General features: G+C 38.6%; 1 long non-coding RNA gene across 1 annotated transcript; it reads left to right on the forward strand.

Moving 5' to 3' along the window:
- Window positions 1-29,385: 29,385 nt before the first annotated feature.
- Window positions 29,386-54,192, forward strand: LOC128850551 (uncharacterized). The gene is made up of 3 exons (XR_008447987.1): window positions 29,386-29,763; window positions 31,361-31,503; window positions 53,877-54,192. It is a non-coding gene; the product is annotated as an uncharacterized LOC128850551 (long non-coding RNA).
- The last annotated feature ends 17,897 nt before the right edge of the window (window positions 54,193-72,089 follow it).

Below are 72,089 nucleotides of genomic sequence, written 5' to 3' on the forward strand. Positions count from 1 at the left end.
CAGGCAATGAAAGAATACAAGAAAGAAAGCATTAGCAAAAGACAACCTGTATTTCAAGATCACAGCTGCACTTTTAATGAAAGCTTCTGGCAATTCATCAAAATATCCTCTCCGAGATAACACATACCATAGATACTACATAAAGAAATCATAAAAAGATATCAAAACATAAAAGAAAAATGGCTAAATTAATTGTAAATTTCTTCTATTGTTGCAGATTTCAGAAATATTGTATTTGGGTACTTCTACACAAATTCATTCGTGAAGTCTTCACACTCAGGGGAAATTCAAAATTATTTCCTAGTGTTTTCCACAGGGGTGTAATATCATTGAATCATAGAATAGTTAGGGTTGGAAGGGACCTTAAAGATCATCTAGTTCCACCCCCCTGCCATGGGCAGGGACACCTCCCACTGGATCAGGCTGCCCAAGGCCCATCCAATCTGGGCCTGAACACCTCCAGGATTGGGGCAGCCACAGCTTCCCTGGGCAACCTGGGCCAGAGCCTCACCACTCTTGTGGTGAAGGAGTTCTTCCTTATGTCCAGTCTAAATCTGCCCCTCTCCAGTTTATACCCATTCTCCCTTGTCCTAATACCACAAGCCTTTGTGAACTGTCCCTCCCCAGCTTTCTTGTAGCACCTTTGGGTATCGGAAGGTCTCTGTAAGATCTCTGTGCCTTCTCTTCTCCAGGCTGAACAACCCCAACTCTCTCAGCCTGTCCTCATATGGGAGGTGCTTCAGCCCTCTGATTATCCTTGGAGCCCTCCGCTGGACCCATTCCAACAGCTCCATATCCTTCTTATGTTGAGGATTCCAGAACTGGACACAGTATTCCAGATGAAGTCTCACAAGAGAGCAATAGAGGGGCAGAATCACCTCCCTTGACCTGCTGGCCATGCTTCTTTTGATGCCGCCCAGGACACGGTTGGCCTTCAGGGCTGCAAGCACACATTGTGGCTCGTGTCGAGCTTCTCATCAATCAGCACACCCAAGTCCTTCTCCTCAGAACTGCCCTCAATCACATCATCCCCCGTCGTGCATTGAAATCATGGATTGCCCCAACCCAGGTGCAGGACCCTGCTCTTAGCCTTTCAGAACCTCATGAGGTTCTCACAGGGTCACTTCGCCAGCCTGTCCAGGTCCCTCCAGAGGATATCCCATCCTTCCAGTGTGGCAACTGCACCACTCAGCTTGGTGTCATCTGCAAATTTGCTGAGGGTGCACTCAATCTCGCTCTCAATATCATTGGTGAAGATATTAAACAGCACTGGTCCCAGTACGGACCCCTGAGGGACACCACTTGTCATGGATCTCCATGACATGTTGTGGGGGACCGTGCCAAAGTCTTTTCCTGTGTCCACTGCTGCAATTACCACATCATGGAAAGCCACTAGGTTGGTCAGACAGGACATACCCCTGGTGTAGCCGTGCTGGCTGCCATTAATCACCTCCCTGCCCTTCACGTGCTTTAGCATAGCTTCTAGGAGGATCTGTTCCATGATCTCCCCAGGCACAGAGGTGAGACTGACGGGTTGGTAGCTCTCAGGGTCATCTTCTCTACCCTTTTTAAAATGGGCATGATGTTATCCTTCTTCCAATCACCATGGACTTCTCCTTACTGCCATGACTTTTCAAATATCATGAGAGTAGAGGACATTACCTCTGAGGTAATTTGCCCCAGGAATCCTCTCTGCCATGTCCTGTGAAAGGAAAGTGTTGTTGTGTGTCCATATAGGATTCAATGAAACCAGGAAAAGAGACATGTAAATGGTCATTGCTGGTTTTGCATTTTTGCAAAGTTGGTAGTAGATCCTCACCAGGAAAGTTCATAAAGCGTCTCCGTTACTGCACAAAGAATGTGAACTCCTGAGTTACGATTGACACCAAAGTATCTAAGAGAGATACCAGGCTTTTAAAACAAATTCCTATGAAAATATCAGGACTGTCCAGATATCTATTGTGTGCTGAATAATGTCCAGGGTGAACAGAAATGAGGCTGTCTCATGACCTGTGCTCTCTAAATCAAGGTCAAATGTTAACAAATACTTTTGTCAATAAATAATACAGAAAGATATTAGAGAAATGTACCTTCCTCTGGCATCCCTGTTTTTGAAGTGACTTATTTGTCTTCAACAAGTTCCACAGCAGCAAAATCAGGAAGGTTTTGCTGTATTATTGAATCAGATTTTTTCTCTTTTTTTCTTTTTTTTTTCTTTTTTAATGAGAGACATAAGGGATACACATTCAAAAATCATCAGATGAGTAGGATGAGAAGTCAGGCAAACACCAGACTCCTAACAAGAATTCTTTTCCTAAACAAGAATTTTTCCAAATTATATGAAAGTTCATAGTGTTTTATTGAGACACATAGATGTGCAGTCATTCAGATACTAAAGAAATGAAAAGAAAGGATGCAGCTCAGTTCTACACAGTATGAGTGCAAAAACCATGATGGCTATTGTATACCAGAAAAATCGGTACACATATATTTTTACATGTATAAAGTTATATGTATTTATATATGTATACATAGCTATGTGTGTGCAGACAGAGATTTCTTTTAAAGTTAGCTAGTATTTCTGCAAGGTTTTTTTTGAAGGAACTGGATTTTCAGGTGATACCATTCTGAACACTTGCAGTACAACATGCAGGTAGTCAAATCACACATCACTTTTGGATATCTTGATCAAACATACACAAAGAAACCAAGGATGTTATTGTATTATCTAAGAGATAATTGGTAACTCATGGGTAGTGATGCCATTATTGAATTTACAAACTATGAGCAATGAAATGGTTCCAAATCCTTTATATTTTAATGTATTATTTGTATACAGCATTAAGTTGCAGAAAAATTACCCATCTTATGACATTGAAACCATTTCATAGTATTTCATATCTGATTGCCTGGAAAATCAAGAGTTCAGATATGGTGCCTGAGAAAGGTCTAAGAAACAGGGAATTGTTAAATTATGCAATTTTATTATGAATTAGTAACTGTGAAATAAAAATGGAAATTACTTAAAAATCGACATGATATTTTCTGTAGAAACTACATAGATGTGGATATTCATATAGAATATGTGTAACATAAATGTAATACATGTCATGTCTAAGGTTAACAGATGTGAATTGAACATTGCCTCTAATAACATAAGATACATGTTTCTAATTCTTCATGAGTGAAAAATGTTGATATTTAAATCACCGTTTCCAATTGCCTTTGACCTGGGATGAAAGTTACCCAAAGGTGTTCTTGGAGGTGGATAAGAGGCTACAAAACATTCTGTATTTGGGGAGAAAAAAAAGGAAAAAAATGGCTTTGCTGATTTTCAAAACTTGGATACTTTCTTGGAGGTTCCAAATAGATGCTGGAAAAGGGTAATGAGCAGAGATCGGACTGTGCAGTCAAACTGAAAGGTAAGTAAATATTTCACGAAGATATTGGCTAGCCATATATCATCTGTCTACACAATTTGTCTGTACAACTAAAATGTACAGCACACACACTGAAGTATGACTTCTTCACCTCACAGTACATCTGACTGTGTAGACACAGACGGCATAAAGCCTGAAATTCTTCCAGAACTGGCTTTTCATAGCACTTTGCCTACATCTGTAATTGATAGCGCACTGCAGTGATGTGATGCCTTTCCAGCAAGTTCTTTTGTGAAATACATCTGCTGTACAGTGGGAAAACAAAATATGAGTCTTGACTAAATCTTGCAGCACAAAGGACTCAAACTGGGAAACTGTTCAGCACAATTTGCATATTATGCAGAAGAAAACCTAGTGACAAAAGAGTATATTGGCAAACTCTGCTTTGTTATCTGGCAGTGATGTGTATAGCAGCATGGGGTACCTAGACATAATCTCTTCTAATGTTATTTTGCAATTAAAAGAAAATAGAGTCAGAGAAACGCAGTGAGAACCACATGTGTAAATAAGAGTTGGATCAAATAATCCCATACAATCCAAGTAATCCAGTTCACTTTGGAACACAATCATCATGATTGTATGTTATTAATTCTGAATGGTAGAAGAGGGAAAGTAGCCAAGTGCTTACTGAATCCTCATTTCCAGTTTGAGCGGCTGCTTCCTCATCCTTGCTTGCCAGTGCTGAGTGTATTTCAAGGAACATTACTGAGAATAAAATCGAACACCATCAATATTAATGATCTGAACTACAAAGATAGCTTTTAGTGTGCAAATTAATTACCCTAATCACAGGGGTTTTTGTATCTGTTCTAATGAAATAACTATTTATTTCACTGAGTCCTGAGCTTTTCTTTTGCAAATAAGGCACATTTACATGATAAATATATGAAATTTAAATGGATGACTAAATTAAATTGAGAGGGAAAAAAGACCTTTTTAAATACAATTTTCATAGGAAAAACAGCTAGATTAATGAGTTGGTTAGCTGACTGGCATCTGTGATTAAATCTTTTTAATGTATGTCAAATAGAATTTAATGGACCTCAAGAAATGTCTACATAGTCAGTAATATTCAGGATTTAGTGAAGATGCATTTTATCTCCTATTATTGAAGTGTAGACAGCTGAAGGCATATTGCTTGTGGTTGCCCACTACAATATAGAGACATTATGGTTGGAAATAATAGTATAACATCAGATTTCTCCTTTCCTATGTTGTGTGCACTTTTCTCTGAAAATAATTTCTTCTACCTTTAGGAGTTTAGAACAAGAAACTCCACTTTAAAATGGTGGTTTCTCATTGTTCGCATAGTTTTCTGATTTCATCACTGCATGTACATTAGTTTCATGCTGTTGTTTTCTAATAATGACAAGAAAGGTGAAATTGCTTAGTTCACAGAGACTTTAAATGTATATTTCAGATTCTGTGTGTTTTGAAAACTTTATTTATTGTGGCAAAGCTTTGAAGGGCTCCATATTCAGCAGAAGCAAGATTTGAAACACACTCCAGCTCATTTTTTGATAACAGTCCTGCAGAACAGAGCATCGTTCTCTGCTTGTTTTTTTCCCCCAGTCGAGCCACCAGAGACATCTCCAGCTTCCTTTGATTTGAAATGATCAATGGCAGCTGCAGCAGGCAGGCAGGGTGCCCCAGGCACAATGCAAACAAGTCTCTCTCCCAGCTCACTAGGATTTACATTTCAATTGCTGCCACGTTTTTTAAAGATAATTATAACCTTTTTATATTAATATTTTTTTCTGTGGCCTCTCTGATATTTTAACAACATAAATACTAATTTAGCACATCAAGGAGAACAAGCTTTTTTTCACTGCACTCCCTAGAACAAAAGTATCCCAAAAACACAGGGCATCACACATGGCATCATAATCTCTAAGCATTTACCACAATTTGAAGGAGGACTTCTGCCAGATTAGCTTTTGCATGGCCCTACACTATTTTAAAGATTAGCAGGTAATGACATTTCCTTCTGACTTGGGACCAAACTATCTTGCTGCAAAAGTGGAATATGTTCACTGTTTGAGCTGACATCTGTGATTTCTGCTCCTCCAAACAGTGTCTTTACCATGGTGAAAAATGTAAACTGGATAGAGTTACCTTGATAAAATTTATTTCCTTGGAAAGAAAAAGTGGGAAATTGCTATTGGTGGTATTGAGAATTTCTAAAGAATTTCGAGTTTCATTACTGCAGTCTTCTTTTATGCTTGTTACTCCTTTTGTAGCCTTCCCATTTTGCAACAGGAAAAGCCATCACAGTGTGCAAACAGACTTTGCTGCACCTACCCAGACCACATATAAGATCATAATAAATGTTTTGCAACTGTTCCATGGAAGCTTAGCATGTAGTGTATCTAAATTTTTATTTTCTGCCAAGCAGTTGTTTATTTTCTTCCAGAGTTTCTCGTGCAACTACAACATTCCTTATGTTCAACTCAGAGTACGACTTACAGTTTTTTCATTCAAGCACGTGTGGAAATTACACATTTTCCATAGCAACCAAAAAAATAAAGGGAATTAAGTATATTACAAAGAAAATAAACATCAGTACCCTTCAGATGTTACAAGGAGGTTATTCTGTTGCTCTTTTTTTAACATGTAAAGTTACAATCTTTGCCTTGGAAACTTTTTGTGGGCAAGACCTTCATTTCCTAGGCACCAGAACCGTGATGAGCTTGAGCATTGCTTGAAGCTGACTGGGGGAATAAAATTACTCATGAAATATGCATGACTAACACATATGCTTCCAAGGGAACTTAGTATATTATGTAAAACCTTTCTATAATTGTAAAGAAATTATATTAATTTATATGGATGTTTATCAAAGTTATAGGTCCACCTAATGAGACAAAGGTCAAATGCCTAAAACCACAGGGTTAGGCTACTGTTTCTGGCCTTGTTTGAAAAGACTATGCCTTTTTCATAGCTGTTTCTTTAGCACATATGATCTATATTTATGCAGGTTAAAAGAGTTCACGTCTTCTGTATTTGGATGCCAAATGCAGTATTAAACTAAATGCAATTCTAATATTATATGCACACATCTGGGAAATGTCTAGATAGCATATTGAAATTTGCATCAGACCTATCTCTTCATTTTCAGCTGCTATTATTTGGGGCGGCTATCATCATTGTCGTCATCGTCATCATCACCATCATCATCATCATCATCATCCTTTATGAAATGTACATATTTTTATTTTTTTAAAAATCAAACCACAGTCTTCTAAAGGGGGTAGAGCTTTTTTTCAGTTTACAAATAGCTGCAACATAGCTTGTACATTTCTTCTAGCAGCCCTCCTCCATGCAATGCAGCTTTTGAGCAATGGGGTTTTGTTAGTTTCTTCCTAAACTCTAACATTTTTGTAATACGGATTTAGCTTTATCTTTGCATGAATACATTCTCAGGGTTCAGGGAGAGATGTTACACAGAACATTGCACATAGCATCCTTCAGTGAAAGCCAGATGCAGTGCAATAAATGAACCCTTTGATTAATGCCTCAGAGCTTCACCAGAAATTCCTCTGTCAGAGTTATGGGTTTCCACAAAGATCCTTGAAACATTCTTGCATGGCTGATGAGAATGAATCTATAGCCCAGGAAAGATTCCAAGTCAAAGAAGTGAAAAACAATTTACCACAATTCAAATCACTGGTAAGAGGATCTGACAAATTTCAAGATGTAACTGTTCCAGAAGTAAAGCTGTGTCTGGATGTTATTATCCTTAAGGAAGTGGACAAAGTTCATCTTGGTCTAATGCCATTTATTTACTACCACACCATCAACAGTTGATAAATCTGAAAAAAATCAAAGCAGATACTAGGTCTTTCATCAGACCAAGTGAATATTTACCAGCACAGTACTTCTGCTGTACTATAAGAGGCTTGAAGCCACACAATCTAGTGTAGAAGAAATAACTACAGGTATTTCAGAAGATAATTTTTTTTATGGTGTTCAGGCAAAGATGGTTTGAAAAAAAACCAAAAAACCCAGAAAATTAGTCAGGTGTCAAAAAGGTCAAAAAAACGAGCTCTTTCCCATCTCCATGCCCTGAGTTTCTGAAGACTAATAGGCTAGGATTTTTCTGTTTGGCCTTTTCTCTGCAAGATGATCATAGGTCCTGTTCAGATCTGGGCTCCTCCTCATTCTTTTCAACATGTCATGATGGTTAATAGACACATAGGGTGCCTGCTCATATTCTTTGAAGTTCATGAAAACTTGAATTTTTTCACTTATGCTACCATGTACCATCTATGAAACCCTGAAGTCAAAATAATTCCCTTTCTGTTTCTTGTAGCAGTAGTAAAGCAGTCTCCTTGCAACTGCATCCTAGAGCAGTTTCATTGTTTAATATTGGCAAGAGGTATCACTCAGTCTGCTGATGCAAGATCAGAAAAAAAAAAAAAATAGAAATGCCAGCATTGTTTCACCATAAATAGTTTCAATACGTTTAATTATTAAATTACAGTTTCATCCTATCTTGTGTGAAAAAATTCTCTGAATTAAAACATTTGTACACATACCTTAATGAGGATTATCATGGGATTACGCCCATGTAATCAAGAACAAAAACTGATGTGCTTTATGCAGTGGATTGTGGTATTACCTGAAGAAAATCTACAATTGTGCAAAGCACAAGCCACTTGTCTTTTCAATTTCTTATCTGTTTTCTTGCAACATGGGTAGCTTGCACCCTATTCCTGGCAGTAGCTCCAGGCCATTTGCCTGCTGTCAGAAGCTACCAGTTGCTAAAAGCTCTCTTTTAAAATCCATCTCAGGTAAAGTGAACGGGAAAAAGAAAAGAAAATGTGCTGGAGAGAGTCATAGGTGAGTGTTATTAACACTACCTATTCCTCTGATTTAGATATTATATGGTAATTTTTTATTAATATTCTATAGCAAAACCTTACATAAGAGGTAACAATTTTTAGTTGTAACCAGTTTAAGACATCTGGATGTACTACCAAATATAATATCAATAGTGACAGCAACATAAGGAGCTCTAGCAGACACTGATAATTCAGTTGTACTGCCTAAATCCCACATGTACACCTGCAAGTCACCTCTTAGCCTGACAAATCCAAAGATAAGGGAAAGAAATGTTTGCTGAAGGTTTTAGAAAGTTGGAGGTCATTGAAACAGCTGATAAACATTTTCCACTAAAATCTTAAAGAAGAGGAATGTTGAAGAACCCACAAAATGTGCTTATGTGTCTGAAAAAAGCAGAGGTATATATTACAAACCATGCTTCAGTGTCCTGTGATACTGCAACAGTTTAGATGGCACTCAACTATTCTGAGCCTAGATTTTATGTAAATTAATTAAGTTAATTAGTAGGCAACATTGAACTCATGCCATTAAACCTATTCCCATCCTTGTAACAGAAGCAAATTTTCCCAGCACAGTCAGAAAATCGGAAAATGAAGTGTTCTCTATTTTTTTCTCCCTTGTGAGGAGATACTTCATCTTTTATCCACCTTGCTACCTAAATAGCAGCTGTAAGAAGTCTGTCACTCCCAAGTATACATTTATACTGGGCACCCTCCATAAGGAGTGCATCCACATCAATATGCTTCTGCCTGCCAACGGCAATGATTCCCTTTCAAGTGGCATAAGCTCCCTGCATATTTTTTTACTCTGTGAACTATTAGAAAATCAAGAGCAGAGATAAGAATGAAAAATAAGAAGAAAGAGTACCCAGCATGGTTTTGAAATATTTTATCAAACAATTTTGCCTGAACACTAAGTGCACTGGAAGGGATTGGCTCTGTGCACTCTATATGTGTTCTTTAAACAGACATACAGGTACACAGAGTTTGTGTGTTGTAACACTTAGAGTGTTTGTGGAGATAATATTTAGCTTTTCCAACTATACAGATTGCTAGGGGGATATTCTTGGGATTACAATCACTAAGTCTACCCTCTTTTTTATTTTTTTGTCAAGATTAATTAAGCAAAACCAGTCCTTTTCTTCTTGATATTGTTTAATTTTTGTCTTATAACTTTAGGGCTTTCCCTGAATTTGTGGTGTGGTAGTGGTGAAAAATTTGTGCGAGATAAAGCTGAGTACAATACAGTTCCAAAAAGAAATTTTCGATGCATCTGCCAAGGTTGTTAAAATTGCAGAGGTATTACCTATCTTAAGGTATGAATTAACTAATTAGAACATATTGTAAAACTTAGGCTTGGGAGCAGGTACCTAAGAGGAACAAATACTCCATATCCTCTTCAACTCTGACTTTCAAATGATATGTATAACTTTGTGTTTGACACTTACAGCATTAACTGTAAAGTATTCTATATCAAATTATCATTTTCTTAATGACTTACTCGGAGAGAAGGAAATGGAATATTGCACCAGTATTTTGGGGGACAGTTCAGATTTCACTCATAAGACTCTACAAAATATATATTGGGAGCAACAGGACAACTTAATTTCTGTAACGTTTAAGGTTAATTAGCCTTAAATAAACAATCCACATACTTTACAAAGAACATTTTCTGTACAAATACCCTCCATACCCTTGGCTCAAACACTGTTTGCGCTGCCATTTTATTTTATATCAAAATCGCACTTTTAAAGCATATCTGATTGTTGTCATTTGCCAGGTGACAGCTCACACGGTGAAGTAATGTTGTAGCGCATGAACTGGATTGCAGAATACACATATAAAGCATTTCCATGCTTTATATTTTATAATATATATATATAATATATAATTTCCATTTAATGGACATAAAATGCATGAGATCTGACTTGACTCAGTCTTCTGGAACTGGCTGTAAATTGTTTTTTGCCTTCTCAGAAGAAGGATCTTCTAAGGTGCTTTACACTTTGCCAAAGCAAACATGATCTGATGCACTGTTAGCTAGAAAAGAGTGCAAATCCTGCAGTCCTGGAACAGATGGCAAAAAGTCTAGTGACACAGGCAAAATGAGTATTCAGTGGTTAATTGCATTCTTGGCAATTAAAGTAATAATGCTGACAATGGCATATAAAATGGTGCTGTGTATTAATAGCTTTCGTTCCAATTAATTTTGCATACACAATTATAGCTTGTATCTTCATGTTATTCCTGGATTTGGCAATATTTTTTTTAAAAGATGAGTCTAGATGATTACTTATTCTCTCTTTGTGGTTTACAGTGGGGTTTTTTGTTTTGTTTTGTTTTTTTTTTGTTTGTTTGTTTACGTTTATTGTCCCTTCACATACACATCTTAGCTCACAACTCAATTTTAATTAAAAATTCTTTTCACACATGTGGTTGGTGATTTCTTTAAATGCCATTTTCTTCACTGCTCATAATTTTTCAAGCTCTCCTTTAGTTTTAACAGTAATCTTCAGTTCATAGAGATCTATTTTCTTGCCTATAAGAAATATTCATTTATTCATAAGGTGTTATCAGTAGAGTTGAAGCAAAAAAAGGAACGTCCCAAAAGTCATCCTGAAACAGCAGCAATGGATAACAATTTGGGACAGCCCATTATTTTATTACCTAGAGCCATATGTCAAGGAGTAACAAAGAAATCACAACAAAATGTTGAAGTGTCATTCTGTATAGAGTTTGAGAGAGAACTACTGAATAGTAAACCTTGAATAATAAAATTAGTCCTCTGAGTATTTATCTCAAAAATTGATAGAAAGCAGAAGGTAAAAACCCGTGCAAATTCGAAAGATTTTATAATTCTGCTAGTCTAGTTACTGCCAACAGCTTTTTAATCTTCTCCCTGAACGATACTCTGAAAACTTACCAAGTAAGCATTATGGTATGGTAGAAGAAAGTGAAGTATTTGTGTATGGAGGGGGTAAGGGATGGGTAGGTGGAAGAAAGAAATTGCACAATCAAGCTACAATTAACAGTATTAGTCAGCACATGTGCATATTGCTAACAACTAGAAAATGAGACACTGGGAACTACAGCCTAGGATTCCACTGGGTCTGAGGTTTTTAGAAGTATAAATGTATAAAGTAAATGATAAATAGGCCGAATAAATCTGCCTAATATCCTTTCCCTTACTGTATCTTTTCCACACCCATGCTAAAATGTGTGCATACACATACTGATATCTACCTATATTACCTGTAGTTGAAGCCAATTACTACTAGAACAGCTTCCCTGCTGCACTGAGGCAACTAGTACCATTTCAACCATTTATACATCTCATTTGGACCCACAGAACTTACTTTTTTGCTCGGTTGCAAGTAGTCATGAAAGGTTTTCAAACAGGCTTATAAGGTGTGTATGTTTTTCCTTTTCAGGGATACTATTTTGTGGAACATATAGCCAAGATCTTGAGACTGCCTTTCGCTGGCTCAGTCTTGGTACCCAGCACTTAAGGCATCTGTGAATCTCAGAGGTTCGGCAGCGGTTCTTGCAGCAGGGTAGCTCACACAGCTTGTAAAACAAAATGGGTTTCTCTGAGCAACCTTATCTGCATTAACAACACCTGATTCTAGACAGTTGCGATGCACCAACAATTCAGATTAAAAGAATAACAGTGGCTGAGTAGAACAAACTTCCAACTGTGAAGCAATTATAGTGATTCAGAATGGCTGATTACTTGTGTGTGGTCCCCTAGGTTTCCTGATGTGGTGTGCTTATAGTTTTGCAGTTGGATAAAATAGATTGGAATGAGTGCTGTCATACAGAACTGCCAGCTGTTCCACTGCTAATAAAGACACCATTTAGCTATTAATACATCTTATTCTCTGCTGTGTTTGTTCAAACAAACTATCTTTGTTTGTAGAAAGGGTGTGACTGCACCTGTTCTGGGTTCAGGAATCCATAGCCTGTGAGAGACCCCTTGGTACTTTCCAATAACAATGCAAGCATCCAGCCAGAGCTCCCTACTATGACCAGACAGAAAGGGCTTGCTTTTCCAACACATTTAGCAGACAATGTTCTAAAAATATACAGGCTTCAGTGTTAGCTTCCCACTCCTTATTCTTATTCCTTTATTTATTAGATCAACTAGGTTGCTTTTTTTAAAGAGACCCTATATCAGCACTCAAATTTTAATTTTTAATGCTTCATAGGAGCAAAGAAACACTGCTAAAATAAGAAGAATTTGAGGGGACTGCCTAAGGCATGTTTTGTTTCAGATTATACTGGGCTGTCAAGTCTTGATTCTGTGCATTTTAAGGGAATGAAAGAAAACGGCCAAGTCATCTTCTGGCATAACATCATTGAAGGCAGCTGACTTTTATTAAAAAATACTTATTTTTAGACTACGTGGAATATTTTTCATCTCTATAGACTCCATATAAAGTGTATTTTTTTCTGTAGAAAAAAGAAAATTTATGTTAAATCTGTCTTTAAACAACAACAAAAAAAAAGGCCTGTACTAGAATAGCCATAAGAGATTAATTTCATAAATTTGCTGTGATATATAGCTGGTGCTTTTTTAATAAGCCTAGAAGCTAGAAGGAGATGAAGGTCGCAAGTGGCTTGTGATGATCTTAAGTCCTTCATTTGACTCCACTAATGACTTGCAATACAAACTTAGGGGAGAATTTCCTTTTTTCTCCATAGCAAAATATTGCTGCTATCATGAAGTTCAAATGTGGGAAAAGTTCACCATAACTGCCAGTGATGTTTACCTCAGTTATAGAGAAGTACATTTCTCTAGCCTTCTTCCACATTAATTTAAGCCAATGTAGAATACTCTGAAGTTCCCTTGCCTTCTTTAGATGGTAAGCTTGGAAGAGTGAGAAGCCATCTCTCTAATATAATCCCATTTCTAAAGCTAATTTGTGGCATATTAAAGCAAACGACTTTATTCATTTTAATTAATGAGTAATGACATGCAATGTAATAACTGCAAACTAAATACCAGTCCAGACCTTGGATCTATGACTAGCTGTGATAAAAAGTGTAAAAGAACTGCTTCTTGGCCTTATGTAATGTCTTTAGACCAGAAAGAAGGGAGGGGCAAACCCCACCACTTAAAGTCACTGTCAATTGCTTTAGAGGACATTGATTAAGGACTTATTTTAACCGGAGTTCATTAAATACAATACCAGTACAGAGATACTGTTCGTTGGATGTACTGTCCTTGAAGTATAGGGCCAATTTTTGTATACAAAATTAGATACATAAATCCTCTGAGAACCCCAACTATGAATACCTTCCAGGTAAGGAAATAAACAATATGAATGCTAGGATACCACCAAGAAAAAGAAAATGTTTTCAAATTCACTTTTAAGTGAAGTGTAAAACTGTAAGGTTTTTAAGTTTAAAATATCTCAACGCCTGAGTACTGCTTCCCATATCTAAAAGAAACAAGAAGTTACGAAGACAAACATATTCGTTACTGTCAAGGCCTTCCATTTGTGTTCCCAGGTTAGGTGGTAAACTCTTCTGGTCAGATGCTGTTCCTTAATTTGGGTCTATATAATGATGAGTATAATGAACAGCTATTTACTTTGGTGTTCCTTTGTGTTACTACAAAACAATAGATCATAAGATAGATGACTAAATGCCCTTTATGTGAAACACTGATTAATTTTTTTAGGAATAAAAATAGTGAAGATCATTCAAACATTATCTGACTAGATAATTGTATCATTGGCTGGCTCAAATTTTCTTTAAACTCTATGGGAAAACAAAAACAGCAAATGCAGTATTCTGTGGGCTGCACAAAAGAAAAAGAGAAAGAGAGAGGTAAACTGAAAGAGATAAACAATAAATATAAACAATAAAAATATATATCATTATCTTAGTTTTCCTGCTGAGGAAAAAAAGCACTTAGATTTGCCCATTCAGTGCAATATTTTAAAACCTTCCACTATTTATAAATATAACAAATCAACTCAGTTGTTGGGATTTGCATTATTGATGTGCGTTTTTGCTAAACTAGGCCAGTCATACATTTAAACGAAGGCATTTTGTAATGCGAATAAACAGAGAACAAAATGGAAGGAACCTGTGCTGATGACTTGTGAAGGTTACATTAAACATATTTATTCTTAGTTGCAGATTGCACCTACGTGTGAGTCTTGCAGTATAACTCTGGGCTCAGTTCTGCTCTTGTTAATCAATTTTACTCCCATTTAACTGCTTTGACTTCTTGGAATTACTCCTAATTCATAGCAACGTAAGCAGGAAGAGACCAGGCCATGAATGTTTTTCCAATATCTGTAACTTGTCAAAAGATAACAGCTGAAGAATTTTATCATCTCTAAAGGGCTGAAGCAAAATGTTAAGATCTTGAGAGAAGATGAAATTTTACTTTTCCTAGAGGCATTTGTTTGTAACATTGACACATAATAAACCCCACAGTGAATGATAAAATGACATTTACACATTCTGACTTTGTCGCTGTTTTTTCTACAGAATTGGCACTGAGATGATGGATAAACCACCCGCCATCAAGCATCTGAGATTAATCTTTAAAAACTATCTAAACCTGCTCCAGCTGATGTCGTTGCGAAACCTTTGATTACCTTGAAAGTTAGCAGGAACTGGCTGCAACTCAGTGTTTTCCTTTTAATGCTAGCCTGAGTACAAAATTTTCAGAGGACCCTGGTGGATTTCAACATATGCACTTAGCTAAATTGCACAGCACCAAGATTTGGTGTTTGTCTCTTCACACTGCATTGCTTGGGGCCCAATGAGTGACTCCAGAATAACAAAACCGGACAAAGCACAATACAGTGAAGTCAAATCCCAGCAATAAAACCAATGTTAGAATATAACCACAGACAAAATATAATTTAGTTTGTGATTAACTTAGCATTTTTACTCAATGCAGGATGGTCTTTTGTGGGATGTGAGAGAAGAAAAATGTGAATGTGACCCCTGAGTTTTTAGTGAAATGTAATTCAATATTTTAATGGCAGATGTCCCAAATTAAGAGCAAGAATTTCAAAACACACATTAGTTAGGAGGTGAGATAGAGAACGCATGTAAACAGTTCTGATTCCAGACTGCATATAATCATGTTCCCAGTTTCTCCTGACCTCAATTCAGGAGCACACACATGCTCTTTAATCTCTCTTGTTGCACCTGCTCTTTCAGTCATATCTGAAGATGACTGAACTACTCATCACAAGCAATTGATCAGATCTGCTGAGGGGATTTTTTTCAGAATAGTTCAGGGACTAAGAAGCCAGAAAGCAATTTCTAAAAGTGATCCAAGCATTTACAAATCTAATTCAGGACCTTGTGACTGGTTTCTAAGTATTAGTGTGATAGTTAGAAACAGGATCTATATATTTACTCCGTCTTGTTTCTCATCTCAAAGCAGCACTTGAGTGCAAAGCTTACCTTTTATTCATTTGTCTACTTTTCATAATTTATTGACACACCATGCCTTTAATAGCTATAGAATTTGAGGGCTTGTTATGAACAGATCGTGTGTGTGCCTTTGAGAGTCTCGCTAACATCTATGTTTAGTGACCTCATTTCTGTGGTAAGCTTTTTAAAATGTTTGAAATTGGACAAAGTTCCAGTAGAATTCACTAGGGTTTGCATTTCCCAAGTAGAAGATTAGGGCCATTTAATGGAAAGAGAGAAACATTTAAAAAATGCAGGTGGAAAAAATGGTAAGAAAATATTTTCCTGTACTCTTTTCATGTTTTCCTGTTGACTGGTTTCCTGGAATCTAGTTTTAAAATACCTGAGCTCCTTACAGGCTAGAGAAGAGAGAAAGATATAAGCCTGATTTATTGGCTGTCTAGCATACTTTACTTTCAATTTTCCCTTGTCACATTTCCAGTGAGTAATTGGCCATGCTAAATATAGGATGGCCAGGAAGGCACTTTCAGCATCTGTGCACTTGCTTGTCTGATAAAGATGAAGTTCACTGTTAATATTCTTCCTTGTGCACTTATATCAGATGTACTAAATCAAAAATTTCTAACTAGGGTCTCACGCATAATAATAAAAACAATAGTAATAATGTTGTTGTTGTTGTTAAGAAGATAAATGTAGTGGAAAACTGACCAAAAGATAACCCAAATGTTCTGGATCCAATTTTGATTTCACAAGTCACTTCTACCATTTAAGTAGATTAAGCTTTATCCATTTTCTGTTTCCATCAATATGCAAGCACTTTTCACTCTTTTGTACTATCACCTTAACAACCAAATCCTGTGAGATACTATATCACCTTAGATTTTCAATCCCCCTACAGGCCCTCAACTCACATCTTAAAAAAAAGCAAGAAAAAGCACAAACAAGTGTAAATAACATATATAATAAGTTTACTTTGAGATTTTGACCATTTCAGGATTTCCATCCACTTTTTCCATTTCTCTTTCTTTTCTACTCTCCACTGAAAACTTCTCCTGCTTTGCAATACATTGCATGACAGATTTAATTTGTACATTTTCTATTCATCTGTGCAAAACAATTTTATTTTTTCATTACTGTTGTTGCGGTATTTATATCACACAGGAATGCAGAAGAGAATAACACATACCCTCATCAAGCTATGTCAGTGATATAGCTGTTGCAGTATGTTTTAGAATGGACTGTACTCAATGAAATGTAAAGCTGAAGAATCAAAAGTCTTTAATGGTAATTTTATAGTTGTTCAACATTTGCATGCTTCTGCCATACCAAGGACTTTCTTTATCTTGTGCTATGCTCTTACCAAATTTCTTCCATTCCTATCTTATTCATACAAGGCAAAAGATTTTAAATATGTATGACAAGACAACCTCTTTAGCAAAATCATTGAGATAGGAGAGCTCTGCAGGGGCAGGAGTTTTTCAGATTATCACACAAAATCTCTTCTGCGTGTGTACAAAAATTTTTGTCTTCTCTAGTCTCTCTGTCCTTCCTTCCTTCCCTTCCTTCAGCTTGGGGAGGGAAAGGAGCGTGGAGGAGTCAAGTTGTTCCTTCAAGTAAATGCAATACAATGCTCCAAACTCATTGCCACAAGTAATATACAACTCTGACAGTATGCAGTGCTGTTCCGCTCATGGGGTTATAAAACACTGAAAATGGAAATGTAGCCCAAGGAAAAGTTTTGCATTCTAAGCTCAAAAGTAATCTCAGAGAGAGTAGATATTAAAATGACAACATACTACTTCTTCCTTTAGGAAATGACAAGCAAAATAGAAGGCATGAAGTCACTGGGCAACCTGTCTAGCAGAAATAGGTAGGTTAAAATGCTGAACATAATGCTCGAAGGCAGAAAGATCAATGCAGCTGCCATTAGCTTACTGATTTCTTTGTGTTGCAAAAGAGGCCAAAAGCATTTGTTATAGTTGTGTTTAGAGATGTTAGGGGAAAAAAAAAAGAAAAGAAAAAAAGGAAAAAGAATAGAAGACTGAAAAAAACTTTTTTCTTCTCCTTAGTCTGCAAATATGGGGAAAAGTACACTTTTCCTTTCCTTAATCTGGGACTGAGAAACACGCATTTCTGTAGCCTGAACAAACAGTGTTCCAAATGTGGCCTGTGGCGAAGGGACTATAGCTCCTTATTAAGTTTGCCAGCTTAAAATAACTGTTACTTAACTGTTGGCTAAATACTATCCTTCTAGATTTTGGCTTGACGAATAGGATTGCTTTTCTAGATTGTAAACTATTTCTAGATTTTCATTTCATAGAATCATAGAATCACTAGGTTGGGAAGGACCCTCTGGATCATCGAGTCCAACCATTCCTAACAATCCCTAAACCATGCCACTCAGCACCTCGTCCACCCATCACTTAAACACCTCCAGGGAAGGTGACTCAACCACCTCCCTGGGCAGCCTCTTGCTGGTGTCCAATGACCCTTTCCATGAAAAATTTTTTCCTGATGTCCAGACTGAACCTCCCCTGGTGGAACTTGAGACTATTCCCCCTTGTCCTGTCCCCTGTCGCTTGGGAGAAGAGGCCAGCTCCCTCCTCTCCACAACCTCCTTTCAGGTAGTTGTAGAGAGCAAGGTCGTCTCCCCTCAGCTTCCTCTTCTCCAGGCTAAACAACCCCAGCTCTCTCAGCCGCTCCTCATAAGACTTGTTTTCCAGCCCCCTCACCAGCTTTGTTGCTCTTCTCTGGACACGCTCCAGAGCCTCAACATCCTTCTTGTGGTGAGGGGCCCAGAACTGAACACAGTAATCATGGTGAGGTCTCACCAGTGCCAAGTACAAAGGGAGAATCACTTCCCTGGACCTGCTGGTCACACCATTTCTGATACTAGCCAAGATGCAATTGGCCTTCTTGGCTACCTGGGCACACTGCTGGCTCATGTACAGTCGGCTGTCAAACAACACCCCCAGGTCCTTCTCCTCTAGGCAGCTTTCTAGCCAGACTTCTCCTGGCCTGTAGCACTGCACAGGGTTGTTTGGCCCAAGTGCAGGAGCCGGCATTTGTCCTTGTTAAACCTCATGCCATTGGTCTCAGCCCAGCGGTCCAGCCTGTTCAGATCCCTTTGCAGAGCCTCCCTACCCTCCAGCAGATCCACACTTCCACCCAGCATAGTGTCATCCGCAGACTTGCTAAGGGTGCACTCAATGCCTTCATCCACGTCATTGGTAAAGACACTGAACAGGGCTGGACCCAGTACTGAGCCCTGGGGAACTCCACTTGTAACTGGCCTCCAGCTGGAGTTAATTCCATTTACCACCACTCTCTGGGACCGGCCATCCAACCAGTTTTCAACCCAGGAGAGTGTGCGCCTGTCCAGGCCAGAGGCTGACAGTTTCTGAAGCAGAATGCTGTGAGAAACTGCGTCAAAGGCTTTACTGAAGTCCAAGAAGACTCCATCCACAGCCTTTCCGTCATCCAGTAGTCGAGTCACTTTGTCATAGAAGGCGATCAGGTTATTTTGGCAAGACCTGCCTTTTGTAAACCCATGTTGACTGGGCCTGATCACACAGTTCTCTTGAATGTGCTTCATGATAGCACTCAAGATTACCTGTTCCATGACTTTCCCCATCACCAAGGTCAGACTGACAGGTCTGTAGTTCCCTGGATCTTCCTTGCAACCCTTCTTGTAGATGGGCACAACATCAGCCAGCCTCCAGTCCAGTGGAACTTCCCCAGTCAGCCAGAACCGCTGGAAGATGATGGAAAGGGATTTGGAAAGGACATCCGCCAGCTCCTTCAATACTCTTGGTTGGATCCCATCCAGCCCCATAGACTTGTGGTGTCTAGCTGGGCAAGTAAGTCTCTAACCGCCTCCTCTTGGATCATGGGAGCCTCATTCTGCTCCTCTAACTCCTCGTTTTGTACACAGGCGGAACAACTTCCCTTACTACTTAGGACTGAAGCAAAGAAGGCATTAAGTACCTCACATGACATGTTAAAGATTCGTATTCAAACAGCCACTTGAATGTAACAGGGAGAGTAATAAGTTACAATAAAAACAATCTTGTATTCTACAGATTTACTGTGAGGATTGTCCTTATTGCCTCTCTTACTGCCAGTCTAATTCCTACCAGTGAAATATTTATATTGAGTATAATACAAAAATAAATATGGAATCTCTATTAAAAATTCAGCAAAGAAACCAGGATGCACATTTGCAGCATACAACAGTATGTGAGATGCAGCTGAATTTTGCTGTACTGTGAGCACGTATTTTCTCAGATGTGCAATAATTTTTAGTACGTTTTGTCTTTTCCAACAACTACCTCTGTAAGCCTGATTTCTCTCACATCAACACTCTGTATATGTTCAACTCACTATCTGTAAAATGGCAATTTGAAAGGCATTTACTTCAGCTATGCTAATGAAAGAGGTGTTTCCAAATTCAGTTACTGGCATAAATCTGCAGTAGCTAGTGGAAGCATGACTGACCTAGTCGTTGAATGTGAGTACAACCATGCAAACAGCAGGTACAAGCCAATCTGACAAAATGTGGGGTATTGCGGGAGTTCAAGGGTACTGAAGATATCAGCCCCATTAAATGTCTTCCAGGAGTCTAGTTACAGACCATAAGTTAGAGCTTACTCAGTTCATAGCATAATGGTTTCACTTTGCCACACAGTCCAAGAGTTTCTGCCTTTCTGTTGCTTTTGAAAGGCTGCAACTTGTGGCAGTTCAGAGCTCAGGCATGAAAAAGGCTGGGTGATTGCCCTTTTAACTGTATTTATTGTCAGCAGGCCTGAAGCTTGGACCTATGTGCCTATTCCAGACATCTCAGCAGCTTTGAGAAGCATATTCACTAGAGATACACCCATGATAGCTGAGACAGCAGGTGACCACAATAACAGGTATGAAGGTTTGAAGCAGCCCTAGTAATGAGGCATTAAAAGAGTTATGTCCATAATTTTAAACAAACAAGCACTATAATGCGTAGTACTGATACACAATTATAACCAGCTTTTTCAGGGACTGGTAGCATTCATCATCTTATTAGTGTTGTAAATTTGTACTGTCATAGATAGGAGCCACACAGCTTGGGGCCTTGTACCTTCACCTATTGTTTCCCTGTGTTATGATAAATTTTCAGTAACACTTGATTAAAACTGCCAATTTGTTGAGTCTAAAGAAAATCTCTCGATGCTGCCAGGACTAATTACATTGTCCTTGCCAAAGGGGTAGTTGAATAATTACATGTGATTATTGCACAGCTATGGTGCTTTTCACGTCAGTGGCAATGCAATGAAGATTGATTCCCTTTAATTAATCATTCAAAAATAACCTCTTGTATCATTCCTCAAATAAGAGAATACATGTCCCTACATCTTTCTTCCAAAAAGCTCCTGGATGCAATTGGTTCCCTCATGAGATAGCATTGCGGTGCATGTGTGTGTCCTAGATAGAAGGGCCTGCTTTGTCACTGTTTGGTGATACTTCTTTCCATATTCTTTCTTCTTGTTCTTGAGCATGCTTTATAATTTTGATATCCACAAGCACAAGAACATAGCAGAAAAGCCTGGCTTTTATTAATAGAACTCCGGACAGTTCATTAGAGTGTCACCAACTCTGAACTTATTCGTATTTATCTATTATCTTATCCTTGCAAAAACTGGTCTAATGCAATCACTTAGTGTTACATAATAATATTAATTATTGCAAGGATATTTTGTCTTTGAAAAATATGGATTACATCCTGCTGTAACTGTTACTCCTTCTCAATGTCGCTATGACTGGCAGAAGTTAACCAACTGTTTGGGATTTTTCTTTCCCACAACAATATTTTTGAAACTCTATAGCATTTATTTTTCTTTCTATATGAATATTAAAATGTCAGACAAATTAACAGGATGATTTCTTTTAAGTGGATCAACAATTTATCATACCTGTTACAACATAATTTCTTTTTTTAATAATAGCTTTATAGGTATTCTCTTGGTATTGTAATAGTGGTTTAGAGACTGTATAATTTTAAGTAATGTACGTGAAGTGCAGAGGTAATAAATACAGATTACGAGCATAATTCACACCTATATCTAGCTAAGATTTTACATATTATGAATAAATCTCATTGTTAAATAAACTTTGAATGGGTTTTTTTTTGGTTATAATATCTTTGTGCATCTTATGACTCATAAAAAGGGAAGAAAGGGGCCAATAAGCAAAACTACACTGAATCATACACATGCACGCATTTGAATTGTTATCATGTATTTCTTAATTCAAGATTTGGAAAAAGAAGTTTAGCCCTTTTGCCTCATCATAATATTAGAGTTACTGTTTGCAACAAATCCTAAACATAGGTTGCTTCCACAGTTCTTCTAATCAAATATTTATGTTTATCTGTAACTAAAATAAACTAAAACAGCTAGACTGCTGTATAACTACAGGGCAAACACCAAAGACATCAAACCCAAATCATTGTATTGGTATTTTTTGTCACTACTTAAAGAGTATTGGGTACTATTTAGCACTTTGTCTGTCAGCATACTCAATGGCAGTGGCTACTGCATGTTGGAGGATATGAAGATAGGAAGCAGAATGGGTTATGTGTTTGCAAAGTTGCAGCCATCAAAGTGGCAGCCACGTGATATAGGGGGACCTACTGGGGCAAGGCCATAACTCATGGTCAAATAACATTCAGATTCTAAAAGACACTAGTTATGAAGGAATTCATCAAGCTCAGTCTAACATTCAGTCTATCTATCAATATAATCATGGACAATTCTCAAAACTGCGAGTAAAAGCACAAACCAAAAGTTTATGACCTGTCCAGGAGGAGGTCCATGATGGGCTCGGTGAGCATTTAGCAGGCCAAGAACAAATGTCTGCATCTCTGTGTGCATTCCTCTCTCATTCCTGTCAAGTAAGGGCTCATTTGTCTTAGGTTTACAGTGTAATGAAATGTAGATGCAGAGGGGTTCAGAAACTTGGAAACCCCCGTTCCTTGACTTCCACTCAAAATCTTACACGTCCAGCTCAGATAATACCTCCACTCTCTGTGGGAGAGGTTAGATGTGCCAGCTGTTTTAAACCAAAGAAGGTAAGAGTTTATGAATAAGGATAAAAAATAAGCCATAATACAACATGTTAAATTTCCTATTGGAAACAAGTACTTGGTGATTATCCATGTCATGCCAGAAAGCAAATTAATGTCTTACCACTGTACTTTCTAGTTTAATAAACCATCTCTCTAGGGAAACCATCTAGCAGAATGAAATACACAAAAATAGAGGTAGCAGTTATTGTAGATGTTATGGATTCCTTTGGAGTTTAAGAAGCTGAACCATTTATTTAGTTCTTGAAAAGGCTAGTTTCTCTGTATCCCGATTGCATGCTCATTCTTTAATCTTTATATGTTTAAAATTTGAAAACTCCATGACCTAAAATTCCTCCTGTAAATTGTTGAACATTTGCAATAAACACAGAAAATCACAGTTGGAAATCTGCTAACACTATGAAAAAGTAAATTGCAGCCACGGCAGGAAATAAACTTTATATATAAGGACTTGAGATCTCACTAGAATGCAAGAGTGTGTTTTTAACTGAAGGATGTTATACTTTGTGTAAACTCTTCTTTTATTATTCTTTTAGAATAGAACTTCAGGCTGGCCAATACACCTGCAACAATTATTACTAAATTCCCTCATTTTACGAACCAGGGGTATATATTTTCAACTGGATATTCTGGGGAATAGTGCCTATGAACACCAAAATTGTTGACTGGGTTGAAAAAGAAAAAAAAAAATTATGGTACAAAGGACTGTCATGGTACAAGATCCTATATTCTGTTCCTGCCTGCTAGTGGGCACTTGAGGTAAAATGAAAGCACAAGCAGCTCCATTTAATTAGGTATACCTTTTTGATGGAAAAGAATGAAGCTCCTTACAGCTGCTGCGTGTCTTTCAGCAGCATGTTATCAAGGCTAACGAGGCAATAGGCTCAATATAATTATCTTAAATGATCCATATATAAATACTGATGCAAACTTCTCTGCAAATTTTTACTTATGCACTAAGTGCCAAACTGTATTTTACTTCTTCTGCATTATGAAGATGGCTACTGCTGTTTTAATAATAAAAATCCAGGTTGCTGACAAAATATTTGCAGGTGTGCAGGCCAAATTGTTCTAGTAAAAATTGCATTTATTGTTTTTTAAAAGAAAAATAGCAGATGAAGCTGTGCAAGAAGGGCTCTCCCTGCTTTGCATCAGGTAGATTAGCATGCTGTTTACACTGTGAGGATGTATTCCCATGACATTATGACAATCTTTATTACCATAGAATACGAGTGCTTCATGGTCCCTGTTATAGCTATTCTCATCACTAGAGTAAACAAGAGGGAAACGCTGCTTTTCATATTGTACAACTAGGGAACTACTCCTCAAAAATGTAAGTAACTTGCTTCAGGTCACCTAGTAAAGCTGCTGCAGTTCAGGGCTTTGTGCAGAGGTAACCCAAATCCTGGACCAGTGCTACAACAGCTTTTCACCTGAGTGGTAGAGGTGGAATTCTTTTGAAATGTGAGTCTGTCTTCACCAGATAGGTAGAAAAACCCCTTTTCTTTCTCTTCCCGATCTCGCAGATTTTGGAATTTTGGCCTTGTCTGTGGCCCAGTATGCCTAGATAGGGCACTTGTCCCACATGGACAGCAAAGGCTCCTGGGCAAAGGAAATGGATGAAATATAAATGAGATCATGCACCCACTTTAATGATGCCTTAACAAACTGGATACTCCTTTACAGTATGGTTGTTGTGCTAATAGTGAGAGCTACTGGGGGCCTGAGTGTGCTGAGGTTTTCCAGTGAAGTTTAGGCATCTCTCCATTTAGTCTCTGTATCATGATACAGCAGTCAAATGTTTACTTTTTCTGATTATGCTGCTTTTCTATGCTTTTCTTAAATTCCTAAGAAAGTTTCAGGGCAAATGGGAAAATGCTAAGTGAATTAACACGTAAAACATGGATTTTCATAGTCACTTCTCTGGATTAAGATGCCTCTTAATTTTTACTAGGATATAGTGTCAAAGCAGGTGCACTGAGTGAAAGAAAAAGAGGTTTACAAAGTTGACTATGATTTCTCTGATCATCCTTGTATCTGGTTTTATTAAGAGAATGACAGAAAATGAAATTCTTCCCAATTCTCCATTAAAGGAAGCTGGGCAGCTGTTGCTGAAAGGTATTTTGAAGTAAATTAGATCAACATTTTCCATTGGAAAGAGCAGTGTACATGTCTGTTAATGATGTAAAATATCTGTCTTTTGACCTTGTACTTACACCATTGTGCCAAGTTCTGAATGTGATATACTTATTAGGTTTTGGTAATACTTGTAATAACTCCCAAGCAAAATCTGATTCTGACCTTGCCAAAGTGGTGTGTCACCACTGACTTCAGTAAAATTATTCCTAGTTTACATTGAAAAGTGATGTCAGAATCAAGGCAGCAGTTCAAGTGAAAAAACATAGAAGATGGCTGAGATGAGGCCCGGCTTTGGCTGAGCAGAGTATTCTAGGCCAACAACTTTAATGAAAAGGTAAATACATACATATTTAAGGCTTCAAGATATAGTTGTGTTACATAGGTATAGCCATCTTTCTGTGTTGTGGGAATATTGTACCTCTCTGATTTGTTCAGAAATGAAGCACTGAATGTACAATGCTGATCCTTCCTTTCCACCTTCAACAGCAAAGGAAATTCTACCTGATGCGGCATATCTGAAACCAGCAGACTGCATTTCTTGGCTACGTTGCATCCCTGGGTCAGTCAAATGACTGGGAAGACAGAATTTGTTACAATTAACTTTTTAATTAGTGCGGTTTTGTTTCTAATTTCAAAGTTCATGTTTTATCTTAATTAAGATAAATAAGAATCATCGTAGAATCATAGAACCACTAGATTGGGAAGGACCCTCTGTATCATCGAGTCCAACCATTCCTAACAATCCCTAAACAATGCCACTCAGCACCTCGTCCACCCATCTCTTAAACACCTCCAGGGAAGGTGACTTAACCAACTTCCCTGGGCAGCCTGTTCCAGTACCCAATGACCCTTTCCGCGAAAAATTTTTTCCTGATGTCCAGACTGAACCTCCCCTGGTGGAACTTGAGACTATTCCCCCTTGTCCTGTCCCCTGTCACTTGGGAGAAGAGGCCAGCTCCCTCCTCTCCACAACCTCCTTTCAGGTAGTTGTAGAGAGCAAGGTCATCTCCCCTCTTCTCCAGGCTAAACAGCCCCAGGTCTCTTAGCTGCTCCTCATAAGACTTGTTTTCCAGCCCCCTCACCAGCTTTGTTGCTCTTCTCTGGACACGCTCCAGAGCTTCAACATCCTTCTTGTGGTGAGGGGCCCAGAACTGAACACAGTACTCATGGTGCGGTCCCACCAGTGCCGAGTACAGAGGGAGAATCACCTCCCTGGACCTGCTGGTCACACTGTTTCTGATACTAGCCAAGATGCAATTGGCCTTCTTGGCTACCTGGGCACACTGTTGGCTCATGTACAGTCAGCTGTCAAACAACACCCCCAGGTCCTTCTCCTCTAGGCAGCTTTCTAGCCAGATTTCTCCTGGCCTGCAGCACTGCACAGGGTTGTTGTGGCCCAAGTGCAGGAGCCGGCATTTGTCCTTGTTAAACCTCATGCCATTGGTCTCAGCCCAGCGGTCCAACCTATTCAGATCCCTTTGCAGAGCCTCCCTACCCTCCAGCAGATCCGCATTTCCACCCAGCATAGTGTCATCCGCAGACTTGCTAAGGGTGCACTCAATGCCTTCATCCACGTCATTGGTAAAGACACTGAACAGGGCTGGACCCAGTACTGAGCCCTGAGGAACCCCACCTGTAACTGGCCTCCAGCTGGAGTTAACTCCATTGACCACCACTCTCTGGGCCCGGCCATCCAACCAGTTTTCAACCCAGGAGAGTGTGTGCCTGTCCAGGCCAGAGGCTGACAGTTTCTGAAGCAGAATGCTGTGAGAAACTGTGTCAAAGGCTTTACTGAAGTCCAAGAAGACTCCATCCACAGCCTTTCCTTCATCCAGTAGTCGAGTCACTTTGTCATAGAAGGTGATTGGGTTAGTTTGGCAAGATCTGCCTTTCGTAAACCCACATTGACTGGGCCTGATCACACAGTTCTCTTGCATGATATTACTCAAGATTACATGTTCCATGACTTTCCCCGGTCAGACTGACAGGTCTGTAGTTCCCTGGATCTTCCCTGCAACTCTTCTTGTATATGGGCACAACATCAGACAGCCTCCAGTCTAGTGGAACTTCCCCAGTCAGCCAGAACCGCTGGAAGACGATGGAAAGGGATTTGGAAAGGACATCTGCCAGCTCCTTCAATACTCTTGGGTGGATCCCATCCAGCCCATAGACTTGTGGGTGTCTAGCTGGGCAAGCAAGTCTCTAACCGCCTCCTCTTCTATCATGGGAGCCTCATTCTGCTCCTCTAACTCCTCGTTTTGTACACAGGGGGAACAACTTCCCTTACTACTTAAGACTGAATCAAAGAAGGCATTAAGTACCTCAGCCTTGTCCTTATCCCCTCTGACTGTTGTTCCCTCTGCATCCAATAGAGACTGAATGTTCTCCCTAGTGCTCCTTTTCTTGTTAAAGTATTTGTAGAAAGATTTTTTTACTATCTTTCACAGATTTAGCTAGTATGATTTCTAGTTGAGCCTTAGCCCTCCTGTTTTTTTTCCCTGCACGATCTCACTTCCTCCCTGTAGTCCACCCAAGACGCTTGCCCCTTCCTCCAAAGCTCATCGACGTTCTTCTTTTTGATGCATCTCAAGATCTCCCTGCTCAACCAAGCTGGATTTTTTCCCTGCCTGCTCCTTTTCTGGAACATGGGGATGGCTTGCTCTTGAGCTGCTAGGATTTCACTTTTTAAGAGCACCCAACCCTCGTGGGCTCCCTTGCCCTGAAGGACTGTCTCCCATGGGACTTTGCTAACCAACATTCTGAACAGTCCAAAGTCTGCCCTCTGGAAGTTTAATGTGACTGTTTTGCTAATCCCCTTCTTCATCTCACCTAGAACTGAAAACCCTATCATCTCATGATCGTTTAGTCCCAGGCGTCCTCCAACTGTCACATCCCCTGCAAGACTTCCTCTATTCAGAAACAGCTGGTCAAGGAGGGCTTCCTCCCTTGTTGGTTCACTAACCAGTTGTGTGAGGAAGTTGTCTTCCACGCACTCCGGGAACCTCCTAGACTGCTTCCTTTCTGCTGTATTGTACTCCCAGCAGATATCTGGAAGGTTGAAGTCTCCCACGAGGACAAGAGGTAGAGATCTAGAGACCATCCCCAGCTGTTTATAGAAGCTGCTTCTTCTTGGCTGGGTGGTCTGTAACAGAGTCCTATCACAATGTCGGCCTTCTTGTGGGCTCCTCTGATTTTAACCCACAAGCACTCAGTCCCTTCCTCACCGTAATCCAGCTCAAGGTTATCAAAGCACTCCTTAACATAGAGGGCTACCCCGCCTCCTTTTCTACCTTTCCTGTCCTGCCTGAAAAGTTTATACCCCCCCCATGGCTGCACTCCAGTTATGTGAGTCATCCCACCATGTTTCTGTGATGGCAATGACATCGTAGTCACCTTGCCCTACGACTGCTTCCAGCTCCTCCTTCTTATTGCCCATGCTGTGTGCACTGGTGTAAATGCACTTCAGCTGGGCTGATGAACCTTCAGCCCTCACAAAGGGAAGAGAGTTCATTCCCATTGCCTCGGAATACCTAACTCCACAGTGCCAGTTTCATTCTTGCGGTCCCCAGCTGTACGCACCCCCTCTTGCTCTGTGGTGGTGTACTGGTGGTCCTCTCCAGCACACCATATCTCAGTCGCTGGAGTCCCACTTCCAGCCTCATTCCTAACTAGCCTGGTCTCCTCCCCTCCCCCTTCTCATCTAGTTTAAAGCTTTATTTAAGAGCCTAACTAGATTTGTAGAGATTACTTTAGTCCCCCTTGGAGACAAGCATGTCCCATCCCTAGTAAGAAAGCCTGAGGGTGTTGTGGGTCACTCCATGATCAAAGAATCCAAAGCCTCTGTCCTCACACCAGGCTCAGAGCCAGGCATTAATCAGCTGTTTGCCCTTGACCTCCTGTTCCTTATTCCTTAGTGTTGGGATGGAACTAAACACCACTTGTGCTCCGGAGCCCTCCATCATTCTCCCCAGAGCCCTGAAGTCTCACTTGACGGCTTTCAGCTTTCTGCGCTGTAAGTCATCATTGCCTATTTGAAATACCAGCAGGGGGTAATAATCTGTCTCTTTCACCAAGGAAGGAAGTTTTCTAGTTCATCCTTCACTGATGCCCCTGGTAAGCAGCAGACCTCATTGTGGAGCGGGTCCGGTCTACGGATGGGTCCCTCTGTTCCTTTTAGAAGGGAACCCCCCTAAGACTCTGGCTGGGTGGCAACATCTATCCTGCTTGCTGCAGCATTCGGAGCAGTTTTAACCTTCTGCTGGGTAGCCACCATGGTCCACGGTCCCTTATGGTTGGCCTCCATCCCCTCTCTGCTCGAACTGCCCTGTTACACTAACGTGCCACGCGCCTCTTCGCCGTGCTCCCAAGGGACTGTTTAAATCTCCCGCGGTAACCGCCGGGACCGCCCCCTCCCGTCAGGCACCGCGCGGGAGCATCCGCTGCCGCGTGTCAGGAGCCGAGCGCCGCCGGCCCCGCGCCCGCGTGGGTTTTGCTGGGCTCTTCCCGTCTCAGGGAAGTGCCTCACCGCCTCCGACGGCCACCCCACCGCGGTACTCCGCGTCCTGCCGCTGGATGCCGCCGAAAAAGCAAGAAGAAGCAGTGAGAGGGAAGTTACACAAGCGATATAACTTTGTAGGAGGAATCAGACCAGCCATAAATCTGGCTTAAATTACAGAATAATGAATCAATGGAACAGGATTATAATGCTAATTTATTTTAGTAAAAAGTCATGTGGCATTTTGAGTACTGGACAACAAAATTCTGGCTACTGCAGTAAAACCTTTCAACAGGAAGTGGTACAAGCAATGTAACGGTAAGTGCAAGGGCGTGCTCAAAGCCCATCCAGTAGTTTTGTGGTGGATGTGTTAGTATTGCCTTAATAAAGAAAGAACTGAGCATGGAGTAATAGTTACCATTCAAGACGTTTCTACAAAAAATCCTTTAAAAAACAACTCTCAGTAACAGTTCTGAAGACACTCCCAGGTTTTGCAAGCGTGGTATCTGAAGTCAGTTTTGCAAATGATCAAATGAAATGTTCATAATTATACTCCAGAAGTGATGTCTTAGGCAATACAGGTGTAGCACTATTGTACAAACCTAGTTTTGCAAGTACAGTTTGTTGCCTCTATTAAGTCATCTGCCATCAAACTTCAGTTTAGTGACCTGGACCGAAAGTACAATAGATGACATTGAGTAGAATTTGGTTTAAAAACATCCAAGGACACATCAGTGAGAGCAGATATACCTATGAGAGGCAAAGCAACTTGTTAGCAAGATTTTGGCTCAGACATGGTGCAATAATCCTGAATTACCTCTGCACCTCTGCTGCTAAATCCTGTCTCTTGGCATGGGTTGCTAGTGCCAGTGTAACGCCATGCTTATGACGCTTTTGATACTGCCAGTTCCTGAGCACTGAGAAAGCTGGAGGTGACACTAAATACAGTCCTTCTGACAAAAAGATATGTTTTCCCTTTGATGAAAAGCCGACTGGATCAGAAAAAATCTTTAGTCATCAAACTGAGATTTCCCAGTGGCACAGATCAGAATAGGATGTAGTGGCTCCTACTATTCGTTCTCCATTCTTCTCATTAAGTCCTAGTAAATATTTACAATAGGAGGTCATGGCAGAAAACAGTCATTGTCAAGAATCGCAAGTCTGCCTGTGACACTGTACCTAACAGGTGATTTTCACCATGTGAATTCTCAGATTACCATGCTGAGCCGAAGTACCTTTAATGGGTGAGTATTATTTCCATGTTGAGAAAGAATCAGAGACTTGGAAAGATGGAAGTACTCTGAGTAAATGAAAAATTTTATATAAAGGGATGGACAATAAAACTGCAGCAGCTGTAGCACTGTTTTGTTAGATGATTACAAAATGAAAATAAGCTGAATATGGGAAAATCTTATTTGGTAGCAATAAAAGCTTCATGTATATTCAACAGAGCATTGTTTTCCAGAGTTTAAGAGGAAAGCATCTGATAGTAATTCTTCCATAGTTCATCTGTCATCAACTATTAGAATCTTAGAATATAATTAAAGATTAAGAAATACTACTTTATGCTGCATGGTCAAAATTGCACAATTTCTGGAAAAGTGTATAATCATGAAATTCACTATTTAATCACCATCTTCATTAATGCAAAAAAGTAAAATTGGAATCCAGAACTACAAATCGATCTTCTATTGATAGGTATCATCTATGTTCTAATGAAGTGACAGTCTTTCAAAAATCTGCCAACAGAAGCCTTTACAATACACGACATGGTTTAAATGTATTTTATTTAATACCGGGGGAATTTACATTTCATCTCTCAGCCTTTTACAAAGCTGCTGCAAATGATTTAGCTTGACTTTAGATTTCAGAGTAATTTCATTTCAATTTCATCTCACTTTCGTATGATTCCTAGGTTTTGTTTAACCAGATGTGGACTACTGACACTTAGCATGTGGAATAACAGGTCAAAACTGTGGGACGCTTGAATTCCAGACTTGTGGAATTAGTAAAGATGAAAAATAAAGTGTTTGATGCATGCCAAAATCCCAGGAAAATGTAAGTGAAACCTAATGGTAAAATTTAAATGAAGCTTAATTGTTTACTGTGCACTTGCCACTGAAATCCTGCTGTGTAATGAATGATGGAACATTTTAAGGCTGTGTCAGAGCTCCAAAACAGAGTCCAAGCACTTTCAAATACCTTAATTGTTCATGAGCCAAATGTAGGAGAGCTTTTCAGATGAAGAAATTATTATTCTATACTAGAAATATAAAAAGAGTAGTCCTAGAAAACACATGGAGCATTAATTATGAAAAAAATACCAAGTATTAAAATGCATTTTAATTTGTTGCCCGTAAAACAATTAAATAGCAGACCTTTGTCATGCAATTCAAAAATGATGTTCTATCTTTGTTTCATGGGGAAAATCAGTTTCCTACCGAGCTAATTAGTCATATAAGCTTTCATTTAAACTACTGTTTCAGTTCACTTCAGTGGAATACTTCAAATTCCTATACAAAGACTTCTAAACAATGAAAATGCAAAATCATGAATCAACTAAGGCACCAACAATTTCTGTAGCATAGTGACAAGCTGGTTTCAAAATTTCATCAGCCTATGTTGGAAGCTGTGTTTTCAAGACTATTTTAAGCTAAATGCTGGGATGCAGGAGAACTAGATTTTTTACTTCCCCATTCATTAGTATTCAGTATACGTTAGGTGTTATCTTCTGAGCATATTATATTTTTTAAAACTGCCTCTAACATCTCGCCAAAAATATTGTTTTCCACCAGCTGAAGGACCAGCATGTGTTGAACCACTGATTCTGTTCTCAAATTTGCATAAGCTACATATAGACGAAACAAATGTCCTCTTAAATAACAGGCAGCACTTCAGCAGTAAATTGCCAACTTCAAATTCTTCTCTCAGTTATGATCAAAGTTAATTTCAGAGTCTGTGCACTTGACAGGGAACGTGGTCCTCACTCTTAGCATTACCATGAGCTGTTTTCTCAGTAGTGTAACTCACTTTCCATGATATCTGCTTCTTGCTTTTAGCACTGTGAGAAAAATCTACATTGCATGCATAGTCTTTTTTTATTAATTCCAATTTCAATGCAAACCAGCTAGATGGTGCATTGTATCAAAGATATAATATTTACAAAAAGATCACATAGAACCTAAGATTGAAAGTTTCCATACTTTTCTTTCAGTGAGGAAGTGCTTCACAGCAGAACTGTTTAACCAGCCAAAACCTAGATATTCTCTGAGTATGTCAGTTCCAGAAGAGTGAGAGCGAATTTAGCACCATGGTTGCCACTGCACTACTGTCTCTTCTTGACTGAAAGATTAACTCCTACTGTTAAGACACTAAATGCTCCATGTCTTCCATCTCTGTTTTATGCAATCTTTCCCAGGTACCTGAGTCTTTAGGAATTGCTTAGTACAGCCTGGCATGTGCAGTAGGTGAGACAGGAGGACTGTGTGTTGTAAGTTCTGTGTATGTGAGACAGCCTAGTATTAATAGCTGTGCAACATTTTGAGGTTATACAGACGTGTACATTAATGTACTTGGTGGAAGTCTGACAATGAAGGAGGCGCATTACTGAATTTATTAGTCTATGCCTTAAATATCTATTTTCTTCCTTGTGCTTGATCACATTGTTGTTTTGTATAGCTATATAATGTTTCTCTGTGTAATAGAATTCTGATAAAGGGAAGAGTATTTCTCTAGAATCTTTTCATTGGGAGGGCTGAGTTTATTTTCACTTTTTAACTTCAACTGCGGAACTTGCAGAACCCCCTGGTATTTCACATCCTCTGCCTGGCATGCAGATTAGGACTGAATCCTCTCCATTGAATCAGGAGCTGTACTTTGTTACAAGTCATAATATAATGTGATTTTATACATCGTTAGCATAAGGACTCATGATTGTTGTGCAACAGAGATATTGGATTAAAGTCATTGTGGAAAGAGAGAATGTAATATAAAAATGCTACGTTTCTGTGGGTTTATTCACTGCTGTGTTGTCTCAGTCACAGCTCTGTCGTCTCATAGGTTTTTTTTCCTATGGCATTTCCACCTGAGAGACTTATTTTCCCTCCTTGAGCTCCTTCATGTCCCATGACTATCCAAATGAACAAAATTAAATGCTCACAGTTCAGCTGCCCTCATGCCCAGATGCTGGCTGCACATAGCCAGCCTCCTCATCAGAGGTATTATTCAAGATTGTTCACCATTTGTATTTTAAGGGCAGTTAATTGCTATTATTCTTACATTTGTATGGTTTTTTTCCTGTGTCTTGTCATCTAGGTAAGAGACACAGGCCTGCATGTGCATCATCTAGGGTATTCTCATTACAACTACTCTGCTTAATGACCTATGTATATATAGTTGTAACAATAATGGTACCTTCTGAAAGTGTTCAGTGAAATCCTCTGTCAATAACACAAACTACAGCTTAAGGATTTGTACCATGCTATTCCTACGCCGTAAAATGCTCAATAACTTTTGTCACTCAAAGAATTAAGAGTTTTCTCATTTCATTTGTGCAACACTTCTACTATTTTCCAGTAAGTTGATAATGGATATACAATACTGGATAGAGGAGGCTGAATATGGCGAAACCACTGTTTTAAGGATGTAACACAAGCAGATTTTTAATTGCACTAATTATCAAGAGATTTTTTCATATTAACATCTGTTTTCATATTAATACCAAATCATTCATGTGTTAACAAGACCATTCACTTTGGCTGTGTACTAATTACTATTTCTGATTCATTCTTCTCCTGTTCTCAGAAGTTTCAGGCATCCCATCAGAATACAGAAACAATGCTTAAACACTCAAGTAATTAATCACAGATCATAAATAACGAACAGCGAGTGAACAGTGTCTAAATAATCCATTGATTTAAAATTGTCCATCCAGATTACTCATCTGATCCTTTTAAATAAGGCAAAGAAAAATTGGGCCTGCATCACAACAAATTTGAGTGAGGTAAAGGTCTTCATTTCTTTGTGGAGAATGACTCAGATACCATCTACACGTGTGTCAACCAGAAAAGAAAGGTTAAAGAAAGAGTAAACCCAATGATGAACAAAAATGGTGACCTCATATCAACAGATGAGAAGACTGACATAGTCAACAACTTCTTTGCCTCAGTCTTCACTGTCAACCACTCTCCTCACTCCTCCTGGGTAAATGGACAACAAGATGGGGACAAAAGGGGTAGTCCCTCCCACTGTGGGGGAAGATCATGTTCACCACCACCTGAGGAACTTGAACATACATAAGGCTATGGGAGCTAATGAGATGCATCCCAGAGTCTTGATGGAACTGGCTGATGCAGTTGCCAAGACACTTTCAATGATATTTGAAAAGTTGTGGCAGTCAGGGGAAGCCCCAGGTGACTGGAAAAAGGGCAAAATTTTGCCTGTTTTTAAAAAAGTTAGAAAGGATGATGTGGGGAACGAATGATGGACCTATCAGCCTCACCTTGGTGCCTGGGAAGATCATGGAACAGATCCCCCTACGAACTATGCTAAAGCACATGGAGGACAGGGAGGTGATTAGAGGCAGCCGGCATGGCTTCACCAAGGGCAAGCCTGTCTCACCAGCCTAGTAGGATCTGCCTTTTATAAACTCATGCTGACTGGACCTGATCACCTAGTTATCCTCTTAAGTGCCATCCGTGCAAGATGATCTGCTCCATAACATTCCCCAGCACTGAGGTCAGGTTGACAGGCCTGTAGATCTCTGGATTTTCTTGAGGGAGGTGGTGGAGGTGGAACTGCCTATCTCTTCTCTCTGGTGATCAGCAACAAGACATGATGAAATGGAATGAAGCTGCATCAAGGGAAGTTCAGATTGGATATTAGGAGAAGATTCTTCACTGAGAACATGGTCAGTCACTGGAAGAGGGTGCCCAGGAAAGTGGTCATGGCACCAAGCCTGTCAGAGTTCAAGGAGTGTCTAGGTGACGCTTCTAGTCATGTGGTTTAATTTTAGGTAGTTTTAGGTACATCACTTCAGCTTTTATAGTCTAAGAATAGGAATGTATATCATACAGAAAATTAGCAGTAAAATATGTACTATGTGGTCACTAAACATCATTATTTTTTATGAAGTAGTAAATTTTAATCTTAGAAAACATATTTGCCACATAGAAGAATGCTCAACTCATTTCAAGGCATTTCCTCTCACTAGTTTTGCACCACTGAGTTACTTTTAAACAACAGTCATAACACTAAAATACTTTAGGAACTAAAATGACCTCAGAAAGGGAATATGTGAAAGAAAATCAAGCATAAGAAAATCAAGCATAAAAAAATCAAGAAAATTTGACAAAAACTCATATCATTCACTGAAGACTTGGAGTCAGAGAAAGGAAAATTGTCTTCCTGTAGTTGTAGAACATATAAATGTCACTGTACCTATTTCCTCTTTATGTATAGGTCACTATTACTTTTAAGTTTTCAGTAAGATTTTTATTTTCTCAGGTTACTGTGCATACACAATTATTATTTAAATTGCAGTATCGGTTGTGGGGGCCCAGTCAAGATCTGAAGAATCATTCCAGTAGATGCTATTCCACAAGTCCACTCATCAGGTTTGGATAACTAACTTGATGGCAGGTTTTTTGGATATGACTAAGTTACTTGCCTTACTTAAATATTTTTTAAAAAAATCTTGATCTGTTCTGTGGTAGATCTAGAAGCAGAAGAAGAAATATAATTTAGAACTAGAAATTAAAGGAAAAGGACAGACTTCTAAATTCTTTTACAGAGATGCATCTCTTGGGGGAATTTTGTGTAAGTTGATCTGTGCAGTGGCAAATCGGTGAATTGTAGGGCTGGACACATGTTTGCAAGTCTGCAGATGTAGGATATATCATGTGTGATAGGGCCTAGGTTAAGACACAGGCTAATAAAATACTTAACCCAAATCGCAGAAATGTTCATACTCCTGTACTGTGGCTTGTAGCTGTTGCCTTGTTTCCACTTGCTTTCATATGTGAAAGTCAAACACTGCAGAAAACACTTTTTTAGTATTAGGAAACCAAAACAACTGTGTTGTCCACTGACCTTATAATAACAGCAGATATTGGTCAGATATTGGTGGTTTGTAACTGCATAATAGTGCACGATCATGCTGCTTGGGTGCTTCAATAAGGCAAAGCTGGGTTTAGACAAAATGTTTGGTTTAGCAACACAACAAAGTACTCAAATTAATTCATTCAAACACAGACATTGACAGATCTCAAAAAAAAAAATAGGAAGATGGGGAATTTTTTTCTAATTCTACGCAGATATTTTAGAAAGCAAGACTGGCCCCTACTAAGGGTGTGTTCTACTCTGTTGGTGAAGGTTTGCCTGGTTTCTGAGGGAAGCAGGTGTCATTTTTTCCCTATTTCTATCACTTCTTTCTTCACACAGGAGTTTGCAAATAGAGAGAGTGTAGTAGAGACCAACTGAGAGAAATTAACGAGATAGGCCAGCAGTGGTGCCTAGTTTGTGACTTCTACACAGCTAGCCCCCACAGCTACAGACTTGTGTCCTGAAAACTATTTTGTGACAGAGTGATTCGATTCTTCCCCTGCTGCTGGCATGGGGCAAAATAAGAGAAATCACACAAAGGTAGCCTTATAATGATATTCTCCTCTAGACCTCCCTTGAGATGAGGGAAAGCTCAGATGCTTTGGGGTAATATGATTAAGCAGATGTAATCCACATGAACGAAATGTAAATCTCAGAGGGAGTTTACACTGTTTATTCAGGTCTGTGGTGCCAGATTTACAAAATGATTTTGTGACAGCTGGACTTTTTAAGTTCCTCTACAAATACACAAGTTCTAATATAAAATCCACTGGATGAAATTAAGTGGCTCACAAAGATATGGGAGGTTTGCCAAGCAACCTCTATGGTTTTATTCCCTAACTTGTACAACTCTATGTCTTGCAATAAAGAAGGACATTTAATTAAAAACACGTTCTCTTGACGGTAAGTAGATTTCAGTAACATTGAAATCCAGGATCTGTTTAATGATGCTAACCTACTTTCTCATACAAATATTTTACAGTATCTCAGATTCAAGGGTAAAAAAGCATTGCAGTTGATACAGATTGAGAGAGCAGGAATCAGAAGTGAGACACACCGTGTGTTCAAAGAAGTTAGTTCTAGTCCTCTTCGTTTGTAGTCAGGACCGATTTTAATCCTGACAGCATTCGGATTCATAACACATAAGAAATTTTGTCATACAAGGCCTTGCTGTTCTCAGAAGAGGCTAATTCAGCATGTTGATTTTGACTATTACCGTCTGCGCCTTTTAGTTACTTATAGAGTTTTGCACATCCAGGAGTATTATGTCTGACAAATAAAACTTGTTATGTTTTGCATCTAAAAGATCATAATCACTGTTTCCACCATGGTCATGCTTTTGCCCTGTGATCTGTCTATGCCTTAGGAAACAGGCTTGTTTATACATAACAAAAGAAATGGGTGACTTATTTTTAAAGATGTCTTCCCCTTGTTAATAATCTGGTTTTCATGAACTGCAGCTGCTCCAGCTTTAGAATCATTGATCTATCCTGCACATAGAGACACAGTTCTTTCGACAGAATACACAGGAAAAGGTAAAGCAATCAGATAATTTCCTTTTGGAAACAAGATCTGTACTCTTGGAATTGCTCATGAATATCTCAGGTGGTATTGTACAAACAAACTCCAATATAAATTGGGTTTTAATCTGTTTAGCACAGGCTATAATTCCTTTTTTAGGGTACTTCATTTTCGAATAGTCTCTGGTTCAGTTCTATGCTGACACTTGCATTGATGCAGCCATGTGTTAATTGAACATAAACTACAACATAAAGGCAACATTTCTGTCCTGAAATTAATAACCGTCATTTGTACACCACATCATGTATTTTATTGTAGGAATAATTTACTGATAGAATATTTTTTGCCTAGCAGTGATTAAGAAACTGCAATTTACAATAGAAACAAATGGACCCATATAAAAAGGGTAATAAAATGTGTGTAGATGTATATAAATTAGCTCATATGAAACACAAATTAAAATTTTAAATGCTTCTGAAATATAAGGCAAAGTAGAAAGGGCTTTTCATATTATTATCCTTCAAGTTGATATGCAACCAAATAAAAGATTCAGATTTACAGGAGGATTTGCTTTATACAAAACCAAACCCATTCACTAGGTGGAAGCATCTGTTTCAGCCATTAATAACGTGTAACGTATACACTGCTTTGAACTACACATTTCTATTACAAGTGAAAGCACATTTACAGAGACAGAAGCAATGCAAGAGTGTGATAAGTCATAGTGTCACCCTAGCATACGAAAAGTGCTGCAGAGCTGGGAACTTGGGCATATGCTTCACCAAAAGGCTTTAATGTCCTCTCTAGCAGCAGGGAGGAAACATTCAGTGCACCTTGACACCATTAGAATGGAAAGTAGCGTAAGTCTCAATGATTTGCTTGGCAAGTTGCGCTTGGTGCTGGTACATGTTTATAAAAGTTAAATTGCTGCACTGAAAGTAATGCAAAAACTGTGGTCTTGGTTTGTTGTTTATTCACACCTCTCTTGTTCCCTCCTGATAAAAACAAAACGTTATCCTCTCCCCACTCTCCCCAGATTGTTCTTATTTTAAAAGTGTGAGCAAAAGCCACTTTTGAACAGAGTTTTGGGAAGAAGTCTGCAAGGATTTTTTAAATTTTTACTATGCAACTTGAATGGGAGAAAGCCCACACCTGCATTATTGACCTTAAATACTGTTAGCTAATGTAGTGCAAAAGCATTCAGCAGATTTTTCACACCAAAGTTTTATGGGCAGCCTTCCAAAACGTAGCAGCAGTTTAAAATGACCCCAGCTTTCTAAATGTGAATGGAGCCATTATAGGGTAATCGTCTTTCCCAAGCTTTAAGTTACATTTAGCGGCTTAGACTGAACTACAGATTTTTTTTTTTTTTTCTGAATGATAAGCTCTAACTCCTTATATAGTTAATTCACCTGCAGGTTTCTTTTTTCAGTCATGTGCAATGAAACCATTCCGAGTTTTTCTGTTTAAGAAAAGTTCACAATACTTGACAAATGCTAATACTGCAGTGCTCTCTTTGATGAAAAGCAGATCACTTTAGAGCTCAGGCTTTCAGTATCACATTTACGCTCCTTAAATATAAACTCTGTGCTTGGCTTTGCTAGTGCTTTATGGTACATGACCAAGAAACTTATTGAGCATGGGAAACTAAGGCATGTAGGGCTAGAAGGAGGGGTGCAATTTAATCGCAAAGCTCTCTACACAAAATCCTTTGAACTGTTTCCTGGAACCTATATAAAGTAAAGAATATCTGGGCTGCTGCTGGGTGTGCTTTATCCCCCCCAGCTGCGTGATAGGACTCTGCAAATACAGAGGGGTCACCCTTCAGCATGATTCTCATGGCAGAATCAGCTTCATAATTTTGTATTTTGGGGTGGTGCTGAATCCAAGCTCAGAAGCTGCTAAGCTCTCAGGACTTGACAGAGTCACACTGAAAGCCTCTTAGCAAAGTTTTACAGAAATCATAATTTTTCTGTAAAATATATTAGTATGATCAGTTCAGTAACCCCCCATGATAATGCAGTCTCAGAACAGCTGCTCCATAGCCACATAATGCAAACTATGTTGTTTAAGCAAAGACAAAGAAAATAATTTGTTTTCTTAGTGTATTAGTATTTTTGCCTGTGTGGAAAGAGGGTCGCGTACTTGGGAACATGGGAGTGGTAGAAGGCTATATTTATTTGTCCATGTTAAGAGTCATAAAAACTTTTGAAAACTGATGATGTGCAAGCGTCTCTGGGCAGCTGGACCAGAGGAAATTCTGCTATTTAATCTAAATCCCGTCTAAGTATTATTAATGTCCTGTTGAGTATAGTGTAATGATAACATTCTGTTCTACTTGTATTTTTGTAGTTCAGGCTATTAATATTTTATGGAGGAAAATACAGTGCCTATAGGAACAAAACAGTATTTTATTGCTTGATAAGGTTGCTTATGTTTATTCCTTGTAGCTGAAAATCAGAAATTAATACTAGTTGAATTAATAAAACAATTACATTTGTCCTGAAGCCATGACAGAGTTCGGAAATGTGGTAAGAAATGGATGCTTCTGTCACAAATATGTGGGAGGCTCTCAGACTGTCAAGCAATTAAGTGGACTTGAATAATCCTATGTAATTAAGCTTCTTACTGCATAATTATCTTTATTTTAAATGTGCCTTTTGATGAAACATCTGTTCCTTGCTCTAGATTTGAAAAGATACACCCATGCACATGATGAAAATGGTGCTTGTGAGGCCATCACACATGGTACTGCTGCTCAGTTTCTTGGCGACAAACGTTGTAATTTGCTCCATCTTTGCGTGCAAAAGGCAGGTGCTATTGCATCCTTGGCCTGCTTTGCTTGACCTCCACGCTCATTGCAGCTGTCTTTTACATTGTTACCCAGAGAAATAATTGTGCTTGACAACCTGGCTGAGGATCATCACGCAGTGAAGCGGGGAAGGGTAGCTCACAGTGTAAGCACTGTCAGAGCTGTTGGAGGTGTCTTTGCCAACCCATTTCTCAGTAAGAGGAGGAAAAAGAAAATTAGGCCGTAATAATAGGATTCTGGGGCTTTTTTCCTCTGATATCAAATATTGTTTTACTGCTGCTGCAAAGGTGGCTCTTGAATTTCTGTTAGATATGCTCAATTTTCCCAGATTTTTCACTTTGTAAACTACTGTATGCCTGCATTTATAATACAGCCTCTGTTAAATAGAATCTTACTGATTTTTAAAGAAGAGGAAGATTCTGCTAAATGCAGGAATTATTTTACCCTTGGACTTATGTAGTACATGTGCTACTAATCGTGGATTTCTACTAAGAAATAATTTCTTCTCAGTAAAATGACATGAAATACTGGTGATATATTTTTAGGATCTGAATTGTGCTTGGAAAATCCAAAGGCTGTTGTGGCAGTTCCCATCTATTCTTTGTGACTCTGCAGAGCTTAGGAATGCATCCTTAAACTTCTTAGAACCATACATGGCCTGAGGTGAGACTTCTGTAGACCACCAGACACAGGGATATCTGTGTCTTGCTCATTATGCTCTCTTCCTTGTCTTATTTTTGTATCTGCAGGAGAACATAATGTACAAACATAGCAGCTTATTTTGCAGTCCCACTGGGTCTCACACACAGAAGGGAAAATTACCCACTTTCTGGTTGAACGGACGCTACAGATACGCTGCCGCAGCGTGGCTTACAGTCAGGTTCAAGGTCTTTAAATCTGGTTCTGTCTAGTGAAAATGAAGAAGGGCATAGCTGATGAGTTCACTAGGAGCTGGACCAGGCTCTTGTTTTTCAGCACTACTCTAGTCCATGCTCTTAGACTCTTTTTGGGGTCGGGAGGCTGGCAGAGAGAGCTGAACTCTGTGCTTGTAATTGCAGAGAGACGTTAACGGCAGAATCAGAAATATGTATGATGGCTCCTGGGCTCTTTCTTACCTGCTCTGCTATCACACAAAGCTTCTTTTCTTTAATGACTCAATTCACTGCAAAATAAAACACACTGGCTAGATACTAAAAGCTCAGCCTGATGGGTTTTTTTTGATAAAACCTGCCAAATGTTATTAAAACTGTATCTTGCTTTTATTGGTCAGCATAGCTGAATGAACTGTTGAAAACAGCCTGAGGAGATTTCTGAACAGATTGACATGCTGCAGTATTTAGGGTTCATAGGCACAGCCTTGACTAAATTTTGAAATATTTTGGAAGGAAAGAGTTCTAAGCAGTTTTCTGTCAGCAACTCTAATTACTTTCGTGTATCTGATTTTGAAAACAAACTATTGTCCACTCTGCTGCAGGATTCCTGAGGCAAATCATTTGGCTTGGGTAGTTGTCAGAATTCCTGGGCCTTCATTTTTCATGGCAATGACTATTAACACCACTGTAAATAACTACATGTCTAGCATCTAAGGTGTAGAGTGAGGGATAGGACATTGGTATTATCCAAATGTAGCTGCAGACTGGAGATACTGCTGCAGAGCAGACTGAGATGAGCAGCCACTTGAAAGAGGAGAGTTCTCAGCTCCCTGCACCAAAGAGAAGCTGTCAAGCCCACTCAACACACAGTTAGTACTGATCATCACACCTGGGCCCTTTCAACTAAGAACCTGTTATAAATCACTGAGGGCATGACGTACTGTCTCCTTACCCACTTACCTTTTTGGCCTTCCAGGCAACAGGTCCCATCATATTCAGGCATCCAGGATGCAACTATTTCATGAACACAAATATTTTACCTGAAAAAACAATGTGCAATGCTAACGGAAATGATAACAATGCTAAAGGCAATGCATCATGTCGCACCCTATTTCCCACTTTGGGCACTGCAGACATGGTTACTATGCAACGTCTATAAGTTGCATTATCCTTTTAAAAATGTGTTTCCAATGACATTTGCCTCTAATTTTTCATCATGATAAATGAGATTAAGATCCTTTTTGAAACTGGTTGTAGCTCAGGGATGACCTTTTGAGAATGCCTCTGAAGAATTTTCAGAGGGATATAAACAGGATTGAGGAATAGGCCAGCAGGAAACTAATGAAATTGAACAAGGACAGATTGAATGCCTGCCATGGAATGGAAAAACCCATTGCTGTGATACAGGCTGGGGACTGCGTGATTGGGGAGCCGCTATGGGGGAAAGGTATGAGGTTTCATGTAGCAGCAAGCTGAGCACGAGCCAGCAGTGTGCTTTGGCAGGTATGATCAATCATACCCAGGACTGTTTAAAATGGGAACACAGCTAGTCAATCACCAGATGGGATTCCCCCTCTACTCAGCACTCTTTAGACCACATCAATATACTACATTCAGTTTTGGGCCCCTCAGTTCAAGGAAGGCATTGATAAACAGTCTGGAGAGGGGGCAGATCCAGGAGCACCTAACAGCAGCCCACAGTGCCTAACGGGACCTGATGGGGAGCTGAGCAAATTTCACCGGGGCACAGCGGGACGGTATGGAACATGAGAGGCTGGGACTAGCTGTAAGGAAAATTTTCCCTTGGATGACAGGTGAGCAGTGGCAGAGGCTCCCTGCTACTCCAAGGACCATAGTCTGACTGGATGGCTGGTGCTGCTGTGAGCACTTTGTCAGATCACACACCTCCTAAATCCCCCTCCCTCCCTCCCCCCCTGCCTCAGAGTTAAGCCCTGATTCTGTTTTATGATATTCCTAGGATGCAGGAGACTTTAACTGAACCTTGTATGCAAATGTACTGAAAATATACGAACACTATTAAGCAGTGTGTGCTCCATTTGGAGGAAAGGATGTTAGTAATAAGATCATGTAGGTCCTGTGCTGCAATGTACTTCTTCTGCTCTAAAGCTTTGTTGTAATTTGCTTAAAACTTTCCAAGCCTTTTTCTATTCAGGCTCAGTTTTCCAAATGTTTGCACTCACGTGGTTCTTTCATTTCTGGGAAGGGGGTTAGGGAGATATTAAACCTGCTTTCACAGCTTTTTCTTTAGAAAAGTGCCATTGGGAGCACTAGATCATAATAAGGCTGACTAGTTCTTGCTTTGCAGGTGTGCCTTTTTCTGTTGTAAAAATATTCTGGAATTTAGAGAAAATACTAAGCTGTTGAAAATTAGAGTTTCAGATATCCAGGCTATTTTTAAGCTCGAGTCATGAATATGCAACTTCAGTACCCAAGACTGAACAGAGTGTCCCACCTGTTTTTACTTTCCATTGCTTGCTTGGTCCTCCTTTGTGCTCTCTGACAGGAGCTTGACCTAGGACAGGTGAAGGAGAAAATAGCTTCAGTTGCAATCAAGTTTTTTAAGCTTCAAATAAGTTAAGGAGCAAGGGAGGGAAAAATAAAAAGTGGGACTGGAACATGGGTTTGGAAGGATAAAGCTCAATGTTGTAAGGACTTTTGAAATGGAACCTCAAAGAAGTAAAACTAAGTAAAATATCACAAGGGAGAAGGAAGGGGAGAATTAAGAATTAATGTCTCTACCAGATCCCTCCAAATACAAAACTGACTATTTTTGTACGAAATCTTTAACTCTAGCTTCATTGAGTAATTTTGCTCTTTGCTGTCTTTTTATCCTTATATACAAACTGTTCGCTCAGTCTTTCTTGAGGTAAAGTGCCACTGAAGTCAAAAGGAATAAGGCAAAATGTAGGCTTGCTGCTTTAAATCACAATTTTGGGTAAATATACTTTATTTAGGTAGCAAAGATATAACAGGATATTGAAATTACAGTAGCATGGTCATGAATATGTTGAATTCATGCATAGTTTTTAATATAATTTCTACTTGTCAGCATCCATTCCAGACACTTTTATTGCCAAAGACAGTAGCAATTCAGATAAAATGTATTTTATGAATACTATCTATCCTACAGTCTTCTCCGCAAAATATTCATTGCATACAGACTTTCCTTTTAAAGACTTTGAGTGCTGACATGAGAAGTGCTTTTCTTTACAATTAAATGTGAAAATTGCATGCCCTTTTTGTGTGCACTGTATGCAAATTGGCTTTGAATACTTTGAACTCCTTTGAATGTCTGATAAGCTGTGTGGATGTGTAATGGCTAACAAGTTTGGGTTTTCTTCTTTTAAGGAATTTTCTTTTTTCTGAAGTGTGTTCCAGTGAAAACTCCTTTTCTTGTATTTTTAAAGCCCTTCCAGTCCATTTCTTTCTCAAAGTGTGAAGGTAAAGGTTTAGAAAGTAAAACTTCCTAACAGAAACAGCTTCATGCTCCCTTAGGTCTTGGTTCTGCTCCTGCATCCCCTACGGGTCAATTCTAATTCTGTCTTTCTCTCTCACATTCTGATTCTTGCAGACCGTACATTGTCCTATGTACGGGTGGCATCTTCCTCTGCAGAAAGTCCAGTATGAGAGAGTAGTGCTGCCACTGAACTGAAAAGGTGAAAATTACTTTTGTTTTCAGTGATATAGATCTGAAGGCACTCGCTGGAGACTTGCCAACTGTGAAACTAGTTTAGATGTGAGAAAGGGATTGAGCCCTTGGGATGAAAAATTAACTGTCTTTAACTACTTTAGGCAAGAAAAAAAAGGTAGAGGAAGAGGAAAAGTTGGTTAGAATCTAGCTCTGACAGCTTTTGATGACAATTTTTCAGTGTTCACAGAGGCGCTACAGGAATTTAGTTTTATTTATAAACACCAGTGAACAATTATTTCTGAAATTTCTTGGAAAATGTTTCTTTGGAGCCAAAGGTAATGGTGGTTTTCTATGTGATTACCTGGGTGGAGAGAATATGGATTACACAGGTTTTAGGCCAGAATGCAGGTCAGAAACAGAATGGCTGGTTAAGGCCTTGCCTCTCTTTGGGGAATTTCTCTAGCACCATAAGCTTGATAGTCAGTAATTGTACTGTGGATATATACATTTAACTAAACATGGGCTCCTCTGCAGAATAGCTGGAATTGCCACTTAGTGCTGGAGCTGTGCCAGCGCTTTGTCTCCATCAATGGTCACCCCTCAATCAGGAGTGAAATCTACTATTTTTTAAAGTTGCAGGGAAAATCTATCTAAAGATAATAAAGTTTTTGTGAAAACCAACAAACCAACCAGAAAATTATTGCTGCATTCTTCTCTCTTTGGGATTTTCAACAAAAATATTATTTTCAGTACAATTTCTTCATTAATTAACTGAAATCTTTGAAAAATCTCTTTGCCTGTGACAATTGTTAATTTTTGTCAGTGATGGAAAAGTTTTTGGCGCTGACAGAGTCAAATGGAGTGATTACCCAGAAGCTGGAAATGTAAGAACAGAGGATCCACAAAGCAGGAAAACTACAGAAGAACTGATAATGTACTGAGAGTGAGAGGCCATTTGAACAGATAGAGAACTAGTAGCAGGAAGGGTGTGCTGGCACAAACAGAACAGAATGAGAAGTTGTTCTCATTTTCAATGTTATTTCTCTATGCTAGCATTGTGAAGCAGCCTTAATTTGTGTAACACAATGCAAGTTTGATATCCAGTTGCTAAATGTTGCCATTTCATGAAAAAATGGTTATTTTGTAAATATAAATTAGATTTTGAGATTTTATAGAGCAAAGGGACCTTAAGGCAAATTGTGCCTGGATCCCTACATAAAAACTTTGGAAATGTAGTGTGCGGGGTCTAGCCCTCTGCCTTTAAATATTTTTTTTAATCTGTGGGACAGAGGGATGAGAAAGTAAGCAAGAGAAAAGGAAGGAAGTTTCAGTAACACATTAAAATATTCATATTTCAGACCGTCAGGCAAATAAGACCTTCAGTGTACAAAAATACGCATACGAGGCCTAAAGTTGGAAGATAACTAAGTAAAAAATCTTTCCTTGAACAATGGTAGGTGCTTCAGGGTGCACCTGCTTTATTACTCAGCCTGAACCCTAAATTTCTTTGTAAATGGCTGTGATTCTCCAATTACTTAGATTTGAGCTTTTCTGTTGCTTAAGATGTTCCCTTGAATGCTCTCAAAATTCTGGATGCAAATAAACTCTGTCCCCTAAAAAATCATAATATGGTAGTTTCTGTGAACATCTTAATTTTCTTCTTCTTTGTATGTTATTGTTGCAGCCTCATAATTACACTGTGAGTTATAAAAGGTAACTATGACATATGTTTAACAATCTATGTGCGTGTTTGGCATAGAATCTTAAAGAATTACTGTTCAGGTGCATAACAATGATAGTGTAGGAATAAGAGGAATAAAAAGAAGGAAGCATGAAAAATCTGTTCCTTGAAAAAGGAACTGCTGTTCCTTGAAAAAAGCTTGCACAATCTGACACAAACTGAACTTCTTCTTAATCATATTCTCTGGCTTTCCAGTGAATTGATAATGGATTTATTGGGTTTTCATCCTTTGAATTTCAGAGTCTTTGTCTGTACAACAGAATGTTAGAGGGCTTTCCCCCCTTCCGTATAAAAAAAAGTAATTGAGTTATTGCGACAAAGAAGAAAGTTGATTTAGGTCCCTTTGGTATTTGGATTACTGGTAATCTAGGAAATGGACATTGGAATACAGATGACTTAGCATAATTTATTGGTAAACATGAAACCATTTTCATTCTTCAAGGCTCTTGTTCTTACATTCCTTAGTTCAGCAAAGAGAAAAATTGAATATCATCTTTGAAAGAATGAATAAAAACATGATCCTATTTATATAGCTAATTACATGGCTAATTATATACCTAATTACTATTATATACCTAATATTATTTATTAGGTTAAAATAGGTTGTATCACTGTCAGACAGAAATTGCAATGACGTAAGTGTATACGACAAAAAAACCAGAGATTTAAAAATTAGAAAGACTGTCTTATAGGCAATATTAGTTATTGTTCTGCACTGTGAAAGATGTTATTCAAATTAAAACAATCTGAAATTTACGTCTTTTATCTAAGTTACAGCCAATTATTGTAATGACTTCTGCCCTAGCTGTGTTATTCTAGTTTGTATTGCTCTTGAGTTTTCTCCATTTCTCATTACACAGTTGTACCTAAAATGTCATTAGTAAGTTCTTAATTACTATTCCCAAGCCCTGGATAACATATCTATCTGCTGTTCTGCTCACGATTCCTAAATTAGAATGACCATTCCCTGACATCCATGTTACATAGTAGTTTACTGGAGCTAACCCATGACATTTCAACAGCAACTTCTGTACTATCTTTTGTCCTTTGATAACTCAGGGCTGCTTTTGTCTGTTACCTGGAGATATCAAAAGACAAAAGCAAAACCTGTTTTTAAAAAGTCCTTGGAGGTTTGCTTTGATTCAATTTCTCTTAACAACATGTAAGGGAAGTGCCAGAGAGCACCTTCCTTCACTAACAACACTTAGGATTATATTAGTCACCTCTGCTGTCAGAGTTACCTCACCTAGCAATGTAAACAGTATCACAAACATTGGGGAACAGTAACTGATGGACAAAGATGTAATCTACTTTTTCCAAGCACTGTTTTCAGGGCATGAAAGCCAGATAATGAATACTTGCACTTTTCAAGCAATTGAACTGAGTTGTAATTGTATCTCTTGCATGACTCTTAGTGGAAATTGTGCTTATTAAAAGGCAAAAGCAAGAATTAATTTTTTCTTCAAATTGGTTTATTTTGAACATATTATTTTTTAGCACTCAAAGCTTTTGAATAACATTTTTGTGTGAAATACAGTACTGAGGAAAAGATTCTAAATTGAGCAGTAACAAGGATAAAATAAGCAAATCCAAAACTGAAGTAATTATTAGTCACATTTCCAGTTTTCAGAGTAGTTTGGAACAGCTAGTAAGCAGCCTTTCTGGCTCTGAACAGTACTGTAGCACTGGTACACGCAGGAACAAGACGGAGCCCTCTTAACAGTCGAGCATTATTCCAGACTGACTCTCCATTTCCATTTCTGTGTGTGCTACATCTTATAGCAGTGGTTTCATCTTACTCGGTGAAGAAATAAATATTTCCATAAATATGATTGGATCATATTGGGTTCTTGCGAAAAAAAAAAAAAAAAAAAGAAAAAAAAAAACCCAAAAGTAAACGTACATTTTCTAAAATCATTATAAATTCTGTCCATTGGATTCTTATCAATCTATGCTCTGTGTGCCATGCTGGTAGAGAGGCCTCTCTCATTAGATCTGTCCTGTAGGTTTCTGAGTGTTCACACTGGGACCTGACACAAATCTCTTAGCTGCCCCTTTTTCACAGTCACCACCGGCTTGCTGTCCTGATTGAAAGCTAAGGGGTTTATTTTTGTTTGGTTTTGTTTTGCTTTGTTTTTTTCACCAGCAAGTTAATCTGGCTTACGTGCAGCCACATGTTATGGGAGCTGGGGAAGAGGAAAACCATGAGAACTGGTTGATGAAAGCAGATGGGAGGGTAAGGTTTTCCCTTTTGGAGGCAGTTCTGTCTCAAGCCAGATTAAGACACTTTTGAACTTGTTAACGCTATCAAGTTCCCTTATTCCTTTAAACCTTCTCCCTGTCCTTACTTGAAGACTTTCCCTTCCATTCTTCGGTGTTTGCCAAGCCTTTGGTAGGATGGAGTGAGAGAAGTTAAGGAAGAGAAGGAGAAGGGAGAGGAGGTAGCTAGTTCAGGGATTTAAACAAACAAGCCTTCTTTTCATGCAGGTGGCAATCTGTTCCACTGCCAGCTCCACTTTTACGTGTGTGAAAGGAACAGTTCACCTTGAATTGTCTGTTTCCTTTAAAAAATGTCTGTCTTTGCTTGTCACAGGGAAAGATGTTTGGGTTTTAGAGCATTTTTCACACTGAGAAAAGTACACATTCGTAACACATTAATGGTTAACTAAATTCCAGTACGTAGATTTCCTGTCATTGTAAATCTCACCTAAGAGATTAGTCCATTTTTTATTTCATATTTCTTCTGATTTTATGTTACTCTTCCATTGCAGTAGTTATTCTCTCCCTCTTGACTATTGCTGCTTCATGTAATTTTTCCCATAGTGTTCTGACATATGTAAAGCACTGTGTAAATATTAAAAATTAAATAGCCATTATGAGCTTTTAAATTTCATTTCTATTGATGGAGGAGTACTAATACAATCTTGTCAAACCGATGCTTGAAAAAAAAAATGTTCAAGCAAAACAAGATCAGCCTTTGCTACATAAAATGTTTCTAATAAACTTGTTCTGAAATGAATGATAGACCAGGCAATAAGTATCTGATTATGTTGATAAATATATTACTTTGATGGAACTGCCACTCACTGTTGATTCTTATTTTTCCTTCTGAGGTATACAAGAGTATTGCTGTTTTAGAGTGGGACATAATTCATGCAAGTATCAACCTTTTCGGCCACTCTCGTGAGTTTTTTAGCTCAAAGACAAGTTGTACAAGGAAGGCGTGCTGTGGGCTGTGGGTTCTCTGCTGGTTCTGCTACAGGCAGAGTAGTCTTCATCATCACTTAATAATTCAGTTTCACAACTCTTCAGAGAATGTGAATGAGTGCCTATACATTTGTTTCTAAAGAGGACCCCTCCTGTAAGCAAAAACATAACATAAGCCTGGTGAGCTTGAGTACAATAGGCTTCATGTCATCCTTGAAGAACATACTCTGCCAACTCATTGTGTAGTACTGACTGCAGGACTTCTGACAAATACATTACAAAGATAGTTTATTCAGCTATTGTATTTTGTCTGAGTCCTTTCTGAACCTGAAGCAGTCATTGCAGCAGGGTGCACTAATTGCTCATGTGCTGCAGTAACCTTTTCAACTGGACAACATCTCATGTCAGATTTCGTGTTGATGTCACTTTTCTTTAATTACAGTGTGCTGGCAGGGAGAGAAAGCCTGATAGTGCAAAGTGCCATACAGAGTCTGCAATGGGCTTGCTGTGCTCTTCAGAGATTTGCTCTAAGAACAGAACAGAACAATTGTTTCTTCTATCCACTTTATTTTCATACTTCATATTCTTGCAAGCTTGAAGCCAGTAGCATGAGTACATTAGAGTATGTATGTTCAAATTCCTTTAAAAATCACTTGTGAATGAAGGTAATTACTCAAAATAATTTGGGAAGGTATTGCCTGTTCACATATGAAAGGAATTAAATATGATCAGAAAGTGTGGGAGGGGGGAAGCAAGCACACAAGTCTCTTACCTTTCTTTAATGATTCTTCAAATAACTCAGAAGTGATTGATTTTACTAATGATCATAGTAATGATAATTCTTGTTTGTTACACTAAAAATATTGGGACTGTAAAGTCTTTTAAAAAAAAATCAGTCTTAACAAACCAGTAAATAATGCTGCAGGGTAGGCACATGTTTCTCTCACAGTGCCAAAGGTTAATAAAAACTGGTTCCCAAGAACTGGCTAGCCAGAAAGGGGAACTATTAGTTCAAAGAAGTTGTCTTTTTAGCAATGATTTCTTCTGGTTCGAATATTTCTCTACTATAACCTCAATGATGCCATTTAGAATGTAACCATGGTACTTATCCAGAGGACATAGTACTATTACAGCTAAATTATTATGAATGTTATTCGACACTACAACAGCCTGATGCCTTGCCGTGGAAGTTCCAAGAAATGCGTTTTGATTCGTCAAAATTTCAAATCAAAGGAATATCCAGTAACCAAGGAGATTAGCCTTTTTGGTTTGATTTGTGTTGTCTTGCTTCTAACAAAATTGCTGCAGAAACAAACTCTGTCTTTCCATTAAGTAGTAATGCATCCAAAGAAAATTTACTGTTTCCTCTGAGTAATTCAAGAGGGCTTTGGCCTCTGGGCATTAAAGGTTCTTTACATCTCTCAGCGTTGTCTGTTAAGGATTACAATTTTTGTGCTTAAGTGCAACTAAGACAAAACCTTCAGCTTTGAAAGATAATTCAGTCAGGTGGAACCTGAGTACATGGTACTTGATTAAAAATCATGGAAATAATTTTTGTCTGCACTCAGCCCAGCCTCCAGTCTTCCTGCTGCAACTGTGCGTCATGAATTATGAGTCATCCTCAAAACACTCAAAAGAATGTGAGAACAAAAATTGATGTTGTATAATTTTTATTTGGCTTCTGGATATTAACGCTCCAGAGTACAGTGGCTTTGCATACCACCTCATTTGGCTGAAGCCCTGGAAGTGTTTAAAAAAAAAGAGTAAGCAGAGTTGTCACATATATTTCCTGGAACTCCATTTTAAAGTTATGCATCAGATATGATAAATCTCTTAATAAAGACATATAAATTGGCAGTGCTAGTTCTGCCAACATGTCCTCTGAGATCTCTGCCCACCGTTTCCCAGGAACATACTAATTTTGAGAAAGAATACCCTTGAGGAGAAAGGCTGTGTGACACAGGGAAGAGAGGCTTACAACATTCAGGAGGAGGCATGTGAGAGAACAAATAATGAAGACAAAAGAGACAAAAAGAGGAAGGTAAAAAAGAGGAGAGGAAAACAAGGCAGCAAAGTGGTGTCTGGAAATATAAAAAGCATCTGACTGTGAGAGGTATGAAAAAAAGCCACGAGGCTATATAAAAAGGAAGTGAGAGTGAAATGGTGCTGTGAATATTTGAGCTCAAAACATCAAAGAAGGCAGAGTAATAAAGGGATAAACAAGATATGAGAAACCACCCCTGACAGGGTGTACAGGCTGTGCAAGGAGATACTTGCACCAGAGAAAGTGGACTATGTGGACAAAAAGGAGGCTAAAGAAATGTAGTGTCAGGAGCAAGACTCTAGCTTGGGAGCATTTGGGCTGTGGAACTATAAAGAGACATTTGAAACAGTGTGGGGGAATACAAAGTGTGAAAAAGAAGAATACAGTATCTTGAAGCAGGCAGGAGAAGGGAGTTTAAAGCTAATGTGAAAAGTGGGAGAGACTATGCACCTTTGCACAGGGATCTGAATAGACTAGAGCTGATAACAAAGCTGTTTTGATGGGTAGGAAAGGAAGAAGTTCAACAGAATTCCACCAGTGGCTGGGGGAGGGAATGTACAGTGAATGACCTGAATCATAATTTGTATTGCATTTGGAAATCGGAGTAAATAACCTTGCAGCATCTGCATTAAAGGGCATGGTAACACGTAAGAGTTTCAAAAATTGGAAGGCAGAAAGAATAACAACAAAGATAATATATCTTGTGGTTTTTTTTTTTTTTTAGAATCAGTCATGATTTTTCTGGGGGTTTCATTTGTGAGTTCTGAACACAGAAGATATGCAACGAATTATATTTTTTTAAGGATTTCACTGCAGTTTGTGGTGAAGGGTTAGTAATGCCAGTTAAGAAAACAAACCACTTTTCACAGTTTCCATTGCACTTTAAGATCAATGCAATTTTTGTAATAGCAAAGATGAATGAAGCTATTTTAGTAAGAATGAAGTAAAGACTACTTTCCTAAAAATAGTAGCGGTAGATTCTCTTTTTCAGAAAGCCATTTTCATTCCCGTTGCTTTACAACATATTCTGCTCTGTAAGGCTTTCGTAATATGGAGCCATGCCAAGCTAAGTCCCATCGTATGAATTCAGAAGACTTGATGTAATCTGGCACATCATCATTCACTGATTGTTTTGCCTGAGGAAATCATTGCGTTGGAAAGTCTTTAAAAAACAAGGAAATAAACAAACTCACTCGAAATCAAAAGTAGTAGCAAGTAACTAATGATCAGCATAAAAGGGCTTTAGAAACCAGGGTGCAGTGGACCTGTGTGACACTACTCTGGTAGCATTGACAAGTCCTGACAGTAACAAGAATATGAGTGTTCATTACATTTTATCTTTGTTTTGACTCACATTTAAACCAAGTGATAAAATAATCCGAGGTGGAAATCTCACAATGCACTTTCCAGGGTTCTCAGGCTTATGTTCCCTAATCTTCAAAAAACTACCATACTGAAATATATTTCTTTCTATATTTTAGACAAAGAACGATCACATGCAGAACTACAGTTAATCTACATTAAATTTCATTTTATGGCTATTAAAGAGCAAGATTAAAGAGCACAGAGAAGTGGTACCTTCGTGCATCCATTCTCACAAGAAGTGTTTAATCTGGCCATTTGTAATGGACTCTTGCATCCAGCTAATAACGAAATGTACATATAAGGAAAAAAAATCCCTTTTGAGTATAGTAGGTGCAGAGTTTCACTCCTACAGCTTCAACTGCATAATTTAAAATTTACTCCAGATTACATTCTCCATACTGCAAAATTTCAGTGTTTCATTGTGAACAGCTTTCCAAGTAACTGTATGTTTTCAAGAATGCTTTAAATTAGAGAGCTGGAATGTTGTTCTTATCTGTTGATTAAAAGAAATACTGTTACATCTGTAATAAAAATATAATAAAACATAATAAAATCTGTATTATTTCTTGAAAGTCAGAATTGTGATAAAAGCGTGGAATAAGCAGTTACTGAAATAATACTTTACTCCTTTTTTCTTTTTTTTCTGTATGTTATAAATGATGTTAGTACAGACAGTTTAAACTCAAAGCTTTGACTTACACGGTTTGCTAGCTTGTGTTTTGACCTTAGCCAAGGTCTATTCAGTATTTGTGTTACTCATCTGAGCACACTTTCTACTTAATATCAAGGGGCACATGGGTGGAGGAAGGAAGATAAGTTGCAAATGCAGGAAAAAAATCCTTAGTTCTGTGTAAGTACTAACAAGTCTTGGAAAAAATAATACAGATGCAGCCTGTAGGATTGGCTGGTACTCATTCCTCACTACTCTGTCCGTCAATTCAGGAATAAGCTACAAATACAAAAGTGTGGTTTTTCATGACTTTGTCTTTTATATAAGGTTAGAAAGGGAGGGATGGTGAAGAGGAATGGAAATATTGTCAAACTATTGGATCTTGAAAAGCTTCACAAAGTGATATGGGTTTTTTAGAGCTCTTCATCTCAGTCATAATCACATTTTTCCTGTCAGGAGACACAAAAGAAGCCTGGCAATCTGTCTGGTTTGGTTTATTTATTTATTTTATACAAATACTTTTCTTTAGTAGTTTGCCACAGGTGATTATGCTGTGAGACAGTTAGATCTACTGTAGAATACACAATTGACCTCTTTTCCTTTTCATGTCTGGGTATACGTAAATGGTAATGGAGCCCACAGTCTGCAAGATAATGTGTTTCCACTTGTCACACCTTCCTTTATATCTCTCTGTAGAAGATTGGATTGATCGGTCCAACTATAACTATGTATGTTCATTGTGGATTCTGTATTTTAGTGGCTTCTTTACACTTAACATGTCTGGCTGACAATTCTTGTTAGTTAGCATATTTTTGGCAAGCTGCAAACCTGTAGCTTGGTGCAACTGGAAACAAACCTTTCCATATTTTAGGGTGATAAGAGCTGCTTTAGCATAACTGATTGCAACAATTAGGGGAATATTATTGCATTACGGCTAAATTTTGATTTGATGACATGTGGCCTAGAGCAGACAATAAACTCCTTGATCCAGCATAAAAACATTAATCATTCTCTAATAAAACCGGGAAATGTCAACACGTACAAGTCTAATTGCAATAATGACCTCAAATTTGGGCATTTCTTTTGCATTAATCCCACTAGCTTTGGTAAAACTATCTAATAGAACCATAGAACTCTGACATGAATGGATCTAATTGTAGTAATCACTCCAATCATGGGTATTTTCTTAAGTTAATTCCGCTAGTCTTCATTAAACCTTCTGTCAGGAGTTAAATATTTACTTAGGAAGATAGTGCTGTTTAACTAACTTTCAATAAAGTCTTGATTCTGTAATTCTTAGATCTTCTTAGATTTTGAGAAGTGCAAACAAAACCCAAGAACAAACTAAAACGCTTGTTATTTCAATTAATTTGTTTTTCCTTTTGTGCAAGTCAAATTCCTCTCCTTAACATGGAAGTTCCAGTCTCTTATTACCTTTATTGTAACCGGATAATTTTTCATTATTAGTATGGATTTCTTTTTTTTTCTTTTTTTTTTTTTTACTATTCTGCTTGGCTGCGCAGTCTGAGTTTTAACTGCAGTAGGCCTAGGGCAGCTTACAAATCATTTCACTGATATTCAGAATATACTTTATTCTTTTCTGTGGCAAGGAAGGAGGAATTCTGATTATCCATGTAAGTTTGTTTTCTTTTTTAAAACAACAAATATATAAAAACAAAGGCAACTGTTACTGTGCCTTTATGCAGACTGCAGACAAATCCCAGCAGCAAATTCTCCCAGTTATAATTACTTTGAGTTGCAATAATCCTGGGAGCAATATGAACTTCAGTGCATTACAGCAGTAATGAATTTGGGCCATAGATGTTAAAATCTTTTTTCACATCTGTTGCAGCAATATGCAAAAGGCAAATACTCCTTTTCTTGTTATAAAAACAAAGGCCTCTTTAATAAATGTGAAAAGACTACGACAGTTCCATGGACATAACAGTTCTTATATTCATAAACAAAATTCTTAAAAGGGAAGAGTACAATACATAATTTTCTGAAAACTTGCTGTGACCTTAGCACTTAGGTCTTGACCCTTGGTAGTCGTAGTAGAAAAACAATAAGTAAATTTTGGAGCAATGAAAAACATTTCATAAACAGAGCTTTTCAGGTACTGATCTCCCCTGTTGCCACTCAGTGCTTAACCCAGGCTGCCTCCCATCTTCCATGCTGATCAAACAAATTTTTCCTTGACTATGCTAGTGATGCCCATGTGGACACCTCAGCTGCTTTGAAATGGGATTTGTCATGCCTAGTGTCTTTTAGTAACTGTTCCTGGGAGAGAAACACAGATCCTGCTCTCACTGACTTCCTGGTGTGTCTACTGGGGGTGTGGTGTACTTGTATAGGAAAGCACTCTGGCGTCACTGACAACACAAGAGGAGAAATAATGTGATGTCTGCAATGGGAAATGCATCTGATGTAAAATGAGTCAAGAAGCTTTCAGGATAAATTGTTTGAGGGAGTTAGGAGAATTGATGGCATATAATTGACCATTTTCTCTCTCTAGGCAAAAGTAACATTTAATGCAAAGCTCAATAAAGCATTGCACTTGCCATCTAGGTATAAAATTGTTGCTAGCATTAGCTATATGGATGAGGTTAATGAAAGAGACAGTGTATAGTGCTCTTAAAAATGTAAAACAAGTCTGAGGCCAGTATAGAGTAACTACAGAAATTCTGACCAAAAGATGTCAGGCTCTGAAATTAAGTCTTTATTAATGTTCCTGATACGTTAGAAAAATTTATTACCTTCTGAGAACTAGATTTTAGGGCTGTGCAACAGCAGCATATGTGTTTTAAAGCATTCACACAATCAATAAGTGAAAAGTGTAGGCAGTCAGATGTGTGTGTCATAGGCAGCTTGTGCTTGCTTTTTCTATTCTTGTCAGCACATTCGTTTGTAGAAAGAAAGTTTAAAATCATACTTTTTAAAATATAAGATCCAATATTCTGGTTTCACTTCACCATTCTGAAACCAGGAATCTTAAGCACAGCCATAGTGTCTATTTAACCCAGCTCAGCATGTAACTGCATGTCATACTTCAGTTTCAGAAGAAAACCTTCAGTTTAATGTTGGCATAGGCTAAATGAGGGGATATAGAACTTAATCCTTGCGAGTCACCCGTTTTCAGTTCATTTGATGGCAAAGGCCCTTTCATCACTGTTGTTAACAGAAGTTCCAATCAGTCTTATAAGTCTAATTGCAGTAATGACTAAAGGATTTGGTGGGAGCCTTCTTAAACTTCGCCAGTAGGGTTAACAGGGCCATGACACTGTTGACTAAAAGTGACACTCAAATATGCATGCAAAAGTCCCTTTAATAACAACAAGAGTTCTGCTCCCATGCCAGTAATAATTTGGCCTTTTATTTTTAGTATTACCTCAAGATTGTACTAATCAGGGACGCTAGTTTCCAGAAAGCTATATTCTCGTGGAGTTTTGTTGCAGTGATAGACTTCTTATGACAAGGGTTGACCAAAAATTTGCATACTCATTTATAACTTTCCATCTTTAGAGTTTAGTGTAAATCTGTGTCCTTAAAATCAAAATCCATTTTCTGAAGGGCTTCTCTTTGAATACGACTGTCTTTTGATTACATGGTTTGTAGCGAAAATGAGTATGACAAGAAAATGCCTGTAGATTTGTTTTAATCTGTAACATTCAGTGAATAGTTTTGGCCTAACTCCAAGATTGCAAGTCTTGATATGACAAATGCAGATCAGCAGAAGACAGGGACATATTTGTTTAAGCTGGACTTCTGCAGGAGAAGGCATCGTGTTGTCTCTACCACATCTATATGTTCCATCCCAGAACTGCTGTATTTCAGTGCAGCATATCAAATTAATGATTCAGATTATTTTTTGGAAAGGAAGATGACAGAGTGGAAAACACGGGGTTCTATGATGAAGTCATGAAGTTATTGAAAGCTCCAATATGATCAACATATAAAAATCACATCTTTACCTTTGTTATTATCTCTCTTCTAATGAACGCAGTGGTTGTAATAATTTAACTTGCGGAGGTGCTGACAAGGTCAAGCTTGTTCCTATTCCAATTTTTTTATTCAGTTTATGGTAGTTTTAATTATTTTCATTAATTTTCTGCAGAGTGGTAGTAAATAAAAATGATACACTGAATAAAAATTAATTTGAACTATTTTGAGATGTAGTTATCCACCTAGGCTACTTACTCTTAATTAAAATAAATGTTAAGTGACTTAAAAGACGAATTTATTTTGTTCAAAACCAAATATTGTCTTTACTTTGGATTAAGTCCCTTATGATTTTCTGGTACTTTATTGAAGAAACAATCTATGAAGTAAAAAAGGTGGAAGTGCACAAGACAAGGATCTCACGGTAACTCTCATTTCCATTTAATAGGCAAAATAATTCTATTGCATGTACCTTAGAGAGGAAAGAGACAGGTCCAAAATTCCAAATACATAGCCCAATTAAATTCCAAATACATAGCCCAGCTGTGCACAATTAAAAGGAGTTACATTTACACTTATCACTTGTTTTCAGTCTAAATTCAAGTAGTTATTTGACATGATGCCAGTTAACATTTTATAATCCCATTACTGTTCTCTACTGAGTGTATGTGCTCAAGGTATAGAGAAAATAAATCAAAAATAGAAGGTATCTCTCTAGTGTTCCTTTCTAATCCTTTTGTAATAGCTAGAAATGCCTATGGAGGCTGTGAAAAGGTTCATATCTGATGAACAGAACAATCTGTTCATTCTAGATTTGCAGGAAATAGCCTTTGAAGGACTCCTTCATGATCCCACTGAGATTTTGTGTTTGGGCCACAGAGCAACTCTGAAGATTCTATAAATGCAATAAGCAGTAGCCCTCTCTGGTAACAGTCTCCACACAGAACTTTTCTAGGAAGTATGAAAAGAATAAGTCAAAGTGAAAAAAAAAGTGATTGGAGTGGCGATCATCACACTACTGCAAGGAGGCTTATCAACTCTGCATGAGAAAACATATTCCACAAACTCTGTATAAAACTGTTCCAGAAGCCCTTTATTTGATCAGTGTGCTTGGGTGGCCATGAGCAGGCTTATTTTAACCACTAAAACAGTCAAATATGTTGATTCTAAATAAATGGATGTAATCTAAATGAAACAAGGAAGATCAAAAGTCATGTCTACGTGGGAGCCTGAATGCAACAGAATGTGTGTGAATTGATCTTTTGGAGCTCCTTCTACTAGCATACTGCATTCAATAGGAAACATAAAGAGGAGTATAAGAGCATACATTCCATTCCCAGATTACTTTCCCATCCTCCAACAATTTACAGCCTAGGGACTTCCTGAGTAATAGAAACATAAATAATAGTAAATAATTATATCAAGTAATATTTGTCATGAATTATTCACCACATTATACATGTAAACAGTCTTTCTCTCATGCATACACAAACTCATAAAATGTAATGTATGTTGCAAAATTAAATGTGTTCAGAGACAGCAAAGGAAGGCTCTATTCTCATTACAAGTGAAAGAAAACAGGAAAAGGGTGATACAAGGTTTTTGTCATTTATTATATTTGCAAAATCTGAACTTGAAAGGCTGTTTCTATAAGAAGAGAACTTGACACCAGAGTTACATATCTCTTATGTAATCTTTTATATTGAAGGATAATGTCTTGTCTTGCTTCCTTTACTGTAGGAGGAGTATAACAGGATGTGGCCTCATTTAGCCAACATCCTCTCCAAAAGGTGTCTCCTTCCAGACTTATGATTTCAGGAGCACATGTCTGTCACTGTTTAAGATTTCCCCGTCTTTCTTCTTGTGTTCAAGATCAGCAGACAAATGCAATTCCAGCACATGGGGGTCTCCTCAGTTTTTTGCTTGTCTAGTATCCAGGGAAACCCCTGCATGTGAGATTCTGGTTTTCATAGAATCATAGCATAGTTAGCGGTGGAAGGGACCTGAAAGATCATCTAGTTACAACCCCCCTAGATCCCACTAAATCAGGCTGCCCAACCTGGCCTTGAACAAGGTTTTGTTCGTAAATACTGTTGTATTTCATCTACCAGACTACAGAAAAGGAGTTTTATAGAGCTATTTTAAGTAAGAGATATTCATTTGTCCATTATTGTAAAAAATGTTACTTGGCACATAGCAGTGCCATTTCTTGGTCAAATGGCGTGACTGGAACTATTTCCTTTGAGGGAAAATAGAAAGGTCTGCCTTGTTCTGAATGAGAAATCTCTAATTTATGCCCTTAATTGTGAGTATTTGTGAGAAAATAACAAAACAGGAAATACATATGGAAGCAAACAAGGCTTTTTAATGGCAATATTTTTTAACAAGATAAACGCTGCATGGCTGAAAATATTGAGGCAGCAAAGAGAAGAGATTGTCAGTAGAAGTATGAAGATTACTGTTTAATAAATTTATTCTCTAGGGGATTTAAATATAACCTAAAGTGAATAGTTCCTGACTGAGCTGTGCATCTGGAGGTAATCCTGTTAAGGGTCTAGTTTCCTGTAGATCTTACACAGTAACATGAGCACACCAATTGTGGCCACTTCTGCCCAGCAGCCTGCAGTGGTTCAGTGGTTTCTCAGTCACTGCATTTGGTTGACTCTGTCCAATGGACAAAGAGACAAGAAATGTCTGGAAGAAATGCAATGGTATGGTGACTGCCCAAGTGCAGTGCCCTGCATATTTGTGCTTTCCTGTCTGTGCAGGCAATGACATAAATAACAGTTGAATTAATGTCATTCTGCAGTTTAGATAAGAATTATTGACCTGTGTAATTTATCGTCTTGTTAACTAACACGGATTTTAAACAAATTCAGCTGTGTGGGTATTTTAACACATGAGTAGAGCTAACACATGAGTAGCCCTATAAAACTGTGCCTCTCCCTTAAATATCTTGCCAAAGTAGGACCTGGTTCCCACAGAAAATATGTGAAGGTGAAAAGAAACCTGGTTGGACATTTGGGCTCACAGGATGACAGAAGGAAAACCAACAGCAAGACCTCAGCTCTGGATATGAAGAAAGCTGACATCGAGTTGCTCAAGGAACTGCTTAGTAAGGCCCCCCAGGAAAAAGCTTTTGAAAGTGCAGTGGGCCATCAGTGCTGGTCACTTTTTAAGCAACAGGACAGGACCAGGCAATAGCAAAATACTGGAAGTCAAGCCTGTGAGGCAGGCGGCCAGCCTGGCTGAGCTGGGATCTTCTACTTCAACTGAGGCACAAAAAGATGGTGTTTGGCCAATGGAAACAAGGACAAGTGACATGGGAGAACTACAGGGATGCAGTTTACCACTGTAAGGCAGAAATTTGTGCAGCCAAAGCTTGGTTAGGTTTCAAGATGGCCAGCACTGTGAAGGATAATAAAAAGGGCTTTTTAAAATATGTTAGTAACAAAAGGCAGGCCAGAAATAACATTGGCCCATTCCTTGATGAGAATGGATACCTCATAAATAGGAATATAGATACAGCAGAGACATTTAATATCCTTTTTGCTTATGTCTTCAATACTGATGATGGGCTGAGGCCTCCCAAGATTCCTGGGCCAGAGGACCAAGGCTGTGAAAATGATAAACTCCTGATCAATCCCAAACTTGTGCAGGATTTTCTGCTCCAGCTGGATCCCTATAAGTGAAAGGGGCCTGATGGGATTCATCCACGGGTCCTTAAAGGGCTGGCTGATCTTATAGTGAGACCTCTGTCAAAGATTTTTCAATGCCCTTGAGAATCTAGAGAGGTAACAGTTGACTGGAAGCTGGAAAATGTTGTCCCAATGTTTAAGAAGGGCAGCAGGGATGACCCAAGTAACTACAAGCCTGCCGGTCTCACTTTGGTGCCTGGTGGGATTATGGAGAACATTATTCTCGGAGCTACTGAAAAACTCCTGAAAGACAACACAGTCACTGGTCCCAGCCAGCATGGGTTTATGAAGGGAAAGTCCTGCCTGACAAACTTGATTTCCTTCTATGACAAGGCTACCCACCTACTTGACCAAGGAAAGCCAGTCGATATAGTCATTCTGGATTTCAGCAAGGCCTTTGATGCAGTCTCTCCCAGTATCCTCCTAAACAAAATGTCCAGCATACAGCTGGATAAACATGTAATGCAGTGGGTGAACAATTGAGGGATGGGTCAGGCTCAAAGGGTCATAGAGAAGAATTATATCAGTCTGGTGACCAGTCAGTAGTGGGGTTCCATAGGGATCTATCTTAGGATCAGTGCTCTTTAATATCTTCATAAATGACCTGGATGCAGGACTTGAAGATTTACTAACCAAGTTCACTGATGACGTGAAACTGGGGGGAGCTGTTGACATTCTTGAGGACAAAGACGCTCTACAGAAGAACCTAGACAAATTGGAGAGCTGAGCAATTGGTAATCACATGAAGATTAGCAAGGGCAATTGTCAGGTAGCACAGCAATCCTGGATGTCCACACAGACTGGGGAGTGAGAGGCTGAAGTGCAGCTCTGTGGAAAGGGGTGTGAGGGTTCTGGTGAATGGCAAGCTGAACATGAGTCACAGAATCACAGAATCACCAGGTTGGAAAGGACCCACTGGATCATCGAGTCCAACCATTTCTAACACTCCCTAAACCATGTCCCTAAGTACTTCATCCACCCTTTCCTTAAACACCTCCCTGGCAGCCAAGAGGGCAACCGTGTCCTGGGGTGCATAAGGCACGTTGTTCCTAACCAGCCAAAAGGAGTGATTGTCCTGCTCTACTCTGCACGGGTGTGGTCCCACCTCAAGTATTGTGTGCTGTTTTGGGCGTCACAGTATAATAAGGATCTAAAGCTACTGGAGAGTGTGCAGAGGAGGCCACAAAGTTGGTAAAGGGTCTAGAGGGGAAGTTATATGAGGAGTGACTGAAGTCACTTGGTCTGTTCAGTCTGGAGAAGAGACATAGAGGAGACATAGCAGTTTACTGTTTCCTCGTAAGAGAAGAAGGAGGAACTGATCCCTTCTCTCTGGTGACTAATGATAGGACCCAAGGGAATGGCAGGAAGATGGGTCAGGGGAGGTTTAGGTTGGATATTAGGAGAAGGTTCTTCATAGAGAGGGTGGTGGAACACTGGAACAGGCTCCCCAGGGAAGTAGTCATGGTGCCAAGCCTAAAAAAATTCAAGAAGCATTTGGACAGTGCACTCAGCCACATGGTGTAAATTTGCAGGTACAGGAGTTAGACTTGATGATCCGTGTAGGTCTGTTCCAACTCAGGTCATTCTATGATTCTATAGTAGTGGTCAACAGTTTGAAGCCAAACCAGCAGCCAGTTATGAGTGGCACACTTTGGGGTTAAAATTGTCATGCAAAATGTTCAACAACTTTGTGAACAACCCAGCCAGTGGGATGAAATGGACCCTCAGCACATCTGAAGGACACCAAGCTGGGAGCAGAGTGAGCAGCTGGAGGACAGGCCTGACAATGCTGGGAACCTGGGTGGACAGGAAAATTGGGTCAGCAGGAACCTTACAGAGTACCACAGGGGCAAATGAAAAGATGAGGTAGAACAATCCCAAGCATTGCTGCAGGTAGACTGGCTGTCTACCCAATAACTTTGCCAAAAAGGCCTTGGTGTCCTGCCAGGCAACCTGCAGAAGATGAGTAGAGCTGTCATGTCAGGGGTAAGTATGTGTATCTGGAATAATTTCATTTATTTCAGTAGCAATGCTAGATTATTCCAGTAAAGTTAGTACACATTTACTTCAGTATAAGTGATATTAAAAATAAGCAATATTTTCCTTATAGCAGAAATTGTGTTTTAAGATTCTTTCTAGAAACCTTTAGTAGTTTTGTGAGTTCTCACCTCTGCCATCACACGCATATGGACACACAAACCACTGGGAACTTAATTCTGGCACCTAAGAAATTAGTCCAAGTGTTCAAATAGTTTACTCCTATTGTATTAAAACTCCTAATGCAAAAGGTGTTCTAATTCCACAGTTCTTCAGATTGCTAATTTGGAAATTGCTATCTGTTTACTCCACAGTGAACTGGGACTCTAGGTTCTCGAATATTCAAGAACCTAAAAATGAACAATATTCTGAAGTGCTCTGCTTCACTTAAGTTCAGCTGGAAAGTGAGCACTTTGGGAAGTCATGCACAAAAAGGATAAAGATGAAACAAAGAGGAATATGACTGGCCAGCACAAGCAGAACTGATAAAACAATTATCATACATGCAAATGCAATTAACCTTAACTTCGCCCCATGCTGCTGTTGCTGTCTTGGTTATTCTTTAATTGCTTGCCTCATGTTTAGATCTTCATCTGTGAGGATAAGGAAAAAAGAAAGCTGAATGGGAAAACAAATAAACATCGTTATAATATTTTGTCATAAATATGCAATTTATTGTGTATCAGGGACAAATAGGTGAAGTCAGCTTCATGGTTCTGCTAAAACCTACACTGTAAAAAAAAAGAAAGAAAAACGCCTCTAAGACACAAAGGGTGGCATCTTTTCAGTTTTCTGTTACTAAAGTTATTTAAAAAAAAATCAAACTTACTGCCATTGACAGCAACCCAGATCTCTGTAAAAATTAAATTCAGCATCAGTGCCAGCGGTTTGCCATCTTATAGCCAGGTAAGGGCTATGTATTTCTCAAATGCTCCTGTGTTCAGTTTCACTCACTAGTAGAGCCTTTATGCTTTATTGCACAGCTAATAAAACTGTTCATGTTACCTTCTATAGAAATATAGATCTTTACATCTTTGTTTTGCATGTACATTGTTTCATTCAGAAGGATGAACTGAGTGCTAACTGACTTGTACTTGTCCACAGGCTACAGGGACTTTATATTTCCCATCCATATGTGATTAATCATATTAAAATTTTCCAAAAAGCAGCTCTGATCCCATGTCAAATAGACAAATGATATCTTTACAAAAATACTGAGCCAGTAAAGTGGAATGTATTTCCTTTTTTTTTGCAGTAAGCCACCTATTGTCTGTCCCATAATAACCAAGATTTACACTCAGCTTAGAAAGTAGACAGTATTTTCAGATGCTGAACACAATTAGCAGGACACAGCTTTGCAGTCTTTCTGAACTGAAGCAGCCTCAAAGGAAAATAAAAGTAAAAAAAAAGCAGTCATGACAATATTTTCTGAGATCATCGCAGCTGGGGCAACTATTAACAGAGGTTTTCCAGTGGCTGGCACTACAACATGCTGTCTTAATGCCAAATGTGATTTGTAATGGAGAAAGAGACCAGCTTCTATAAGCAACAAAATGTTGTGTCTAAAGCACTTGTTAAAAATCCCACTGAGAGACTTTTATCTTTCTTGCATATTTAATCTCCTTGCAAGCTACCATCTGCATGTCACAATACCCTAACAGATAGGTGTGGATTTTTTAAATATCACTTTGATTGTCAAAACTGTGTCCTGAAACTGCTTTAATGTTTATTGCTTGCTTTAGTTTAATACATTGTGGAAACTCAAAATTACTTAGAACACAGTGAGGGCAGGAAGGGAATTCGGTGAATACCAGCTCACATTTTACTAACACCTTGAATAGCATTTTATTTGTGTTGAGTTTTCTTTGTTTGTTTGTTTTGTTATTTTGATGTGGGTTTTTTTAATACTGTATCTGAATATAAACCCAACTTTTTTTAGGCATTGACATGCATCTTACCTTGTACTGCGTTATCCAGTACCCTATCACACTGGAAAAGTCTGCAGCTGTCTGGAGCTTAATTATGCATAAATGCAAAGCCCAGATGCTTGGCCAACAGTGCCACAGCAGAGTATGGTTTCTCACTTGTTTTTGTTCGAATTATAATTGGGTAGATTTATATTTCCCAAACCATTTTGTCTCTTGTGCATGTTCTTCTTTGCTTCTGTTGCCTTTGTCTGAACCAGCTTCTGAACAAGCCTTTTTTAATGTGAAGTGTCTATTAGATCTAAGATAGGTCATTAATGGATCTGACAAATCCTTTCACTTTAAAGACGGTTAAAAAAAGTACAGAAATTAGTCCCCTCCCCTATCAGTTCTACTCCAGATGGTTGGAGGGGGCGGGTGTCTTTCTTTTTTTTTTTAATGAATAGTTAAATAGAGGCTGGCATCTGGGTTGAAACAAAAGAGGCTTGGAGCCAGACTTCTAAAAGGGGGAGTAGTATCAAGCAATAAAGTGCTACACCTGCTGAAGGGAAGGTAATAGAGGCTCTGAAAGCACATTTGTAGCCACAGTTACCCTATATAGAAAGGCTTCTGTCAATTGTTGTCAAGCAGACATAGGTGGTCAAGCTACAAAGTCAACAGATAACATCATGGGTGTTAAAATACATGCCCCTATCATTTTATACGAATAGCAAAAATTGGTGACAGCAATAGCACCTGTTTTCTGAGAGCCCTGCGTATTTGTTCAAACTTGTTTTCAGCAGCTAAATATCTAGGCTGCTGCTCTGCCAGTTGTTAGATTTATGGTGTCAACTCCTGTAGATTGTAAAACACGCTTCAAGTCAACATCTGTATGCACACCCTTTAGAAATGCATAGCTATAAATGTGGAGAGATTCAAAGGAAACCTAGAGGCAGGTGGCTAAATCTTTGCACTGACTGTCCTAATTCTAGGAAAATTAATCTTATTTGGGATGTGGAAAACTGCTGTTCCAAGCAATACAAACTTAGAAGAAGGAGCTGCTCTTCTGGCGTAGTACTTACCCTAGTGCTGCCTGAAGGGTTGCTGACAAGGAATGTCTTTATTTCCCCACTGTTGTCTTCAGATTTAAATACTAGTGCATAGAGGATTATAGCTGTTCAGTTTCTTTAAAGGTGTAGAAGATAGCTAGGTCCTCCCTACCATCTTCCCAATACAGTCATCACTGTCCTACTGGGAAGCAGAGCTACTTTTTACAGCATTTCATTTTGTAATGCAGTTCTGAGGGTAGTGAAGGATATTCAAAACAGTTGAAGTAATGTACATCTCTGTCTCCTGACTTCCCCCTTTCTCAGAGAGTGTTTTGTATCGTGGAGAGCTGTCACCACACTCACCATGCTTCTGCCTGCCTCCCTCCCTTCCCCTCATCCCCCTCAGACACAAGCCGTGGCTGGGAGAAGGGCAGAGGCTGTGGTATGCCTCTCTGCCGCTCATCCCTGCTGCTCTCCCAGTCTTGCCCAGTTGCTCCCTTTAGGTACAGAAAAGCATCCTTGTGAGCTTGAGCTCAGGTACTGCTTAAAAACACTAGCCCTCATTAAATATTCAGCATGTGGGAAATTTTAATTCCTGCTAATAAATGACCACTGTGCCAAACGGCTTGGTATTTTGACAGTTGATTCTCTGTGGATTTAGCTCTGTTTTAACATTGTTCTAATGTGATTTTAACACTAAACTGAATGTGAAGAGGATCATGTTTTTCTTTTATGTCTCTTTCCTAGATTCTAGCACGTCATGTCAAACAGGTTCCTGGCAAGGGCTTTTTATACCTGCAGGTGTTTCTAAATATGTATTTTAATGGAGTATAAAGGAATCAATTTTTTTTTTTCATAATGTATTATTCCCTGCTGGCCCTGACACATACCATTCAGCATATGTCTTACAAGGGGCTGCAGGATAACAAAGAAAAATAATATCCACAATAGGTAAGGGCTGTTTTCCCCAGTGGATGCTGGGGAAATGATTGGGTGTGTAGAGGGCAATTCCTCGCTCTCTTGAAATTTGAGGCCCAGAAAGATGGAGCTTTTGTGTTTCTGTTTTAAAAGGACTGAAATCCATTTACACATCAATGTCAGCTTCTGCTAAAGAAAGCCAACATTGTTGATGTTATGCTTGTCAAATCCCAACAATTTGTTTTCAAGGGAAGACAAGTACAAATCTTCTTGTCCATTAAACAGAGGACATTAAATATGACCCTTTCTCTGGGCACATGTACACTAGCACAAGAAAACACAGGAGATATATAATTAATATTAGCTAACACACAGTAGGGTTAATTGTTGCTTCTCTGAACACTTGATCTGCAAGCAATTGATAAATCCCACAATGAATAAAAGTGGCTTGTATTTAGGTCACACAAAGTCATTGCTGTTTTTTAATTTAAACTGTGTGCTAGATTAAAACGCAAGAGTATTGCAGGAGGACAATTCAGAAGCAGTAGCAATAGGCTGTCATTTGGCGTAAAAAGTTTCCCGAGCACACCCTAGGGACATGTTAATCAAAGCTTTTTAATGGATTCAGTCTGATCTGTGACAGGCTTTGTTCCAGAGATGGCATTTGCAGGATAGAGCTGCAAGTTATCAATAAGACACAGTAATTGCTGGGAGTGATTGAGCCCTGTTCCTTAGGCTTCATACTACTCACTCCATTTTATTATCAGTCAAGGCCAGAAATGCCTTGCAATAGGCAGTCAAGTGATGGCTTGTTTCTTTCGTTAATCCTAGACCATAAAATGAAAGAAGATGAAGCTACATGAAAATTTGCTTTAATTAAAAAAATGTGTAAAACTCGGTCTTGTTTTTTCCCTGCTACATTTTATAGTATTTTTACCAGGATTTAACAGTAATTCTTCAACCCCTATCATGTACTGATAAATCTTTTCACTGCTTGGCTAAAGGCTTCAGTTCGTCTATTGACAGTTCTTTATTAAGTTATTCATTATCTTTTGGAAATCAAAGCGTTTGAACAATCAGTAATGACTAGGGATAACCCTTATCACCTACAAGGATAGTTAGCCCTATATCCGGTTAGGAAGATAACTTCCAATGCTGAAATGAAAATTCTTCAGTGCTATTCAGGGAGGTAATAGAAACCCAACATTTTTATATAGTGAAAAGTCATAATCCTCCCTTTGTAGCACGACAGTCATTCCCATAGCAACAGATTATACCTAAAGCCACTAGGGATTATGACCTCTCAGTATGAACAAACTGAAAAAAAAGTTGTTTAGCAGAGAAGGAATCTCTTTGATTAGTAGAAGGCAACACCAACCAACTTTGTGTATGTGCACACATAAGGCAGACATGTACACGACAGCTGAATTGATTTTTTTAAAAGTAGAGATAGACAATGAGAAGCTTATTAAAATCAGTTCTGTTGATTTCAATCATGGTTTGTTTTGTGCAGCAACCAAATAAACTGCAACAGATTATGCCCAATGTATTTTATTTTTTTTTCTGGAGTTACGCTTATTGGAAGTCAAGTTAACTTGGACTATTCTGATAACCTTATTCTTGACAAAGTTTGGCCGTGTTAGCAGGTGAAAGTTTCAGCCTGCAGAAAAACAGATGAGGGGGAAAGGATTGGTCCTGTCTCATTGTTTTTACTATCCACTAGATGATTGGTCAGTGTAATAGTTACAGATGATCAGAATATGTAGGTTTGATGGTGTGTGAAAAAACATTTTTGTTGAAATTGTTTAATGCATTAGTTTCAAGTGTAACAAGAAAATACAGAGATTAGGTATTGTCCTACTTTGAGTTATGTAATATTCTTGATTAAATCTTTTTTTACTTCTAATATTTGAAATTAATAGACATTTTTACAATTCTCCTTTTTATTTTAAGCAGTTAATCTATGAAAAGTTTATTCCGTTTTTATTGAAACAACTGCTGAAATTTTGTATCATGGGAATTTTTTTTCCTGTTCTACTTTTGACTTTGGGGCAGGTGTCATAAAATTACTTACGAAGTAGCAAGGGTAATAGCTACAGTGCCAATTAGTTATATTTTTACCTAACAAGGGACTTATTTGCTCTGTCTATGTTTGTGAAATATTCTGAGATTTTCAGTTTGAAGACATTAGAAAAGCAGGACATTTAAATACAAGCACTTTTGAGACTTTACTACTTGTTTACATAGTGGAGTACGTATTTAGCTACAATTGCTTAACAGCTAATTGCATAATTGTAGCTAAAGCCAAGCAAGCTGTGTATTAGCACAACCTGCTACAAAGCAAATTCATTGTTAATTTGCCTTTGACATTGTTCAGTTTGCAAAAGATAAAGGCTTTGTCCTAAGCATAGCAATGCAGGAGTACTGTTATCACTGCAGTAAAGATCAAAAAGCAAGATTTTTCTGACTGATTATTTATTGTTCTTAATTTTCACATTATCATGGTCTCATTTCATGACTTCGTATGTGGATTTTTAGCATGAAATAGTCATTGGAATGGCTGCTGAATTCAGTGTATTACATAGACACATAATGGGCTCTTCTTACTTCCCTTGAGAAGGAAGGAGTTGTAAAAAAGAGAATTTATATCAATGTTGAAATGTCCCACATACGCAACCTTTCCTAAAGTGTAACTTGGTTGTCAGATCCTGTATCCTAGAACAAAACCAGACAATTATTTCATTTCTTGGCTTATTTGAACAGGAAAGGGATCATAAGGGCATGGTCTCCACTTGATTAAGATTATAAAAATGTTTCTCTGAGCCCACAGGTCCTAAAGATGCCTGGAAACATTTTGGACTTATAAAAATATCTCATCAGCGTCACATTTCTAAGAATAACCAGATGCAAGCATATTGTGATGATAACACTTCCTTTGCCTCAATAAAGTCTAAGATGACTAATTTTCCATCAAATTGTCACTCATGGAAGAGAAAGCTTTCACAAGATGAGGTCAGGGGGGTAGTTTCCAATGTAACTTACTGTAGTCTAATTCCACATCATTTTAGTGGATTTCACTTTGGATTTCTACTAATACAACAGACTCAACCTTAGCCCAAGTTTTTTATTGAAAAGAAATGAAATAAAATGCTTACACAGCACATGCAGACATTCAAGGAAACCTAACGTGAGTCTTTGAGGGAAAAAATAATATAAACTTCCAGACCACAAGGTGATTTTTCTCCAGTGACACAACACACGTGTTTATCTTTCCTTTCCTCTGCCTGGTACATTTATATTAGCCTTCTTTGATTCTTGCCCTGCCTTCAAACTCTTTAAGACCTATAGCTCTGCAGAGAGCCATTTATTTCAGTGAAATACAACAGAGGTGCAGGCTGGCATGCCTGTGAATTTCCTGTAGGACATAGGGTTATAACTTTAATATTATCACCCAAAACTTTCCTTACGCTGCTATCAGTCAGCAAATAGGACTTGAACATTTTTTTAACTGTTTAAGGGGAAGGCCAAAAGTTTTTATAGCCTCTTTCTTTTCCTTAATGTGTTTCCCATGAAGATGACTGACAGACGTTTTCAAAAGGTCTGTAAGTCACACAATTTTCTATAGAATTGAGATTTTAAAGGAAAAAAGGTCTTTTGGGGAAAGAAAAGGGGGCTGTGTAAAACAACAAAGTGGGACAAAAAGAGTTCTGATGTAAAAAAGTTATAACAGACGTTCTAGCAAACGGACATTACAAGGCCTGACCTTGCTGGCAACTGCACCTTTCATACCCCAATAACTTTGGTTAGAGATAAATCTGCTCACTGTTTCAAAAGAAGAATTCGACACTTTTTAATTCATGGTGAGATGTTTGTGCTGGCTGTCAGAATAGCTATGGATGGAAAGCACTCTATGTGTTTTGGAAATGCAGTCTCGTGAAATAACTATGAAGTGTGATGCCTCAGGAATTCAGGAGAAACCATCGGAGAAAGGCAACATGGCTTAATGTTAATGTAAACCTTTGAATGAAACAGAGCCTTGGAGTCTGCCAAAAAAAGAGCAGTTTAGGCCATGTTGCTGCAATAAAACTTTTACTTTCTATTGGTTCTTCCACAT

The sequence above is a fragment of the Cuculus canorus genome, chromosome Z, assembly GCF_017976375.1.
Source record: "Cuculus canorus isolate bCucCan1 chromosome Z, bCucCan1.pri, whole genome shotgun sequence".
Lineage (NCBI taxonomy): Eukaryota > Metazoa > Chordata > Aves > Cuculiformes > Cuculidae > Cuculus > Cuculus canorus.